Consider the following 72,089-nt stretch of genomic DNA (forward strand, 5'->3'; position numbering starts at 1 on the left):
CAAGTATTTATAATAAATAATTTAGACTACTTTTAAAAATACTTTGTAGATTAAATACTTCTAAAAAAAATACTTTTCTAAAGTGATTTTAAACAACATATCATGTAAGAAAATAAGAAGATAAAGCTGCTGCAGAAGGTGTAAAAGCAAAGAAAAAGAAAAGGCAAAGCTACTGCAAAAGGCTCTGAAAATTGTATTAATTTTCTGTATCTATAAATTGTACACGGGTTTGGTTATTTATACAGGGAAAGGGAAAACCGAATGCAATAACCAAAGAATATTCTAACAAGAAGTTAAAACAAATTGAGTAATTACAAAATAATACAAAGACACCTCAGCTGTGGATGAGGCTATTGTGTAAATTCCATGAATTAGCATCACATGAGGTGTACCCAGCTGGTGTAGGAGATGGCTGAGTTGCAGCATGGGCATGGGACTGCTCTGATACCCCCCCGCAAGATGGAGAGACTGCTCTGATACCCCCCCGCAAGATGGAGAGTAGATGTCAGCTACTCCCAACTTGGAAAGATGTAAGTAGAGTAAGTGAGATGGTAAAGACTTAGTAAACATGTCTGCAACCTGCAACCGAGTTGAAACATGAGCAATCCGGAGAGTACGAGCTTGAATATTGTCCCAAATAAAATGACAATCCACTTCAATGTGTTTTTTCCTTTCGTGAAACACTGGGTTCGCAGCAATGTGTAAAGCAGCTTGATTGTCACAAAATAACTCAGCTGGTTGAGGGTGAGATGGAAAGGTCAGCCAATAAATGTCGGAGCCATGTGAGTTCAGTGGAGATGGAGGCCATGGCCTGGTATTCAGCCTCAGCAGAGGATCGGGGAGCCACAGTTTGTTTCTTCGACCGCCAGGAGATGAGAGAGTGTCCCATAAACACACAAAAACCAGTGACGGACCTGCGAGAGTCTCGGCAAGAAGCCCAGTCTGAATCAGAATAACCAATGAGCTGAATAGAAGAAGCTGCAGACAAGAGGATGCCTTGGCCAGGTGCTTTCTTGAGGTAGCGAAGCACTTTGTGTGCTGCAGCAAGGTGAGTAGTGGAAGGGCGATCCATAAATTGACTGAGGACTTGAATTGGATAGCTAATGTCAGGTCTGGTGAGGGCAAGGTAAAGCAAACGACCAATGAGTTGGCGATAAGGAGTGGGATTGGACAAAGGAAGGCCAGAGGATTTTGATAATTTTTGGTTCTGATCCATTGGAAGTTTAAGGGGTTTGGAAGCAAGATGTCCAGTGTCAGCTAAAATATCCAATGTGTATTTGCGTTGGCAGAGAAAAATTCCTTTGGGGGATCGAGCCACTTCAATGCCTAAGAAATACCGTAGGGGACCAAGATCTTTGATACGGAAATGGTTGTTTAAAAAATTACGGAGAAGGGAAATGGAGGTAAGGGAGCTGCTAGCAACGATTATGTCATCGACATAGATAAGAAGAGCTGTGAAACCAGTAGTAGCTAGACAAGTAAAAAGGCTATAATCAGCCTTGGATTGTTGGAAACCAAAACTTATTAAAGATTGAGAAAAATTTTCATACCATTGTCGTGAGGCCTGTTTAAGGCCATAAAGACTTTTGAGGAGTCGGCAAACCTGGCCTGGGTGACCTTTAGTGTATCCCAAGGGCTTCTTCATATATATTTCTTCATGTAAGTCACCATGAATGAAGGCATTGTTAACGTCAAACTGCTGCAAATGCCATCCTTCAATGGCAGCCAAGGCAAGCAGAGTGTGAACTGTAACAATTTTGGCAACGAGAGAGAAGGTTTCATGATAGTCCACACCTTCTTGCTGAGTAAAACCTCAAGCAACTAAGCGTGCTTTCTTCCTTTGAAGAGTACCATCAGAGTTGTATTTGCTTTTATATACATATTTACAATCAATTGGAGATTTTCCAAGAGGCAAATCTATGAGAACCCAGGTGTTGTTGAGTTCTAAGGCTACGATTTCAGTTTCCATTGCTTTGCACCAGTCAGGGTCCTTGGCAGCTTGATTGAAAGATTGAAGGTCTTGTTGTGAAGAAATGGAAGAAGAAAAAAAAGCAAAAGAAGGTGATAATCGTGCATAAGAAATGGAAGAAGACAGAGGGAAAGAAATACCTGGGTGAGGGGTTGCCACGTCCAATGGTTGGTTGGATGAAATGAAGCTGGCCTGTTGGCAATGAAAGTCATGTAAATAATGAGGAGCTGTTCTGGCATGAGTGGATCTGCGAAGGAGGGGAGGGGAAACTGTGGAAGGTGAAGGTAGATTTGGTGATAATTCAGCAGGGAAGGTGGGAAGTGGAGAAATGGGAGAATGTGGGATCAGTGAGGAAGGTGGAGAAGGATTGTCTGATGTGGAGTTGGGAAGAATTTCGGAAGGAGGAGGAGGGTGTAATGAGGTAGATTGTATGGGATAAGGAGAGGGTAAAGATGAAGATGGAGGAAGGGATGCAGGAGTAGTTAGTTGATGGAAGGGAAAAATGCGTTCATGGAAGGTGACATCCCTAGATATGAAGACAGACTTGGTATTGAGATCAAGTAATTTGTAGCCTTTTATACCAAAAGGATAACCAAGGAAAACACAATGGCGACCTCTTGGATCAAATTTGTGGCGATTTTGGGAGATGGTGGAAGCAAAACAAAGACACCCGAATACTTTCATGTGAGAGTATGTGGGAAGTTTGTTAAACAAATGCCCGAATGGTGTTTTATGTGAAAGTAATGGACTAGGAATGCGATTAATAATGTAGGCTGCTGTAAGGATGCAATCTGTCCAATACAAGAGAGGGAGGTTGGACTGAATTCTTAAGGCTCGGGCAATGTTTAATAAGTGTTGGTGTTTACGTTCAACCTTTCCATTTTGTTGTGGGGTTTCCACACAAGTTCGTTGATGAATAATGCCTCGGTTGTTGAAGAATTCAGTCATTTGAAATTCAAGACCATTATCACTGCGAAGAATTTTAACTTTGGTGTGAAATTGAGTGTCAATCAAATTGCAAAAGGCCTCAATACACTTCCTGGCATCAGATTTGAGTTTAAGCAAATATATCCAAGTACACCGAGAGAAGTCATCAACTATGGTTAAAAAATATTTGGTGCCATCATATGCCATAATGGAATGAGGTCCCCATATAGCGCAGTGTATGAGTTCGAAAGGGGCTGTACACTGGTGAGTGCTATCAGGAAACAGGAGACGATGATGCTTTGCAAGTGGACAAACAAGACATGGATTCTTATCAAAGACAGTGAAAATATGATTACTAATGCAGGGATCTTTGATTACATGAAGCTTTGAAAGGGGAGTATGACCCAATCGACAATGCCAGAGATCAGAAACTAGATTCACATCTTTGGAAATTGCTAAAACATAAATGGATTTATTTAATGAAATGGGAAAATGATCGAAAAGGTCTACAGGAGGTACTGGAGCAGTTATCAGGTTGTAAAGTCCAGCTTTCATCTCACCCATGCCAATCGTGGTCCATGACAAAAGGTCCTGAATAAAACAAAATTGGGAAAAGAAAAGAACACAACAAGAAAAGGAGTTGATTAGCTGTTTGACAGAAACCAAATTGAAATGGAAAGAGGGAACACATAAAACATTGTGTAAGGTTAATTTGGGATTGATACTGACAGTACCAATGTGGGAAACAGGAGCTGTGTGACCATTAGGTAGCTTAACAAAACATGAAACAGAAGATGTTATTGAGGACAAAAAGGAAGTGCTGCAGATCATGTGATCTGTAGCTCCTGTGTCCATTAACCAAGGAGTATGTGAAAATGGAGGGATACCATTTGTAATAACCCAAGAAAAAAAAATGAATAATAATAATAATAGTTAGTATTAAAAAAGAAAGTGTTTCTCTGTTAGGATCCTTGATTCCATGTTTGATGCCTAAGAAAGACCTTGTCTAAGCGAGTGCTCAGAGACCATTGCGGCTCAGTCGCTCCCTGGAGGTCAGCCTGGTCAAAATGGAATTTCATAAGATAAACAGGGTAGACACTGTTTATATACGTAAATAAGTACATAAAATAATGTTTTGACTGACATAATTTGTAGAAATATATGATAAAATAATAATAATGTAAGTATCATATGCGGGGGCCACAAGACTGTGTGGGGCCCACATGAGTCCCGAAGCCGTATGGAGGTTTACACGAGTCTCAAAGCTATTTAGGATGCATAAAATCGTATAAGAATTATTCAAGTTACGTAGGATCCATTCGGGTCTCGAAGTTGTCTCGGGCCCACAAGACCGTGTGGGGCCCACATGAGTTTTCAAAATTCAAATTTAATTCTTGTTCAAAAATAAATAATAAAATAAATAAATACTAAAAATAGTTTAAAAGTAATAACAATGATAATAATAATGATAATAATGATTAAGAAAAATAATAAAATAATTAATTAACTAATTGATTAATTAATTAGGTAAGTAGTTAATTAAAAATTTATTTAATGGGAATGGTGACAAGCACTCCCACATGGCCTCCATCCTCATCCCATACTCAACCCATACCTTGCCCATCCCTTGCCCATTCTTTAATTTTTAAAAAATTATAATTTCACCCATCTCCCCACACTCTTATAAATTCTATTTCTTCCCCAAAATTTTCTTATAAATATGGAGCTCTCAACCTTCATTTTTCACAACAATTTTCCAAGGAAGAGAAGAATTAGTGAGTGAAAGAATTTGTGGTAGAGAGAGAATTTTTGAATAAATTCTTAATCACCCACTTTTTTCGATCTCATTTTTTTAAAGATAATTATTGTGTTCGTAGCACAAGGTAAAAGAAGAAGGTAAGTAAATTTTGATTATGTTAGTTTTTTTTTATTTAAAATTCATACTCGAGTTTATTTTATAAGTAAATTTTAATTATGTTAATTAGTTCCAAAAAATTTCCATAAATTTATTTTTACGCGTATTTAATTATACCAGTTCTATCTTTAATATACTTGCATCTATTTTTGGGTTTAGAAATGTTCTAATCCCCTCGGGTAAATTTTCAACATTTATTTCTATTCAAAAATAAAATTATATATATTTTTAACACAAAAATTTTGTGGCATGAGTTTATTTCTACGTTACATTTTTTATGAAAATATGAGTAAAGATAAGATTTTCACGATATTATTTTAAATTGCATAAATTATAATAAGATGATTTTAAAACCCCTTATGGCAACAAAAGTTCAAAGTTACAGATGCTCGGTACTGCAGTTTAAAGTTTATACGGATCAGAGTGCACCCACACTATTTACAGAGTGGTTATTTATGTTAGTGGATTTCTCCTGAGTGCACACCTGGTTCCGGACCAGGACTTAATAAGGAAAATCTCACTTAAAGTTTACGTACGTTGATTTAGTTTGGTCGGCCAGCCAGCTAAGTCCAGTCTTCGGACCGCACAACCCAGTCATGGGGGTAAACATGACTTACGGCAAACAGACCTAAGGGTGGGTTTTTATAATATATGTTTATACATATTTAATTACGTGTACAAAGTTACTGATGATTTGAAGGAAAAGTGTAAGTTTACGTGAAAAGGATCATTTTGGTGCTTAAATGACGATCTAAGGAAAACGTATAAGGAAAAGTATATGTATGTTTATCATTAAATATTTTTACAATTTTAAAGTTAAAAGTTTAATTTAGCAGTTATAGTATATGATTGTAAAAATTTACTATTGAAATTGATGACAAAAGTTTTATGCAGAAATTTTTAAACTTATGTTTATTCTAAAAGCAGTCTTGAAGTTATAGTATTAAACATTGTTTTACGAAATTCTTTAAAAGCTCATTTTGGCCACACACTAATAATAATCTTATTTACTTACTGAGCGTTGTCTCACCCCAATCATATTTTATTTCAGATAATTCTGAATGACATGTCGGAAATCAAGCTTAGCAAGCATGCGGGTGGGGATTAGAAAAATAAAGATTGATTAGAAATATTAGTATGGTTTCAGATATTTATGTTTGTGTAATTTTTCTTCTTTTGAAATAAATGATTGTAATATGGATGATTAGCGCTCTGGTTTAATAAAAATTGAGTTTATTTTACTTCCGCTGTAAATTAGTAGTAAAAAGTTAATATCCCAGGCTCCTCGGGGTCGGGGTGTTACACCATTCATGGTGGGTGAGTGTGAACATTCTGCCTGGACATTGTTGACTGAATGTGTAGCAATGGAAGTCTCAGAAGGCTTCAAAAGAGCCAACAACTGCTGGTATTTAGTTTTGGTGAAGGTCATCTTGTCTTCTAAGATATCTTCTACTGGACTGAGAGAAGACATATTTGCATATGGATTGAACTGTGTGGATTTACCATGAAACTTGTGGCCTGGTGGGTACCTATGCAGTTTATAGCACTTTGTAGCAATATGGCCTGTCATATGACAGTGGGTGCAAGTTGGGGGTTGAGCATTTCCTGCTTTGAAGCAAACATCAAGAGTGTGGCCTTGAATTTTGCAATGGGTGCAAAATGGTCTGTCATGTTTTAATGATTTGGAAGGTTTAGGAGAGAATTTATAAGAAGGACAAGATCGGTTAACAGCAAGTGCCATGGATTCAGTAGATGGGAGATTAGGTACCATGAGATGTTGTAGTTCCTATTGTTGGACCATAGAGAAAACTTTGTTTATGGGAGGTAATGGATCCAAGATCATAATCTGATCGCGGGTGGCACTGTATGAATCATTAAGGCCCATAAAAAATTGGATTACATAATCCCTTTAATATCGATCAAGGAGAACAGCCAACTTGCCACAGGTACAGTCAGGTAAGGGATCATATAGAAGAAGCTCATCCCACAAAGTCTTCAGTTTGCCAAAATAAACAGAAACAGAGTCATGGTCTTGGGTGAGACCTGTTAATGCCTTTTTAAGTTGAAAGATGTAATGACCATTTGATTGAGTGAATCTTTCTTGGAGTTCTTTCCAAACCTGAGCAGCATCATCTACTAGAGCAATGCTGGATTTGAGAGATGGATTTATGGAGTTATGCAACCAGGAAACCACCAGATCATTGCATCGCTCCCACGCATCAAAGAGTGGATCTGAGATGGAACTTGATCTGGAGAAGGTGCCATTGATGAAGCCGAGCTTATTTTTTGCACGAAGAGCCCTGCACATGGCTCTCGACCAAGTAGTGTAGTTATCGGCAGTAAGAAGATCAGGAACTAGGGGAAGAGATGGATTATCTCCATGGTTAAGTCGGTAAGGGTTGGTTGGGTTGGAGAAATCCAGAAAAGAAGATTTGGATGAGTTGGGAGCTTCAGCAGCCATTAAAAAAAACTTTACGCTGAACCTTGCTCTGATACCATGTAAGAAAAGAAGAAGATAAAGCTGCTGCAGAAGGTGTAAAAGCAGAGAAAAAGAAAAGGCAAAGCTACTGCAAAAGGCTCTGAAAATTGTATTAATTTTCTGTGTCTATAAACTGTACACGAGCTTGGTTATTTATACAGGGAAAGGGAAAATATAATGCAACAACCAAAGAATATTCTAACAAGAAGTTAAAACAAATTGAGTAATTACAAAATGATGTGTAAATTCCATGAATTAGCATCACATGAGGTGTACCCAGCTGGTATAGGAGATGGCTGAGTTGCAGCATGGGCATGGGACTGCTCTGATATATCACTATCAAAATAGAAATCCCGAAACACTTAATGAAATCATAAGTGCTAACATGACACCTCCGATTGCCTACACAGTCACACCTAAGACATCCATTGTATTTCATCCAAATAATCAAATGAGTTCAACTAGTTTAAGCATTCAACAAATGTACAAAATATGTGTCATAATTATGATTTGTACATAAATGATTATGCATTTACTTATTAAGGAGGTTTAATATTAAATAACTAATTGATTATACCAGTTAAGTCGATACAAATGAAATTTTAATAGAAATATTTTTGTTGTTAAGAAGTATAATCAAACTCAAAACATAATTTGCGATCAGTGAGCCTAATCGCATTGATGCTGCTAAATTCACTTGCCTAGTCAGGCAATTCGACAAACCTAACGCTTGGTACTGTGAGGGATTATCAATAAATAAATGGAGGTGAGAACTGAAATAGGAAACCACTAGTAGCAAAATATTGCAATCAACAAATATACTCATAGGAATACAATATGCGTGGAATCAAATTTCATGCACATCCAAATTCAAATTCAAGTATCAAATTATATGCTCCCAAACACAGCATTAAAGAAGTTCAACAATAGTTTCGGCATATGCAAGAGGGTAGAAGTTAACCCATTTTCTATTAACAAATCTCTCCTATAATCCTGTGCTCCAGAGTCCTGCCTCTTGCTGTTCCTTTACCAGCCGAAGGCTTGTTTATAATGTAATGACCCATGGCATGGAGCAATCAAACTCTTTGCAAAACAAAATCATAAGCAAAGTCGAGGTGCTTTTGCAAGATTCAAATATTTTTAGGAACATCCTACCAAGTTAATGATTCGGTAATTAGTATCAGCCCACAAGCCTTCATTTCCACAGCTTTCTTCACAGATGAAATGGATAAAATACACGGCCTAAATTCCATTTAAAACATGTGGACATCTCTCAACGTTGGAAAGACTGAACAAGCTTTGCCCTGTTCTGCTATTGCCAACTCCATTGCATGAAATTTTATCCTAGGGGTAAGCAAATAGCATATAATTTGTTTTCTGCATGGTTTAGTTGTATTTCATAAACCAACCGGCACCCCCACCTCGGCCCCCAACAAAAAGAAAAAAAAACCCACATCCATAGCAGCATCCAAGAACCAAGATGATAATGTTCTGGCAAGCCTAAAAAACCATCAAACAGCATATGTATCAGCAATGTTCGTATTTAGTTTAGTTGTGTTAGTGAATTCACTACCTTCAGTGTTCGGATTTTTTTACTCATTTAGCTCTAACTTTTTATAATTTTTTTCATTCCCTGTAAATAATAATATTTTAAATTTCCTTCTAGTTAATTTTTAAAAATTTCAATATTTATCATAAGTAGGGATGTAAACAAACCAAGCCGCTCACGGGCGACTCAAAAGCTCAAATTGATAAGAGCTCGTTCAGGTTCGTTCATTATGTAAACCAATGACTTGCAAACGAAAAAGTTACAACTAATTTGATAAACAAGCTGATCTTGATGAATGGGTTCTGCTCGATATGAGCTCGCTTAGGCTTGCTCATTGTATAAACTAGCGACTCGCGACCCAAAAAGTAGCTCGTTGGATAAACTAGTTGAGCCTAAACACGAATGGGCTCAGCTCGGTATGATGAGCTCGTTTAGGCTTGCTCATTATGTAAACGAATAATTCCCAAACCTAGTTTTATGACTCGCTTGATAAACAAGCCTAGCCTGAACAAGAATGGGCTTGACTCATTTTGACCAATGAGCAATTTGATTGTAGGCTAAATTTCAATTCGTTTAATAAGCTTGAGTTAGAACAATTTATGGATTCGTTTAATAAGGTGAAATTAGCTTGATAGACTGCAGTGAACTTAAAACTAGAGGCTATTTTTGCATAGAACAATTTAGTTAGTTCAGACGTCATAACCTTAATTTAATGATAAGGGTAATGCGCAAGGCTAATAGGCTAGTTTCGTGGGGTAAAAAATTTTAAAACAATATTAGCAAGTGCCTCTTTCAACTTTTTGCCTGACAAAACCTCTTACCCGTTCTAAAAAAGTCAAATTATTAGTGAGAACCTCAGTAGTTCAGCTCAGTAAGGGCTCAAGAGCTTGTTCATTTGCATAATCAAACTTTGAGTCAGTATATTAAAGTTTAGTCTAAGCACTAAAAATTTAAGGAAACAAGGTAAAACTTTCAACTCAACTCATTTGCAGCCCTAATGATGGATTAAATATCTAGCCTTCAGATATGGTGCCTTCCATTTCTACTTAAGTGGGACCCACCGGATTGGGTGTGGCACTCATCCTCCCATGCATCGATCCGGTGAATACCGCACTGTACTAGCTAAGCAGATGATGAAGCTGCTTTCGTCTAAGATTTCACCAAAGAAAGGTGAAGATATATATTAGTACCAGTATCACTACACCATGTATTGCCGCCCATAATACTACACGTTTGGTAGATAAAAACAGAAATAAATTGAATTTATTATTCAACTTCTTCATGCTCTCAATTTAAATTTTCATTTTATTCTATCCCCAGCCTAATTTAACCGTACAAACCAAAGGTGACACTAACGCATTTCGCAGTGGCACCCTTACTGAATTATTCTGATGAAGAGGACTGCCACTGGGTTTTATGGCAACCAGCATATCTCTAATCTCCTCTACTCAGAAAAGGTCCTGCCCTATTAAGAGAGCAAGCAGAGCAGAAAGCTAAAATGCAGCATGTCAAATTAATGAATGGAACAGGTATGACTCTTCTGGGCTATGGCCAAAAGAAAAACATGACGAAAGATGGGTTGAGAGAGGGAACACACATATGATCTTGCTTTCTCTTTTGGGTTTGTTGCGCCAGCTAGTTCCACAGCTGAAGACCCGAGCTAGCCACCCATCACAAATGAGGCTGCAAAAGCAAAGTTCCATTGGGTTTTAGGTAGCCACCATATGATATTTTGTTAACCAGTTAAAGTCAGCATATCCTAGTTAGTACCAACATTCTCTTGGATCATTTCTGCATTCATGTACAACAACGCCAGCATTTTCCATGCCCTTGTTTAATTCTCACAAGCCCTCGGTTTCATATTTCATTTGATGTTACAAAAGATTAAATTACACAGAAGGCACAAAAGATGTGTCATGCATCATTTTCTTGGCAAGGGCAATATATGAACAGATCGAACATGCATATCATCAAAAGGAGGCAGAAACAAAAAAAATTCCATATGTTCTTTGGGTTCACCATTGTATAGTCTTCATTCTAGCATCACCCCCAACAGTTTCTCTAGGTTCTTGAGTCTCTCTTCTATCCCAAATTTCTGAATCTTTCTTGCCTTCACATATTAATCAACATCAATAGGATTACTCACACAATCCCCAGCCCATTTTTCTTCGCCTCCCTGATTAATGAAATAGGTGTCAACATCTATAGGCTTATAACTCAGGCTCTCCAGCATATTTTTCTTACAAACCCCCTTCGCTGATCCTATGGTTCCTTTGTTTTGTTCATCTTTCTTGCTCGGTTTTGGATCATCGAGCAGGTCACTGGCAGAGTCACTAGCCATTGTTTTTGCTTTTACAGCCGTGGTCCTAATCGGTTGGACAGCTGCTTTACTTTGAGAAGCCGTCGTTGCTGTTGTTGACAACTTTCTTTTTCTACCATTTTCATTGGCATCACTCAAAGATACTGATTCATGGTTTTGGGCGTTCACAACATTGGCCTGACGTTTGAAATATATTGCAATTGGGATGTGATCATCATCGTCACTTCCATGATCAGAAGCAAGTTTTGGAGTAACTGAGGCATGGCTCCCCTCACTATCAGATTTTTCAGAAACTTGAGAAATTTTCACTGCACTCTTAAAATTTAGAGTACACCTTGTTGCGAATGGGTTATGGCAACTGCTTTCACCCTTTTCTAGTGGAACCATTGGTGCCACTTTTGATTTCAGATTAGTTTCACTTGCATCACTGGGTTGAACCACCGTATCCAGAGTGAAATCTTCCTCTTCATTACTCCATTCACTTATCGTCTCTACCTTGATCTTGGAAGGTCCTTCACTAGGATTGTTAGGATTCCTCGATGCAATTGAGGCATCGCAACCTTCCCTGTTCATTCTTAGTTGATCACATGGTGAAGCATTAGGATTACTCATCTTCATTAACATATACTTCATTACATTTGCTCGAGTCAACAAATGACTCTTCCACCAGTTGTAGTACCTAATGGAAATCCCAGCTTGGGATGATCTTGGCGGGACAGACAAGAATTCAACCTTCTCCCAACTAAATTTAAAGTCAGAAAAATTGGCCGGAAGTTCTTGATCCATTCCAAATTGCATAGCCACCCGGTGTGGCAGATATTTCGCCACACAGCCTATTCCAACTAGTTCACAAGCACCCAAGCACCTAACGAAAGACCGTAACTCTTCATCTAAACTTAACCAATCAAACACAGATTGTTCACTCTCTTTGTAATACGATAGATGTCGCCAGTTGTCTAAGTCAGCGGCGTAAGGCCGCCATCAAAAATTCTCGGGCAACATTGCAGTGTATCGGACTAGTGGTAGACTAATATTGGTACCAAGTTTGTGCCACGGAGCAGCTCTGGGCTCCCCGGGCTGCAGGGGGTTAGGAAACTTTGGTCCTAGAAGAGGAAATCTCTCGAACGCCCAGAGCTGCAGCAACTGAAATGGTGCAGAAACAATAATGATATCTGCAGAAGCAATTGCTTGCTCTCTCAACAATCTCAGGTCCCTATAGAGGCTAGAAAGAACTGCAGGAGCCAGTGCTATTGACATACCCTGAGCCAAATGCACCGCAGTTGCAAAAACATGCTTTCCAATTGTGTCTTTAGCAGTAGAAGGGAAGACGTACCTTGACAGCCAAAGTGCCAAAAAAGCTGCGTTTTCCAATTCGCTCTGTTCCTCCATGAAATGCTCCATCCACTCAGAGAAGGAAGCTTTCTTAGCCTTCGTTCTCGACATTCCCTTTCGTTGTTTCTCCAATTCTTCCACCATTTTCACCGATTCTTCTGCGAGAGGACTCGTAACGGGCTGTCCGAGAACAGGAAATCCTCCAAGAATCATTGCGTCCTCGAGAGTAAAGGTGGCCTCGCCCCATGGAAATACAAATGTGTTGGTCTCAGGACACCAAAATTCGGACAACCCAATTACCAAATTCCGATTAAAACGAATTTCATAGATTGAACTGACAATGGCATCCGAAATTCCTGTTTTGTTCCAAATGAGTCCGTATTTCTGGGCTAATCGATCGACCCATTGAGCCCATTTTCTCTGGGTAGGGTGCCAGCCTTTGAAGATGACCTTGGAAGGCCATTCCTGGAGGCTGTGAGAGTAAATTTCGGATAACAGAGGAATGCAGGGGATTCCAACGGCCTCGGCGACGCTCTTGGCGCATGGTTTGAGGAATCTGGCGGTTCTTAATAGGGTGGGTTTCCCGTTTTGCGGAGAAACCATCTTCTCAACTCTTGAATCGAAGATGGAGTTCAGTTGTTCATCCGCCATTGTCGAAGTTGCGAAGCAGAGAAGGGAAGAAGAGGAAGAAACCGGAGAATGTATGCAGGATGTAGGAGACTCTGTAAAGCGGGCTTGTAATGAGAGGAGAAGCAAATGGGCCTCTTACGGGATACGGAGGAAGACTGATGAATTCAAAATGGAAGCCTGCATGGGGAATGTGTGTCATTATTACAGAGTACCTGGCCGCCGCCCTCTCCTCCCCTCTCTCTCTCTCTCTCTCTCTCTCTCTCTCTCTCTGAACTTCTTCTTTTTTTAATATATATATATATATGTAAAACCGATAACACCCTCATACTTTTCACAAAATGACACTCCAACCCCTGAATTTTTTGAACCAACCACAAAATTTTTAGGCATTTAATTTTATTGACAAAGTCAACCTTCATTAGTTGACGGTTAATTAACTATTAAATTTAAATATTTTAAAAATTAAAATTATAAGTAAATTAAACACCTTGAGACTAAGATCAATAAGTTAACATAAACATGACAATATAATTAAATTATTATTTTAAAAAGTAAAAAATTATGAAAAATACATAAATAATACAAATAATCCAGAAATTGTTACAAAATATTTATTATATAAATATATATTATGAAAATTAATAACTATATATATATATATATATATATCTATAATAAATAAAATACAATTTAAAAAATTAATTTGGAACAGATCACAAAATCTTCGTAGAATACCTATTCTTATAAAACTGTGATGAAAATTACAAATACTCATTCCTAATAACTCACTTATATATAGAATAGTCATTCCTACATATTATTTCTTTTGTGGAACTATATTAAATATTATATTATTTTTTATTTTATAATGTTTTATATAAATCATCAATTCTAAAAATAAAAATTGTGATCAAAACACAATCAAATGAGAAGATTGTTTTTCATATGATTGGAAGTTACATTTAAGTCATTTTTGAATTAAATTATTTAATTTAATTTGGTAGTAACCACCTGTAAAAGAATGGTCAGGCAATTTTACAAGCCTAACGAATGGTACTGTGAAATGATAAAACATCCAAAAGAATTTTGAGAACTGAAATAGGAAACCACTAATAGCAAGAATACTTGCAATCGACAAATATATTTATAGGAATAAAATATGTGTACACTCAAATTTCAAACACACCCAAATCCAAATTCAAGTTTCAAATTATATACTCCCAAACACAGAATTAAAGAAGTTCAACAATGGTTTGGGCATATTTTCTATAAGCAAATCTCTCCTATAATCCTGTGCTCCAGAGTCCTGCCTCTTACTGTTCCTTACCAACCAAAGGCTTGTTTATAATGTAATGACCCATGGGATGGAGCAATCAAACTCTCTTCAGGTCTTCATATCTGCTTGCAAAACAACATCATAAGCAAAGTTGAGGTGCTTTTGCAAGATTCAGACATTTTTAGGAACAACCCACCCAGTTAATGAGAGCCTAAACACTTTCACGGGAAAATTAATTTTTTTCACATAAAATCAGTTCAAAATTCAAATTCAAAACATTATCATTGATAAATAAAGCAACAATGTACACGGGCAATAATGTTCTAAGTTCTAACAGTCATAAGAAAATATAGCTGCTTGTGCTGCTACCCAATGGCAACATACTCATGGTTTAATTATGTAGAGACATTATACAGACATCAGCAATACAATGTTCATTGAAACTAAGTAGTTACGCATTACATTAAAATCATTGTAACTACAATTAACAATTGCATCTCAGGTTCAGAATTTGTTGCTCACCAAGCAGTTGTTTGGCATGGGCAAAAGTTTACCATCATTCGTGTCTCTTCCATGCTTTACTTTGGCGCATTATTTATCATCATCAGAAGGGAATAGATTTTGATGGTGAAACAGAGTCAAACCAACTTCAATAGGTGAGATGCGCACGCTGGCAAGTGCATCCAATTCAATAACTCAGCAGCAAAAGTCACTACTAATGTGAGGGGCTGGCTATGAACTATAAAGTCTAATCACAATGACAAAAACCAAAAAGATCAACCATATCCCTCTGAATTAATTATTCATCAAAGGACGTCAGTCCACTACTTTTAAATTTGCAAATACATTCATCATTGGGATTCAAAATAGAACCAAGTGGGGTTCTAGAAACAAGAATGGTATAGACATAACAAAATAGATTTATCAACGAAGGATATCAGTTCACTACTTTTAAACTGCATGACATTATTTATTGATCATAACGATGCACAAAAATAGAGCAGAACACATGCCAAAAATACACTCTACTGAGTCTTCTCAACTTTTAACCTAAGATACAAACCATAAAGATCAACCGCATCCCTCAGAACTGATTATTCATCAAAAGATATCAGTCCACTACTTTTATATTGCAAATAAATTCTTCATTGGGATTCAGGACAGACCTAATAAAAAATGATCCAGAAACAAAAATGCTAGACCTATAAAGTCAAACATATCGCTCATAATCGATTATTCAACAAAAGGATATAAGTAGAATACTTTCAACCTGCACACTCTTCATTCTTCAAGACCAAAATGGGGAACACACGCCAAAATCAATATTCTTGACATTCAAACCAAAATGGGAAATGCACCTTAGATGTCGGCATCAACACCTGCCGAGATGCAGCGCGTCATTTCGTTTCCACTTGTGGAGAGATCTGATTGAGCTCTTGAAAACAAAACCCTAAGTAAGAGAGCGGAAACCGGAGCCGGCTCCATCCTCATCCTCACCAAAACCCTACATACAGGATTAAGAATCTCGGAGCTCAGGTAACGATTCTTTTATAGCACGGATTTGCCCCTTTTATTGCAAAATAAACTATATAATCTTTTATTCTTATTTTTTATTTATATATTTTTTTATTTCATTCTTACTTGATTTTATTTCGCAAAATATATATATATATATACACACACACACATAAGACGCAAGGTTAAAATTTTTAATTAATACTATATGTGCATGCATCACAGCTTTTTATTTTTTAAAATTTAAAAAAAAATTATTAAAAAATAACTAGTATAAAGATATTTTGAGATAATAGTAGATAGTTGTAAGAGTATTTTTTGATAATTATGTATAGTTATATAAATAAATTTGATATAATTATAAGGGTATTTTAGGATAGTCGTGGGTATTTAAAGGAATATTTTGAAATAATCATTTGTAGTTATATAGATAAATTTTATATTTTTAAAAATGACAACAAAGGGGAAATCCCCTTTATAGTATCAAAGATAATAGTTTGTATAAATAACTATCTAATTGATTTCAAAGTATCATATCATTTTATTTTATTTTGGATAAAATGGTGTGATTTTTTTTTTTTTAACAAATTTTGTTGCTTGCATTAATTGTTTGTCCTTAATAAGGGCCCTTGTTCAATAACCCTTAGCTTGATCAACTTGAATCAAACTAAGGTAAGAAATCAATTTTAAATGATTTACCAGAAAATTGGGGATTTTGTATTTCTACATAATTTGATTGTATGAGCAAGTTTAGTGATTAATCATAATGGTCTTGAATCTAACTCCGATGAGACATTATTCATTTTGATTCACTAGTCTCATGGGTTTATTCTATAAAAGACGTTTCACATAGTTGGTCCCACGTGATAGTACCTCTAAAGTAGCTCTAATACCAAATGTAATGATTTTAGACCCAAATCTGGTTAGGTATTGTTTGTTTTGACCCACTAACTTCACGAATTTGTTTTATAAAACGTGCCTTATATTATTGGAGCTTAAATCAACTTTATAAGTTCAAGATTTTTCTAATACACATTCAATGCGAAAATTGTGACACTAACTCATTCGATGCAAGTAGAACCGCCTCTATTGCATATGTGCAAAAATTAAAAAGAAAATTTCAATAAAATCAGTTCAAAATTCAAATTAAAAATATTATCATTGATAAATAAAGCAACAATGTGCACAAGCAATAATGCGCTAACAGCCATAAGAAAATATAGCTGCGTGTGCTGCTAGCCTGCTACCCAATGGCAACGTACTCATGGCCTAATTATGTAGAGACATTATACAGGCATCAGCAATACAATGTTCATTGATACTACATTAGTTGCGCATTACATTAAAATCATTGTAGCATACAATTAACAATTGCATCTCAGGTTCACAAGTTGTTGCTCACAAAGCAGTTGTTTGGCATGGGCAAAAGTTTACTCTTCCATGCTCTACTTTGGCGCTTATTTATCATCATCAGAAGGGAATAGATTGAGGTGGTGAAATACAGGCAAACCAACTTCAATAGGTGAGATGTGCACAGTGGCAAGTGCATCCATTCAGAAACTCAGCAGCAAAAGTCATTAATGTGAGGGGCTGACTATGAACTATAAATTCTAAACACAATGATAATAACCAAAAAGATCAACCATATCCCTCAGAATTGATTATTCATCAAAGGACGTCAGTCCACTACTTTTAAATTTGCAAATAAATTCATCATTGGGATTCAAAATACATAACAAAATAGATTAATCAACAAAGGATATCAGTTCACTACTTTTAAACTGCATGACATTATTCATTGATCATAAGGATGCAAAAAAATAAACCGGAACACATGCCAAAAACACACTCTTCTCAACTTTTAACCTTAAGATACAAACCACAAAGATCAACCGCATCCCTCAGAACTGATTATTCATCAAAGGACATCAGTCCACTACTTTTAAATTGCAAATAAATTCTTCATCGGGATTCAGGACAGAACTAATAAAAAATGATCCAGAAACAAGAATGCTAGACCCATAAAATCAAACATATCGCTCAAAATTGATTATTCAACAAAAGGTATAACTAGACAGCTTTCAACCTGCACACTCTTCATTCTTCAAGGAGATGCAAAACCAAAATGGGGAACGCACCTTAGATGTCGGCATCAATACCTGCCGAGATGCAGCGCGTCATTTCGTTTCCACTTGCGGAGAGCGCCGATTGCGCTCTTGAAAACGAAGCCCTAAGTAAGAAAACGGAAACCGGCGCCGGCCCCATCCTCATCCTCACCAAAACCCTACATACAGGATTAAGAATCTCGGAGCTCTGGTACTGATTCTTTTATAGCACGGATTTGCCCTTTTTATTGCAAAATAAATTATATAATCTTTCATTCTTTTTTATTTTATTTTATTACATCGGGTGTCCTGGCATCCCGGCACATCTAGTTGACGGGGCACACTCTGGTGGCGACACAGGGTACTCAGACTATTCTCGCGTCTGCGGAAGCCGCCTCCACAGCCTCGCAGGATTAAAGCAGAATTTGATCATGATGCAGGAATCGAATTAGGGACTTATACCGTCAGGCGGCCCCGGAGCACATCTCCATTACCATTCATGGTCTTCGTTGCCTCACAAAGCGAACTCTCACCATTAACGATCCATGTTGGCTCACAGAGTAAACTCTCACCATCCACAGGTGCCGCTAACTCTCTGAGTGTATTTACGTGGAATTGAACCTCCAATACTGCGCCATGCTCGTGAGGGCGTAAGGATATAGTTGAGATAGTTATAGGAATAAATTTAATATAATTATAAGGGTATTTTAGGATAATTATGGTTAGTTATGAGTATTTTGGAATAATCATTGCTAGTTATATAAATAAATTTTATATTTTTGAAAGATGACAACAACGCAAGAATCCCCTTTATATAGTATTAGACCCACTAGCTTTATGAGTTTGTTTTATAAAAAACACCTCACATGGTTTGTCTCATGTAATAGTACCTCTAAAGTAGCTTTAATATTAAATGTTATAGTTTAAGACCCAATCTCGGTGAGTTATTGTCTGCTTTGATGCATTAATTTTACAAGTTTATCCCATAAAAGGTGTCTCATATTAAACATAAATCAATTTTATAAGTTTAAGATTTTCTTAATACACATTTGATGTAAGAATTGTGATACTAATTCTTTTGACTCAACTTGAACGGCCTCTAATGCATATGTGTAAAAATTAAAAAGAAATTTTCAATAAGAGCTTTAAAATTACTAGGAATCTATGAAAAAAAAATGTATAGGATACACTATGGAATTGACACATTTTGGAGTATTATTTTATATTTTTTTGATTTTATTTCTATTATAGCGTTTGTACTTTTATGATAGCGAACATATTTTACATTTTATGATTTAAATGTATTAAATAGTTTGCACGTTAATATATATATATATATATATATATAATATTTCTTTGATTATTTTCAAAATCTTGTTTAAATTGTGCTATCAATGCAAAATTAAAAACTATAAATATACTTATTATGTTACATCGTATTGTTACATTAATACTATTATTTTTTTAATAAAATTTTTACTAATCAAATATATTTAACTATAATGATACTAGTGAAAGTAGTATTTTTAATGTAAAATAATATTATATTTAGCAAAATTTTCACAAATATTCATTTGTATTTTTTTTATTTTTCATTTGTTTTTATATAAATTGTCAACCTAATCCAATCCACTCGATAATTTGTTGACTTTTTGAGTTTGTTTCCTGTTTTGATTATGACAAATCACAGTATTTTATCTGTGTGCTAAGTGTATGAACAAGTTTAGTTTCTAAGCACAGATGACAGATGAGAGATGGAAGCCAAAACGCATTTAAATGAGCACATCTTTCGGCGAAATCCATGGAATTGACGAGGAGCGGAGCATGAAGCCTTCGTTTATTTTAAGTTGCATTTTTATTTTCATTTTGGGTCTATAATAATCCACATATCATGCATGGTAGGGACTATAAGTTCAAAACCGTTGAATAACCTTAGGGATCACCCTTCGGTCGACCAACGCCGAATTTTAGAGTTAGCTCAAAGACCTTAGATTGACCATAGGTCCCAAAATATTACATAAAAAAGTCTCTCATAACTTAGAATTAATTATTATGTGAATAGGGGCGTCTTTAGAAGTAAATTAGGACTTAAATGCACAAAGTTAATGTGTTCGGTCGACCGAACCTCCCCAGGGTCAACAGTTGACTATTTGGTCGACCAATGTTGAAATGAACTTCAACGCTCTAGTCGACCGAACCTCCAGTTATAAAATGGCTTGGTCGACCGAACATGCAAATTTGATCAACCGAACTTAGCTTGGTCGACCGAACCTCGGAGGTTCCAAAATCGCCTCAAATCTGGTCAACCAAATCCTCAATTCAAAAATGTCCTAGTCAACCGAACCTTAAAAATGGTCAACCGAAACTCTTGGGTTGCTCAAATTTAACCTAAGTTAAAACGTGGTTATTTTTCATTAACCCTACTTAAACTTTTCCAAAAATACCGAATAAGTCCCGAACGGTTCTATTTTTTGGAGTGTCTATATATTCTCCCTCATTTTTTTTTATTAGCCATAGATTTGCAAATATCATTACTCAAAACTCTCTAAATTTCAAAACCCTTATTTTATTATATACAACCCATAAATCCTTCCTTTTACTCATCCTACTTGCTAAAATTCTTTGGTAAGAGTATTATTGAGATTGTTTATATTGGCTCACACTCTCATTATATTTGTTTGATGTTGATTTTTTGATAGTGAGTTTGAGAGTCCTTTTATGATTTAATTCATAAATCTTTAGTGGGAATACTCTCTAGAGTTTGTGAATCTTGTGTTAAGAACCTGTGAGCATCCAGATCAAAGTGACACCAAGATTTTTACATGGTTCAGTCAAGAACGACCTACGTCCACGGAGCACACACCAAAATTCACTAACTCGCTGAAAAATATTACAACTCTCTCTCTCTCTCTTCCTCCCTTCTTCCTCTCAACTCCCTCTAAGCTTCTCTGCTCTCTCTGCACTATTATGTGCTTTTATATATTTCACTTTCCACAGCCCTCTTTATATAGGCTTAGAATTTACATCATGATTAAATACAAAACAATCAAATTAATCACAATTGGAAGTTTATAATAGAGAGTTTAATTGAGAGATAATTCCACCGTGTTTTCTGACTCAGCAACGCGTCGTCTCCAGCTGTCTCTTGGCTGGAATCTCTAACAATCTCCCACTTAGAGACAGAGACACCTTCTCAACCAGAGTATCATGAATAAATGATGTGCTCATAATATGTGTCTTCAAGCATGAAGACCAACTGAAGTTGAACACAATTTCAGTTTCTCTATAGTCGCCATCTTCCTGTCTGCTCGATTCCTGCGGACTAATCTGATGGCTGTCATCTTCACAACTGGTGTAAAAATGTCGGTGTAGTCAATCCCTTCCTTCTGCTCAAAGCCTTTGACTACCAATTGAGGCTTGTACCTTCTAGAGCCGTCATGCTCCTCTTTAATTCTATACACCCACTTGTTGTGAAGCCCTTTGGACAAATTCCACGTTCTGTTAGAGGTGAGGGATTTCATCTCATCCTTCATTGCAAGCTCCCACTTGCTCGTATCTGCCACCTTACATACTTTATCATTGCATTCAGGCTCTCCTCCATCTGTAGGAAGTAAGTAATCAATATACCTTATGTCTGGTATATGGGACCGAGTAGCTCTCCTAAGCTCTGGAGCTGCAGTAGGAGATGGTGGTGCGACGATCTGCTCCACTGGTTCCTCCACCTAAGGATTCTCGGTATTTCATGAGTGTTTATCTGGAAACAAACTCTCTTCTATTTCCTGACTATACAATCCTCACACATGTTAACTTGCATTGACTGTAGACCACTCAATTTTTCCTTTGAGTGTATCACCCTGAGTCCCTTCTCGCTCATGTGACCAAGTCGTTGGTGCCAGATGTTGCTGTCATCATTTCCTGCAGCAACTAAAATAAACATTGAGGCATTGGGGGTTAGAAAAAGTGTTCCGCTTTTCTTACCTCGCGCAATCGTTAGTACACCCTTTGAAACTTTCCATTCATTACTAATGAATTTCGTCGTGTATCCCTCATCTACCAGCTGACCAACTGAGATCAAATTCTTTCTCAGGTCTGGAATATACCTGACATCCTTCAGCTTCCATACTGACCCGTTTATATTGATTTTCACAACTCCCTTGCTGGTTACGTCGCAAGATTGATCGTTGCCAAGATACACCTTACCAAAATTACCTGGTGTGTACTCCTCTAGGCAATCTCTACAACATGTGGCATGAAATGAGGCTCCGGAGTCTAAGACCCAAGACTCCTGCTTGCTCTCCAAAGAGCAGATCAACATCTCATCATTCTCGAAAGCAATATTTGCTTCTGTCTTTGCCCTCGTCTCAAATTATTTCTTATGACTCCTACACTGGTTCCTATAATGACTAGTCTTTCCATAGTTCTAGCACTCAATAACTTTAGTACTCTAGGAACCTATGTCCTGAGTACCTCTGGGATTTACGGATTGAGACCGCCTGGGCCTAGATCTACCGCAGTTGTTTGATCGTCCATGCCTGTTTCCTCTACCTCGACTCTCCATGTTCAAGGCTGAACTCGAATTAGAGCTATAGTTCGGCTACATTCTTATTTCCTCTATCAAAATCATGCTGACGACCTCATCGTATACAAGCTTCGATTTTCCTGCAGAGTTACTGATGGTAGTGACGACACCATTCCAATTTTCAGGCAATTGACTGAGAATCAGTAGGGTCCGAATCTCATTATCAAACGTTATCCCAACTGAGGTGAGTTGATCAGAATACTCATTGAAATTATTCAGATGCCTGCTAAAACTCTCACCTGCAGACATGTTCATCGTAAATAGTCTTTTCATGAGATGTACCTTGTTTGCGGCTGAAGGCTGCTTGTACATATTAGAGAGCGCATCCATCAGAGACTTGGTAGATGTTATATGCTTGATATTGAACGCCACAGATTTTGACAACGTCATTCTAATGGCTCTGAGGGCTTTTCGATCAAGCAACTCTCACTCTTCCTCATTCATGGATGTTGGCTTACCCTTCAACGGTAAGTGCAATTCTTTCCCAAACAAATAATCCTCTATCTGCATCTTCCAAAAACCGAAATTGTTTTCGTTGAACATTTCGATTTTTGAGCTTTTTTCATTCAACATCTCGATTCACTAATCTAGAGTTGAAATTAGCTTAAATGGATAACGTGGTTGGATTCAAAATGATCGAAAACCCTAGAAATGGTTCAAGTTGCTCGAAAAACGAACCCAAAACGACTCCAAAAAGCTCAGCCAAAGTTTGGTCAAATCTAGTCAAACTTGGTCAAGCTTGTTGACGTGGAACCTGCTGACGTGGAAAGGTGGGGCCCCTAATGATGTGGTGCTGAAGTGGTAGGGGGTGGCCCTACTGATGATGTGGCAGTTTGACAGGGCAGGTGGGGCCCACCTGTTGACGTTGCAGTGCTGATGTGGCACTTCTGGCTACGTGGCACACTCCTGCTGATGTAGCGCGCTGACGTGGCGCTTAGGTAGAGGCCAGACCCGGGTGGCTCTCGGATCAACCCGTGATGTGTTTGCGTCCGGGTTGGGTTGGGTTATCAGCGAGTCGGGTTGAGGCGGATCGGGCGAAGAAAACGCGTGCGGCGCGTGGAGAGGCGTTTTGCTCCGGTAAGATGCGTGTGGGCGCGTGAGCGTTCATTTGAGCTCCTTTGGAGCTCCGGCTAGCACACTTCTCTTCGTCTTGACAAGTTGAATGCGATGGTGGCCTCAAAACACAGTTTTGATCTACTGGATAGAGTTATGAATTTCAGGATCACTTCCAATCTGGCTTTTCTGCTCCAACCGGGCTCTGATACCACTTGTTAGGAATCTGTGAGCATCCAGATCAAAGTGACACCAAGATTTTTACGTGGTTTGGTCAAGAACGACCTAGGTCCACGGAGCACACACCAAAATTCACTAACTCGTCGAAAAATATTACAATACTCTCTCTCTCTCTCTTCCTCCCTTCTTCCTCTCAGCTCCCTTTGAGCTTCTCTGCTTTCTCTGCACTATTCAGTGCTATTATATATTTCACTTTCCACAACCCTCTTTATATAGACTTGGAATTTACATCATGATTAAATACAAAACAATCAAATTAATCACAATTGGAAGTTTATAATGGAGAGTTTAATTGAGAGATAATTCCATCGCGTTTTCTGACTCAGCAACGTGTCGTCTCCAGCTGTCTCTTGGATCCATCTCTAACATCTTGCATTATTGTTGCAAGTATTTAAAGGCTTGTTCTTGTACTTTGTGAAATATTTTTCAAACAAACTTGATTTCATATATCTTTTGTGTTAGAATTTTGAGAAAGTCATCTTAGAGATATTTTGATTATATTTTCTGAAAATTTTTGAAACCCTACTTGTGGTTAAAATATATTTACATACTGTTTCAAAGATAGATTGATAATACACTCTTACATTAGATTGCTTATTGACATTAGATTGAGTGTTATTGCACATATATGCACTGAACTTATAGTTCTATCATTTGACGTGCGTTGATTATTGGTTGTACGTATTGATACATAATTTGCTTGTATTAGAAGCACATATCTTTGTACACAAAATTTGTATTGAATATCTATTGTATTCCAAGTGTGCCCTGAGGGGACATTGATCTAAGCCGTAAGGATTGGTAGGGCCTTATCCGCCCCGTAAGAAGACTGTGTAAAGGTTGAGGTCAGCCCTACTTCAATTTGACCAGATTGTAATCGGTTAATAGCTCGAATCATGATTATCTTTTCTGTCAAATTAATAATGTTGAGATTGATTGAAATTTTGGGCCCAACCCAACTTATAATTCATAAAACACTCCTACAAACCATTAAAATGACCCCGTTTGAATGGAAAAGCTTTCATCAATGTTTAATGATGCTAGAGGTGAGCATAATTTGGTTAAAATCAAATTAACTGAGTAAATTCGGTTGATTCAATTCGATTCGATTAAAAATTTATTCTGTTCGATTTTTATTTTCATTAAAATTCGGTTTTTGATTTTTGGTTCGGTTAACCAAATAGTATAAATTAACAACAAGTAGTTATATATATTATATACTAAAATTTTATTTACTTTTATATATTATATATATTAAAATTTTATATTATATATATAAATATTAAATCGGTTAAAATCGGTTAACCTATTTAACCGAAACTCGGTCGATTTTAAGTTTAGTTAAATATAAAATTATGATTGATTCGATTAATAAAATTTTTTAATCAAAATTTTTAATTAATTCAATTAATTAACTAAATTAACCCGACCAATAAAATGCTTACCCCTAATGAAGCCGCAAAACAGCCCAAAAGCAATAACTGGAGAAATGGTAACCGGAGAGGAGCGCACCGACAAGTCACATTAGAGAAACGCAGGCTAAAACAGAAGCTTCTGCGCATAAGTGAGTACGAAGAGCATCTGCAACCGGAGGAGAACAGAGAACACACGAGACGCGGAATGTATCCACGCTGGAAGAGATTGGCGCTAGCTTTCTCTCTCTTAGTAATCTTTGGGTCTGGTGTTAGAGCATGGACTGGTGAAATCCATGGTAGAGTGGTTTGTGATGTATGCGGGGATTCTTCCATTGGACCAGAAGACCATGTCTTGGAAGGCAAGTTTCCACGCCCACCCAATCTGTCTAATCCTACTCTGAATTCCCTTTTCTCTATTGATTTTATTTTTTCAGATGAATTTTGGTAGTGGGTTTTGTAATTGATATGCGATTCTTCGTGGGGTTGTTAATCAAAACGGCGGGCCTTTGCTAGTTCTTCTCCTTTCCCATGTTGATAAAATGATAAGGTAGACACACACACACACACACACACACACACAATATCTCTCTCTCTCTCTGAAATCGCTATTTCTATATTGTTTTATGTTCTTCAGACATATTACGGAAATGGATTTTGTAATTGACTTACGATTCTTCATGTAATGTTGATCAAAATCAAGGGTTTCTGCCAAGTTTTCTTGTTTTCCATGTCTTCGAAGTGGTTAGGTAGAAAGACGTACAAACTCTCACCCCCTTTCTCTGAATTTGTCATTTCTCTATTGCTTTTATTTTTTCTAGCATATATTGGTAATGGTCTTGTAAATTGGCGTACGATTCGTCACGGGGTGCTTATCAAAATCACGGGTTTCCGCTACTTCTTGTTATTTTCCATGTTGGTCAAGTGGCTAGGTAGAAAGGGGATTATGGGGTTAATAACTAAGAGTAATTAGGTTAAATTGGTTCATATTTTGCTGGGGTTTGAAAAAAGTTAGATTGAAGTTGCCGGGTGTCATAATTTGCCGTCTTCTACGCCTTTGCTATTGGGTCTTTGCAAGATGTTGGCCTCGTAGAAAAATGACTGAGCTTTCCATAGCTACTGAAGAATTAAGAGTTTAAGATAGCTACACAGAGATAAATGGTGGTTTAAAAAAACAGTAATGACTGATGCAGTCCTGTAAATATGAATACCTGCTACCTATGATGTTAGTTAACAATGTATTTGAAAACTTATTGTAACCTTTCTTAGGGGTCGATGGACTCTCTCATTTTTGTAAAGAGAAGGACGGTCTGGAATGTATGGAGGGGGGAAGTCGGATGACTTGTGTTAAAGTAAGAGATTTCCTAGAGGCAGAAGACCAGACCAGGGGTTTTGGCTAGCTGAGGGTGACAATAGCAAAATTTTTTCGTAGGACATTGAACTACCACAGAAGATCCAATCAATATTCACAGAACTTGCATCAATGGATTTTGTGGCTGAGCCGGTGGTGGAGTTCTATGGAAGGCTTCACTTTGAATCAGCTAGTGGACTTGAGTCTGGTCCTAGTCTCGAAGAGGATAGAGAGAAAATAAAGAAACCATTTTTTGGAGGAAAAGTGTTGGGCTTAACATGTGCCAAGGAGATCAAGTTCCTAGGCCTAACAGCATGTTGATGGATTTCATCAGATAAATTTGGAATATCATCCAGCACAATACCATGGTCACCCTCAATTGCTATCCTGCTGAGGGAAAATTTAAGAGTCTGATTTCCACTTTTATTGTGCCAATTCCCAAGAAAGGGAGGGTGAAGATGTTAGGACTTACCCATTTTCCTGATTAGCAGTATTTATAAATTGTCAGTGAAAGTTCTTTCTCTTAGATTCAAGGGGGATGATTGGGACTGTTATCTTCGATGCCTAGAATGCTTTTGTTTCAAAGGAAGCAAATCTTGGGTATCCTTGCTGCAAATATATGTGTGGACTTCAGAATTAGAAAGAATGAATCTGGTCTGATTTGCCAAATTGATATAGAAAAGGCTTACAACTGCCTTTCTTGGGATTTTCCTCCTTTAGCAATTGGAGAGAACATGTTTTTGGTGGAAGGTAGGGAGATGAATTAAAATTTAAATTTCCTCTTAATTTTTCAGTGATTATTAATTGTGCTCCTACAAGTTTCTTCACTGCCTCCGATGCTAATAAGTGTTATCAGAGCTGTGGTTTGTAACTTTGGGTGACTGAGGCTAATAAGAATCATTTAGGTCTGGTAGATGGATCCGGATAGGGTTAGGACGTGGGTGGTAGGATTGGTTAGAAGGTACGTGGAATGTAATCTGAGACACATAAGGTGCGGGAGTAAGGCCCACTTGAGCAACTGTTGGAGAACTCGGTTTACTTTTATAAGGGAGAAATGGTTTCCGTTCAAGAAGGAGCAGTTGGAACTCACAAGTGGGGGAGAGATTTGCTGTCATGAGGGAGAGATGGTTTCTGTTCAAGGGGAAGTGGTAGAACTCACAAGTGAGAGAGAAATTCTTGAGAATTTCATTTGCGAGTTTGTCCCACATCGGAATAGAGTGAATGATGGGTGATTATATACATGGTTGGGTCCAAGACCCAATAGACTTAAGTATTTGGGTCAAGTTGGTACTCACGCATGTGTATCAAACCTACCCATGAACTCTTTTGACACTAACAAGGACCCTTCCTAGATGGATGTCCATTGCCAATTTCCAAAGTTTGGGCCTTAATATAAAATATGAACAATTTAAAATTAAAATTCTATGATGAACATGAAAATGTCTTTAAATTGAGAATCTAGGATTTCCGCATTGATTTCTGCATTGAGCCATAGGTCATTCTTTTTGGCTGCCAGAGATGAAAGTTGATCGTGCTAGTATTGCTAGATTTCCTCAGGATTGAAGGTTTCCCTGTTGAATTGACTTTAGTTACTGCTCACTTCAACATGTGTGAAATATATGCATGCTATGCTATACTGTATATTTTTGCCATTCCACTCAATTAAGCATCAATCCTTAATCTTGGACAATGTTGACCAAAGATGAAGTGCTTAATATAGCCAGTATCTGTTCCAGTTCAAATGGAGCTGCGTACTAAACAAATTCCCAATGAGTGCAATATAGAAAAATTTGCTGCGGTTCTGCTTAACATGTAAGATAGTGTTTCTGACAAAATCAGTCAAATTTAAAGCAATCTGATACTCATGAGATTTTTCTGATTAGTAGATCAATACTTCTCGGAGCCAACCTTTTAAATTTCAAAGCCATTATTACGTTAGTGTGCTCCACAGCTTTTGTTCCTTCATGACTGTTGCCTATTCCAGAAATATACAGTGAGTTCTCTGCCCTCCTAAAATGTGCGTCAGATATTCATTCAGTCTATTTGAATATTCTAAAGGGGTCATTCATTTGTGCCCTGTCATAACATAAGTTTATTGGGATATTTATTCGATGGCCATATATATTTACTTTTAGGGAGACAACCCCCTTGTCCACTTACTCGTTTTTAAAGGATTCAATCAAGGTTCAAAGTATTTATTTAGTGAAAATGTTCATAGGCAGGGGTCTCCTTTTGAAGTTGGCTATTCTTTGTTGTTGAAATTAGGCTGTTATCTTATGGTAGCTTGAATCCATATGGAACAATTAATATGTTCCATTGTTCATGGAGTGTATTATTCATTGCTGGTTTGATGAGGTGGGTCAGTGATATGTAGCCTAAAAGGTATTACCCATTGCTGGTTTGATGAGGTGTGACAGTGAGAGGTAACCTAGCAAGTAGTATCCATTGCTGGTTTGATGAGGTATGACAGTGAGATGTAACCTAAGAAGTATTATCCATTGCTGGTTTGCTGATGTGGGACAGTGACATGTAGCCTAAGCTCCTAACAGTCAACCATATGATGTTGATTGAAACTGATGACTGAGCTGTTGCAAGGCTATCAATTGCAATATGGTGAACTCAAAGGCTGTGAAATAGAAATTGATCTCCTGTTTAGCATTTTGCCCCTCTTTTTGGTTGAGACACTGAGGGAGTGATTATGAAATGGTTCTAATGGTGATGGTGATGTTTTTGGTGGGGATAATAGATTGCACTCATGGTGAAGATGATGGATGTTGGCTTTATGCAGTTGTGTTGGCATTGGGAGTGGTTGTAGGCTGATAATCTTGTGTTTGCAGTGGTGAAAGGAGTTTGTGAAGACAATTTGTAAAAATTACACTTTCAGAAGTGGTTTTTCTTTATTTGTTTCTTTATTATTTATTTTTACTTCGATTACATTGAGTTTCATTTAAAATTTTTGAACCTCTGTTTTCTTTTCCTTTCAGCAACTTTCATTGTGCATTGTCAAATCCTTTGCTGTTGTTTTGTTGTATGATATTTTGGGGCTGGGACGGGTGGGGTGTAGGGGTATGGGTTCCTTGTTATAAGCAAGATTATTTTTTTGTGTGTCCATTCAAAAGGTGCTTCAACTTAAACTAGTAATGCTTTTCTATGTGATTATTACCATATTTTATTAATCATGGATTAGAAATAGGAAAATATGGCTTTGATGTCAATCTAACACTATATGGTGTGGGAGCTTTCAGCTTTATGCACTAGGTGTTACATTTAAGTCAATCTAACCCCATAGGAATTTAAGGAGTTGTTTGGTATTGTCAAGGGAACAATGTGTTTCTTCTTTGACATTCTAGTAATCCAGTTTAGGAGAGACATGCCTCTCTTTTATTATAGTTTGTCTTTTTGGGGGATATATTTCCTGCATCAACCATGTTTGATGGCCAGAATCATTACAGATAAGTTCCAACTTTCATTTTTGCACCTGTATAGGTCCTAGTCAATATTGAAATCAAATTCCAAGTTTCAAAATATCTTTGAAATGTTATTTCAAAGTACATAAGGTTGTGTTTTGCATAGATTTTGGGCTTTGGATTTGTGTGGATTTGTAGGAAAACTCAATGTAATTTGTACTAAGTTTTATCCAAATCTACACACCCAAACCCATACCCAAGGTCCAAACTCTAAGCTCCTAAACACTAGGTAAGAGTTTGTATAGAAAAATTGTATTTATTGATTTAGGCATCGAGACAGTTCTGAAGTTCAATTAAATCCTGACGAAACATACCAAAACGAAGTCTGAATAAAATGTGTCTTGTGTGTGTATGTACATTAAAATGGGTCTTTTTGTTTCATGCATAGAGGCTTTCAATGATCTACATAGAGATGGGTATTTTTTTTTTTTTCCAATTTGCATATCTATAATGCTTGATTGAATTGTCCACCAGGGCATGTAAACTTGTGCTACTTGTTTTGCAAATTTGTGCAAATTACTTCATATTTAATTCATATCTTGTTGGGGCTTGGTTGTGTCATCCCTAGTGATTGCCGATTATGTCAATTACTTCTCGTTGCATTGATCTTACAAAACTTTCTTCGTGTCCTTTGAAATTGGCTCAAAGCGTTATGTGGATATTGGATGCACCGGGTGGAAAATGTCTTTCCATTTTGTCGTACATTTCAATTCAAAAGACACATTTTTGTTTATATTTTACTTTTTTTCAGATTGCACGATGAATAGATCTTCTTCATTGCATATATTTGACCCTCTCAATTTTCTATAAATTCTGACATTCAAATATTGTTGAGGATGGGCCTTGCATCAATGGTAAGGTATGATTGGTTGGTCATGGGTTCGAGCCCAAGGAAACAGCTTCTCTGCATAAAAGTAGGGGTAAAGCTGCACACACTGTGACAACCAGCCCTGCTCTCGCAAAGCAGGGAGTCTTGTGGCCCAGGGATTCTATTTTACATCCAAATATTGTGTCATCTTTAGTGGTGATAGATGAGTGTCTTATTTTTCTAATATGTTATTTTACAGCTATCTGGTACTAAATTTAGTTATATCACAAGATCATGGATTATATTGCTTCATGAGATAGTGATGGAATAGTGGCTCATTATTCTGCAGGATTAGATACAAAGAAATGACTTCTACTGTTTTGGTTGCAGGAGCTGAGGTAGCTGTTCTCTGCATAACAAAATCAGGGGAAGTCCTAAACTACCAGGCCTTCACAAACGCCAGGGGGATATACACAGTGGCAGAGACGATGCCGGAGAGCGACCGGTGGGATGCATGCCTGGCCAGACCCATCAGCAGCTTCCATGAGCAATGCGCCTTGCTGGGGGATGGGAGCTCTGGTATCAAGTTCAGCTACAACCACCCTTCGGGTCATTCTCACTCTGTAAGGCCTTTCATTTATCGACCCATCGCTGTCCCAATGTACTGCATTTGAATGTTGCAATCTCAAGTGTATGTATTGTATACTTTGTTAAAATCCTGCTCGTTTCTCCAATTGAAAAATTTTAGTAGACGGCCGCGATCATCACATCCGTGTGCGAGTCCAGTACACATTGGTTTTTTTGGATTTATGAGGCGTTCCAACCTCTGAATGTTGCTATTGTGGTCAGCATGTACATTGAACCAGCTGTGAAAATTGTATTGTCATTTTTGTTATCGGCATCATCATCAGCAGTAGAATTTTATGCTAAAACTTGCTTGGTAGAGAGAAGAAAGAACTGTTTCTCGTTGCATATTTCTTTTGCTCTTTTACCTTCAGAATTTGAAGGTCTCGAGTTTTAATCTTTGAAATGCCTCTAATGGAGTTACTCTTATAATCAACTTAATCATATACACATGCACGAGTACTTGTACATACTAACGAAGATAGTTTTGGTGAGCGATGGTGTAAGACAATGCATGAATTATAAAATTTCAAGCAGACCATAACCAACATAATCAATAGTAAATGAATGCATCGGAGAATTAAAGCATACAAAAGTGAGTGTGTGTGTATACGCATTTCACTTTGGAAAAATTGATCCATTGCATTTTTATTGGCCTTAAAAGTAGGGATGGGTAAGAAAAATCAAAAAATCGAATCAAATTGTAAAATCAAACCGTGAAAACGATCATTCATTTTTTCGGTTCAGTTTCAATTTGAGATTTTTTTGTTCAGTTTTTGTTTGGTCCATTCAATAACCACAATTAATTAAACCGATATACTATAAATATATTTAAAAAATAAACATTACATATAAAATTTAATAATATATATTCTAAAAAATTTGTATTGATCTAATAATCATGTCCAAATTTTTATTTTGAATATTTTAAATTTATATGTTGATTATTATGAAAGAACAATATTATTTGTAGTGACTTAAAATTTTAAATTATGTTTAATGGTTTGGTTTGGTTAACCAAAGGATATTAGTCTAAAAACCGGTTAACGGAATTTTGGTTAACCATTTTAAATGGTTTGGTTTTGGTTCGCAAATCTAGCAAACCGTCTTGGGTTCAATTATCCAAAGCATACCAACCCTACTTAAAATAACCTTACAGAAGGAAGAAAAATATGATGAATAAGGTAAGTGTAATCAAGCCTAATAGGATCATCAAGCAGTATAATTTTTGCAAGAACATGCTTATTATAGCATTAATTGGTTGCATTCTTCGGAAAGTTTGAAACTCAAATCATATATGGGACTTCCTCTTATTTTGTAGCTCAAGCTTAATTTAGGCCTTCAATTAATTCAAAAATTTAAAAAGAAAAATAAACAAAAATAAAAGAGTATGAAAAAAAAGAAGAAGTGCAAACTAGTATAAAAAGTATTTGAACAACGTACTCTCTTGATCTTCGAAATCCGACACCAATTTCTATTCTGAAAAATTTAAGGGTTGTTCGGTATCACTGTAAAAAATTAGAAAAACAAAAACTAGAAACAAAGATCAAAAACCAAAAATAGAAATTAAAAACTAGAAACCAACAACATGTTTAGTTAACATTTATAAAATTAATACAAAATAAAAGTTTGATTGAAAAGAAAAAAGAAGAAGCTCATTTTCATCTTTAAATCAAATGATATTATAAAAATATAATTAAAATAATAAAATTACAAATAATACATATGAAAAATTACTAAAATAAAAATAAAATTTATTATAATTATTTTCCTTAATTGTTGTACTTTCAAATTTTACTTTATAATAAATATTTTATTGGACATGCCAATTGAAAAATAGTGAAAGCATTTTGTAATTGATTTTATTATTATTATTTTTTATTTTAATTATATCTAAATTCAAATGTTCATTTAATTTTGATTTTAATTCAAAAGTGTATAAAATGAATAATTTAATCTGAAAAATGACATTATGATTTTTTCTTGAGTCATATTTTCATTTATCATTTTTATAATGATATTTTAGTAAGATAATTATAGAATATGTATTTTTACACTGTACTTAAAAATAAAATAATCAAATTTCTAGCGCATTACACGAGTAGTAATAATATAAAAGTTAAAAAACAATTAAAAAAACGATAATGGCTAATTTTTTTTTAAAAAAAAATATATATAAATGAAATAAAATAAGATAAAATAAAAACCGCAGGGTGGCGGGGGAGGGGGAGAGAGGTAGAGCCTGGGGGAGTCAATATGAGGAAAGTGTGAAATGAATGCCCGTTAAAGGCGGTGAACGGACCCTTTCATTCATTCATCGTCTACGTTCCCTCTCTTTTCCAGTTCTCTTCTCTCCATAGACATAGTGCAAGCAAAAACTCAGAAGAAAAATCAAGCATAACAGTTGACGCACCAACACAAGGAGCTCCCACTTCTTGATTCCAAACCAAAATGTTGCAATGGCTCAAGCAGCTGCAAGCTGCGTTCGGGGCTTCATTTCTCTGGCTCATTTGCTTGGTTTACTTTACCCAGGTTTGGATTCCCTCTCTCCCTATATGTATCTTTGTTTAATTTGTGTCTTTTTTTTTTTTTCCCTTTTTAATGTATCCCTTGTTTTATCTTTAATGGGCGTTTATGAATCTGATCCTACCATATATGATTTGATGGTCTTCGAAGAATTTGACTTTCGGGATTAACGAGGGTTTCCGTTTCTGGGTCGCGGAGATCTGTGGATTCGTTCTTCTAGGTTTATGGGTTTTAATTGGAGCAAAATTCTGTGTAGATTTGCGGGTGTGTATAGAGGATTCTGTTTCCGAATTTGCGAGATTCTTTTTCTTTCTAAATGTATTTTGTGAATTTTTGGAAAGAATCATTCAGAAAATGATCTAGTTTTCCTGAGTTGAAAATGAAGTTATGAAGTCGTGTCTGTGCAGTAAGTTGACGAATCCTGGTTCGCTAAGCAGCATTTTTTTTTTTTTTTTAATTGCCATAAGCCTATGCTGCCTCTCCCATGAGTTGGTTCCAACTCACACCTTAAACTTTGACCTATAAATCTTTGTTGATGTTCTTGCACCTGCTAAAAGACCCTTAGAATTCAGACTTCGTGGTTTGGAACATATTGGAAAGTTGTCTCTAGACTTGCTGCAGAAACTTGGAGCTCGAAATTTTCATTGCTGCGGCAATAAAGGGAAGTGTAATGAAAGAAATCATTGGAGAAGAGTCTGGAACAGACAAAATAAAGTTCAAGTACTGTAATAACTACGAACACTAAAATGGGGTTTCTTTCTCTCGTTTGAAGGTTGCAAGCCCTCTCTTAATCTTTCCATCATCTTTGGCTCTCGGCATATCCTTTCTTTTGTTATGATCATAGTCAATTTCTGCTCTTTAATGAGAGAAACTTATCTAATCTTATGACTTGGAGTCTTGGACTACCGAGCAAAACTATAAAAGAAAATTTTCCCTGAGACACCCTTAACATATCCCAAATGCAGAACAATTGCTGTGCTCGTCAGAACATTCTATTTGAGTGGGGCCTATCACCTGCCTTCTTCTTTTGTGACTTTGGAATCAGTTCATTGAAGACATCTTGCAATAATGGTGAGATTGGATTGGGGAGAAATGGAGAGAAGAGAAGGGAAAAGAAATAATTTCTCTCCACTTATTTTGACCCTCATGATGAGGGGAGAAGATAAAAGGGAGAGAAATGGAGAGAAAAAGGCCCACTTTTCCCCTTCTTAAATTGGAGAGATTAGGAGAGAACTGAAGAGAAACCAATGTATAACTTTACTCAAACACAATAATGTCCCTTAATAAAATAAAATAAAATCCTAAAATCACAAATCTTATATATGTTATTATGGTTTAATTATTTCCAAAAGATATGGTCAATGCAAATATTGTGATCATGGACTTTAATGTACATACATGTTTCTTCCACATTTAATAGAATCTTGTGCAATTGGATTAATCTAAAAAAAACTATATATTTTGTTACATGTAAATATTTTTTTAATAGTGTGTGATTTTACTATTATCTTGCACTTAAGGATAATGTTGTAAAATGGCTATATATGATTTCTTTTCTTTTTTTTTATTTCCCATTAGTTGAACCAAATGGGGAAAAAAATGTCTTCAGGTTTCCCTCCTGTTGAACCAAAGATAGAGAGAAACAAGTTTCTCTTCTCTTCTCTCATATCAGTTTCTTTTCTCTTCTCTCCCACCAAATGCACTCAGAGGGTGCCATAGAACTTTTTAGAACCATGCAGAGCACGTACATTTTTAGTAATAGTGGAATGTTTGTGGTTTCATCTGAAACAAATTGCCAATTTTAAACATGTAGATAACACATTTATAGTGCCGTATCACCAAGTTATTCCTTCAACATTTGACAATCTTTGGTGCATCTGAAAATTGGTGTGTAAAAAATTAGTCAAAGAAGTTGCTTACTAAAAGAAGAATAATTGGGGCAAATAGGAATTTTAGCTATAAATTCTAGACTACTTCTGATGTTGAAAGGAAAGATTGAAATTTTAAATGTTTGACCATCATGGATGAAGAATTTTGGTGCCAGACGAAATATTCTTTGCTGGTATTTATTCCCAGCAGCCTTTTATTGTCTTCTTTTTATGCGAAGAGTATCTGTTTGCAAACTTATCTAAGAAGTGTAATTGGTTACTTTCCTATTATGGTATTTTATGCAATTTTATTTATTGACTGTTCCATTCGATGATTGGATTTTACTGATTCCTTTTCCTGTGAACATATGGACAGGGTTTCAGATCTTTTGTGTGGACAGCAGTTTCCTATCAGCTGAAAGATAGACTTAAATTGTCACCCTCAGCCTCCCAATTTGTGTTTTCAGTAGCATTTTTCCCTTGGAGCATAAAACCACTTTATGGGTATAATTTGTCATATCTTCAGCAGCTAAAAAGAAATAAGGTGTATGCATGTATCTATGTTTATAGAGATGACAGCAAATTTAGATACAAATGTAAGGAGTAGTTCACCCTTTTAGTTTTCATAGCACTGCAGAACATTGCCTAGAATGAAGACATGAACATGAAGTAATTGCTAAACACATTGCGTTGTCAAAACAGATCACTATGGGAATGCTCATGGTGTTGTTTTCTGGAACCTAGAGTGGTATTCTACATATAGTCATATAGAGAATAGGTTCACTTTGAATGTAAACAAGTTGGAACTCTATTGAAATTAAAAAAAAAAAAAAAATGCTAACAAGCATTGCCTAAAAAACAACCAATCGAAATTTAAAAGAGTAAGTGGGCTGGGATATGCTTGCACCTGTGAATCTAAGAACAACTGTCTTATAGAGCATGAAAATGGCAGGATATTTAAAGATTTTATTCTAATAAATGCATCGAAAATTTCCCAAAAATGTTTTTTTGATGTAATAATGTGTTGATTTTTTTTTTGCCAAAAACTGAATGTGTATCTTACCTGCAGAATTTTATCTGATTGTGTTCCAATTAAAGGGAGAAAAAGGATTCCATACTTGGTGATTGCAACCCTGCTCTCTCTCTTGCCATGGCTCATTTTAGGCTCCAGCACATACCTGAGGAGTTCCAGAGGGCACCTCACAATGTTTTTGACTGCTCAAAACCTTGGCTCAGCAATGGCAGATGTTGTTGTAGATGCAATGATTGCGGAGGCAGTAAGATTTGAATGGTAAGTTAATTCTTATGAATTTCTTGTCCACAATTGTGTTCATTAAATAGAAGTTACATGTTTGCTAGAGTGCAAGCATATTCTGTCACAAGCACAAGGTACAATTAGCATATGAGCCAAATGCATTGGTCTAATGTTTAGCCACTCTAGTTCTGTATTTTTTCACTGTGAATGTGTTTGCGCTTTTCATTGATTGCATCATTTGTTGTCTTCCATGTATTTTCTTTTTTCCTTTGTGTACATTTTGAGGGATTTTGATTCAAGATTTACAAATAAATTTGACCAGGGCTGCATTTGCTGGAGACCTTCAGTCAATGTCTTGGTTAGCGATGGCATTAGGAGGAATCTTTGGAAGCTTGTTTGGAGGATATGCATTGGCTACATTACAGATAGATAAAATTTTTCTTTTGTTCTCCTTACTTCCTGCCACACAACTATTATCATGCGGTTTGGTCCAGGAGAATTTTGTTGGCTCTAAAGTTTTGTCTGAACCATCTAAATCCGGGGGCCCCCTATTGTTAAATGGAAATGGTAGTTTTTCTGATGAAGATGTATTCTTAATTGGGAAGAACAAAACCAGTGCTTCAAAGAGGAAGAAGAGTCAAAAGAAGAGCAAAAAAGGTGCAGCCACAAAAAGTAAATCTCAGAATGTGAGGAAGGAGGGTTCATTGGCACTTCGATCGTTCAACTCGTTAAAGTTGGCCATTTATAGCTTATGCCGTGCTTTTAAGCAGCCAATTATTCTTAGGTAATTTCAGATGAAATTAATATTACTCAGACGGTTGATCCTATGGCATTTGAGGGCCACAAGTCTGCATGATGCTCTCAACTAGGTTTCCTACTATTCTTAAGACAACCCAAAGCAATAGCCTCTTGAACACATGCACTCTGTTAGTTTGGATGATGCATCGTCTGAAAGGATAAGGTTTTGGCATAGTTTTATCCTATGGAAATGCACTCCATATGTGCCTTTGCATCTTTAATAGTTGCTGTTGGAATCAATCTGACTGTGTTCATATACATTATAATTGTCTATTATTTTTTTCCCAATGGAATTGTTTCTCTTTTTAATCACGATGTTGTTTTACTTGAATTTTATTTGTGGAAGGTCAGACCAATGGCTTGGTTTTTTCTAGCACATGTTTCCATTCCAAACTTGTCAACGCCGATGTTTTATTACCAGACAGAGTCCTTGAAATTGGAAGCATCCTTTTTAGGGACAGCACGGGTTGTTGGCTGGGTAGGCCTTATGTTGGGAACTTTTACTTATAATCGTTACCTGAAGAACATGAAGTTGCGCAGAATTCTCACGTAAGTTATGTTTGTATTTTATTTGTAAATTTTTTCAATCCTAGGTGTTTTGGTAATGCTGCTTCAATCCTAATATTTGAACATGGTTACAGGTGCGCTCATATTGGTTTGTTTATTTTGAGTTTCCTTGATATTGTTTTGGTGTCTCGATTGAATCTAGCATATGGCATATCGGATAAGATCATGGTTCTCTGTGGGACAGCTCTTACCGATGCTGTCAATCAACTCAAGTAGGTGCATTTTGACCAATTTCAATATTTTTCATGTCATGTTATGAGTATTCATAACCCATACATCCATTCATCGAAATGTGCATGTATGCATGGAGGATAAAACCAATAGTTTCTAAAAATATTGGAGTGTATATTTTGTTTCCCTCGTCGTTTTGCATTCCTCGGCATTGTGATACATTTTCCATGTGACTGCAGGTTTATGCCATTCTTGATTTTATCTGGACAGCTATGCCCTCCAGGAATTGAAGGAACCCTATTTGCACTTTTTATGTCAATAAACAATTTTGGATCTACAGTTGGATCATTTGTAGGTGCTGGGTTGGCTTCGGTTTTAAATATCTCATCAGGCTCTTTCGACAACCTTCTTCTGGGCGTGACTATTCAAACGCTCTGCACTTTGATCCCAATTGCCTTCCTATTTTTGATACCAAAGGAAGCTACAGGTATATCAGCATAGAGGACAGATCATACAACAGAGAATGAGATAGGAGCATTTAGCAATGATACAGAATTCTTCTTTCTTGCCGCCTTTTTGGAGAAATTTTGTCTGGAGAAACAAGCAGTTGAGTTATAGAGCTCGGATTGTAATCTGTACACCAATTTATTTTGAAATACAAATGTTACTGCTAATGGCGATCACAATGTGGATAAAATAAAAGGGACAAATTGAGGAATCAGCAGACAGTTTATAAGTCCCATTGCATTTGGACCCTGGTTTGCACCATCTCCAAAAAGAAAAAATCGCATGCTTGCACACGACTGTTATTTAGTCGAATGTTCATAATCACATCGAGGACATAGTGGTATCCATTCAAGCACCTGATATGGAAGATCATGAGTTTGTATTCAGTCATTCCGCTGTTTTGTAGGAGGATTTAATGACAACCTTGCATCCTTTAAATAAACTCATTTTCATGTAGTAAGTGCTTAATTTTCGTGTATGTACCGAATCAAATAGTGGATTTAACAAGTCTTGCTTAGGAGTTCATGTGGAAGGGGCTTCCATAGGTTTTCCTGGAATAGATTTTAGCCATGACTTGATCTCAATTCTTGAATCAACCTCGTGGTAGGATCAAGTCAAATGCTCGGGATTGAAGGTTATGATTTTTTCTTTTTTTTGGGGTAAATCCATGATCACTTATGGTCCAATTAAGGATTTTACTTGGCAAAATGACAAAATGGTTTAAGGTTATTTATTTACAGGTAAAATGCAAAAGGAGCTAGGGATGGAAGATAGTGGATAACTATTATATTTTAATTACTAATACAATTACAACTAGTAAAGGAATATTGACACACTCTCAAAAGTAGTATTTTTTTTTCCTATTCTTATTATATATTTTTACATTATTATACCATTTATCCTATTAAATAAATGTGTTAACAATAGTTTTTTTTTTTTTTCATTTAAAATTTGCAAAACTATCGAGCAATTAAGTGAATATGCAAATTTGTTGCCATTCCAAATGTAAAATTAAGTTATACTGTCTGCATCTTATATCCATATGTCACCAATTATTTTTTTTATGTAGCTGAATTAAATTGGTGTGCCAACTCCCTCATAGTGAATTTCTTGGTTGTTTTGGTGGGCTAACATGGATCTATGTTCATACTCATTCATCATTTCAACAGTGGGTAGATCCACACTAACGTACCATGTGCACAAAAATTTTCTCATTCACAAAATTTTTATTTCTGCATTTTCAAATCAATTTTCATGTTGAATTCAGCAACATTACATTGATCTTCATAAAAATTGAAATTTTATAAGAATTGATTCAAGAATTCTTTCACCTTTAGCTCTCAATCATGTATATAAGTACTCATAATTTATTTAGTTTTTTCAATGTGGGACAAACTTACAAGTGAAACTCTTAATAATATGAGTATGAATGTAAAAATCATCTAATTGAGTATTTGAACAGCATCTACAAAAAAATAAATAATAAATAATAAAATAAAAGGCAACACTTAGTGCACAAGGCTCCCGACCATATTGTAGGTCTAGCGAGGCAGGGTGTCCATAACCTTACCTCTATGCTTGAAGGAGTTATTTCTCTAACATGTGTTAGAAAAATCTAATAATATAAAATGATACAAATTTAGATACAAATAAAAAATACGAATGTTAAACAAGATTCATAAACAGGCTGAGGTATGGATATCTCGTTCTCTTTAAAGAGATTCAAGTCCTCTGCGGTTATATGGTTTAGCCCACGAACCAGTGCAGCAGAACTTCTCAAGACTTGTCTCCCCCAGGATACAACAGCCCGATTTGAATCGTACGACTCACTCTAATTCTGTACAAACTGAGGAGTCCAAAGTTCCACTAAAAAAACACCTTTCTTTGCTTGCCAAACTCTCTATATTTGAGATAAGAAATATATGATGAAAACGAAGAGAATAAATTGGCCTATTGTGCTAATACTTCAAGGGTCTATTTATAGGCACAAAATAACCCTTCGTTCTTCATGTACTTAATAAATATAATATGTATATATTAAGTAAATACATACTTAGATCCAAGATAAATTTATATAAGTAATTATGCATTTATCAAATAAATGAATGAATGGCCATGATTAAATGTGGATGCATCACCCAATCCAAGGTACATGCTTCTTTTCCAAGACAACAATAAAATAATACAATAATATTAAAATACACCAACAATTCCCCCCTCGTTTTACTATTATGTATGTACTATGCGTGTAGAGAGTTTAACAATCAAAGATGAACAATTATGCATAATGTAGGTGTGCTCTGCATTGAACCTGCACTTAGTGAACAATATTCTTTACTCCAAAGTCAGTAGTGGTCTCATACTTGAACTATGACTGTTAGGGGAAAAAAAAGTACTACTGCTCACACATAATCATTTAGGTGTTGACATGAGCTTTAATAGTCAGCACGTTTCGGCCTTGTGCTAATCCTGGTTTCATGAGCATATTTGAGAATAAGTCCAATTCTCATAGAGAGCGACCCCACTCTCATGCTCACATAGGTGTAATCTGTCAAGGGTATTCCTGTAACTCTAATACCCCACTTATAAAAGATACATATTATCATTAAGAGTTTTAAAACTCAACCTCCTCCGTTATAGGATAAATGCACTTACACCATAGGGATGAGTAAAAAATAATAGTGCATTTCTTATGACCACCATATGATTCGTTTTTCCCATTGAATCCATTACAGGATCTCTGGTCCTTGGCTTGTGTGACGACCTCGAAATTTACATCATTTTTTTTTATATTAACTGTTCTGATACCCCCTGCTATGAAACTCGAGCCTCGGAAGGCACCAGGGTAAATCTGAATATAAAATTATACCTATGCAGCAGAAACATAAATTATACATCCATACACATCAAACAATACCAGGAATCTATATTTCTAAACCATAACTATATAATATACATCTCTCTCCAAAATATCTATTCCAAAATACTGAACCCTACACAAACTTACCCTCTATACCAGGGTAACCAATATACTCTCTATCTACGAGCCTGATCTGCTCGCCCAACTAGCTCACCTGAAAAATGTTAAAGTAATGGGGTGAGTCGACGTTCAGTAAGTGGAAATATGCTATTACTAGTGTGTGGCAACTAAGTTGGGAAATATTGTTTAAATAACAACTGAACTATAATACAATAGTAAATCTGTAAAACATATCTTTCTTTTTACAATTTAAAATATAACTGTGTCATCTGTATTTTCTACTTTTCATACTGCTACTATCATACTATACTCATCATATACTGTAAAACTGTATATATATATATATATATATATATATATATATATATATATATATATATATACATAACTGTACTTTATCCTTGAAACTTTGTATGTCATGATTTAACCCCTCATGACAGGGTTGTGCGGCCCGTAGGCGGGACGTAATCTGGTTGGCCCTCTAGATAAGTCAATATACTCTACACTACCTCAGCCCGGCCAAACTGCATACTCTCTTAGGTGCGGGACTGGCTGCTACCTTGTCAAACCGGCCCCCTCCACACAGTGAACTAGGTAATTGCATACTCTCCGAGCACAGTCGATGGTACCCACACACTATCTGAGATATGTGGTTACACTTTATTTGTATCTAGCAACGGTACCGTGCTCTATATTCTTTATCTAGTATCTGCCTGTAATCTTTCCTTAGGGATCTGATATTATATATATATATATATATATATATATATACACACACACACACACACACACACACACACATATATACTCTTTTATTGTTTTCATCATGTTTCCAAAATTACCATAACACTATCTTTCTGTACTGTAAATACTGTAATATCTGTATACTGAATCTGTAGCATCTTGATGCTATCTCTGTATATCTGTCTGTATACTCTATCTATATACTCTGTTTGTATACTCTGTATGTTATGGTAATAGGAAACGTGGCATACTATAAACACTGTATATACTATTCTATACAAAGCTGTAATATATACTAATCTAAGTAAAACTGTAATATACTATTCTGGATAAACATCTGTGATATACTGATGTGTATAAAACTATAACATACTGATTTGAGTAAAACTATAATATACTGCTCTGGATAAATATTTGTAATATACTATCTATGTATGTGAAATCAGTATAGTATGATATACTGTAAAAACTATATAAGTTCTTCATCACGTAAATATCTACTCAGGCCACACAAGCATTTAAAACTCATACTCTGTAAAACTAGGTAATAAACTGGTATATACATATGTGTAAAATCTCTTATAACATTATAAAAATTCCTAACATAGCATATTTCCCTTACCTTATCTCTGAAAAGCCCCTACTGTACTCTAACCCTATATCCGCAGGGCTCTCCACTCAACACCCTGAAAACACATCCCCCAGAACAAAACATCAGTATTTTTTCATATATTGTATTTCTTATAATTGAGGGAAATATAAATACTGAATGAAATGTCTTACCGTGAGATTGGAACGAAATCCAAACCAACTTCTCCAACGATCAGTTCCGGCAGACTTGTAGAGAACTTCGCCCGAAGCGTCGTGGTAGCCTTAGATCTTCGATCCGGTGAGAAACTGGCCCGAAATCAAAGAGAGAAGGAGAAAGGGACATAGAGAGAGAGAGAGAGAGAGAGAGAGAGAGAGAGAGAGAGAGAGAGAGAGAGAGAGGAGAGGGTTTCCTACGCCAAAATTTCATCAAAAATATGGGTTTTCACTATTTATAGAGTCGGATTCATCGACGAGACACGTCACCTCGTCGACAAGTCCTTTAATAATTTCATCGAAGAACTTCCTCCATCATCGACGAATTTTAGATTGTCCCAAAAACCCTTCTCGGTATCTTCTCGTTGACGAGGCGTTGCTTCGTCGATGAGGTCCCCTTATGCGCTCGTCGACGAACTCCCTGTGTTCGTCGACGAGACCCTGTGAAAAAAATTTTCGGGTCTTTACAGGTTGAGTATCCTCATACGTGGTTCATGATTTTATAGGCTTTAATCCCATCCCCTTCGATGTATTCTAGACCATTTCTCTTGTTAAAGCCTTAGTTAATGGGTCCGCAATATTTTCAAAAGATTTTATATAACTCACATTAATTATACCATTATTCAAATATGATCTCACAGTACTGTGTTTTCTTTTTATGGGTCTAGATTTACCGTTATAATAAGGATAGGTGGTATTGGTTTTTCCCAAAATAAGATTTCATACAACATATCTCTTAACCAACTTGCTTCTTCACTAGCTGATGCTAAAGTAATAATGTAACGACCCGAATTTAAAATGAAATTTAAATAATAAGGAAAGGGAAATGGAAACCAGAAACAGAAGGAGGCCGTAGACTTCATCGACGAAGGCTTAAGAGATTTTGTCGACGAACACAGGGCTTCGTCGACGAGAAAATGCCGAGAGGGGTTTTTGAGTCGACTGAATTTCATCGACGAAGGGTGGATTTCGTCGGCGAAATTTGTGAAGGACTCGTCGACGAATCCAGCGGGTTTATAAATATGAAAAAAATCCGATTTTAACTTAACAATTAAGAAATTTTCATTCTCTCTCTCTCCTCTTCGGTCCTCTCTCCTTCTTTCGTCGATTTTGGGCCAGATTTTCGCCGAATCGACAATCTGAAGTCACCACGACGCTCCTGGGAAAGTTCTCTCAAAATCTACCAGAGTGGATCGTCGGTGAAAGCAAGGAGGAAACCATCCCGAATCCAGGGTAAGCCTTTTTAGTCAATTTTTAGAGTCTTGACAGTTGAGAAAAGTGTTCTACGCATGAAAATATTGAAGTTTAATACTGGGAGTTTTTAGTTTCGGAATATTGGTCAGGGAACCCCTCAGGTGTTAAACTTGAATGCTTTTGGGTGAAAACTTTCTACCCAATATTTGGGTTTTTAGCAGTTGAGGAAAATATTGTATGTTTCGAAATATTGAACTTTAATTCTAGGATTTTTCATTTTCAGGGTGATGAGTTAGGAACCTTGCGGGTGCGGGGCAGTTTTATTAGGGGCTTTCCAGGGATCAGGTAAGGGGATAAACTAAGCTAGTTCTGTTTTTGAGAAAATACTTATATATGTATATATATATATATACTTAGCATTTGATTTACGGAAAATGTAAATGTTTATATATATGTTTTATATTTGCAAAATACTGTGAAAATGAACTATGTTGAATATGTGGAAAATCTGTTGTGTGGCATGAGTAAAAAATGTTGTAATATATTGTTTTCTAGGAATGTGGATGGTACGAATTTTTATGATGAAAAATCGGCATACGGACCAAGATATTTTATGTGTAGCTGGCGTACGGGCTAGGCTATGTGATGTGATTTGCCAGTATATGGGCTGTGCTATGTGTAGCTGGTGTACGGGCCAGACTATGTGATGTGATTTTCCAGCGTATGGGCTGTGCTATGTGTAGCTGGCATACGAGCCAGACTATGTGATTATGATTTGCATGCGTACGGGCTGTGCTATGTGTAGCTAGCGTTCGGGCCGAGCTATGATAAAATGTGTAATACCGGCGTACGGGCCGATGATTTCATGATACAGGTATATATGTGAAATGATATGATTAATGTGAGAATAAATGATATGAGATATTTATGTATCACGGTTTCAGTATATGTATATGATATCAGAACCTGGTTGGCTTGGTTTAGGCTAGCACTTGCACGGTACCGTTGCTATGTGTCCATGGTCTTCGTGATCATGTTATCTGTGTTAACGCCGCTGTACGAAGTGGTGTGAGATTGGATGGTCGATGTGGTTATTTTCAAGAAGTGTGCTGTTATCACCCCTGATGTATGGACCAGTCTGGGTAGACCCATTGGACCTACAGACTAGACTATTGACTTGACAGTGGTCGGCCAACCATTGTCGGGTCCCGCCTTCGGGCCACACAACCCAGTCATGTGGGGGTAATACATGACAACAACCAGCTAACCTACGATGATGGTTTTTATGTTATTATTATAATATGAGATAAGTTATGTTCATGAAATACAGTATGTTCTGCCATGTTTTGATATACATATGTTTTCCCATATTTGATAACAGTATTGGATATGTTATGTATGTTATATGTAGAACACGGATTACTCATGTTGCCACACACTAGTATTAGTTTATTTCCCTTACAGAAAGGTGTCTCACCCCTAAATCTTATACATTTTTCAGGAGCCCCTGATAGGAGAGCGGGAAAAGCCCCGCTGATCTAGAGCAGTGACTGCCCTCTTTGGAAGGGTAAATTTTGGTAGGGACAGTTAGGATTTTTGTGGGAATTGTCCCTAGATTTATTTTTGGGATGTATATATATACTGAGAGATAGTGTTGGTAGTACTCTGGTATGATGTATTGCACCTTATGATGAGATGTATATGATTTTATACTTTCTGCTGTGTAGGCTTCTGCTGTATGTTCTGATGTATCCCTGGTACCCACGAGTCCAGGTGGTTTGTGACCTACTGAGTTGTGATGTTTGATGTTGATATTATTATAAAAAAAAAATATGTGAAAAATGAGCGGGTTGTGACAAATAAACTCAGCTTCCATAGTTGAGTTAACAATTATTGTTTACTTTTTAGATTTCCAGCAAATAGCACCACCACCTAAAGTAAAAATATAACCTGTGGTCGAGAGAGAATCACCTGACAAAGTACAGCAGGATACTTAGTAAAAAATAAACTATAATTTTAAGTACCAACTAAATATTTCATTACACGTTCAAGAGCATTCCAATGTTCTTTACCCGGCTTGCTCGAAAATCTACTAAGTATACCTACCGCATATGCAATGTCAGGTCTAGTTAAATCAGTTGCATATCTAACGCTACCTATAATGCTATTATATTCCTCTTGATTAACCACTTCATTTCCATTCTTAACAGGAAATAAATGATTACTTGAATTAAAAAGAGTAGTAACATGCTTGCAATTATTATAGCCATATTTATTCAAAAATTCTCAATGCAATGTGACTGATCAAGAAATATACCATCAGACGATCTTGAAATTTTCATGCCTAAAATAGTATTCGCCTCATTTAAATCTTTCATCTCAAAATGTTCTTTGAGCATTGTTTTTGTTTTATTTATGACATGCAAATTCGAACCAAAAATGAGTAAGTCATCCACATAGAGGCTAATAACAACATGTGAATCTTCCCAAGATTTATAGTAGATACACTTATCAGACTCATTTGATTTATAACCATTCTCAATCATGCATGAATCAAATTTTTCATGCCACTGTTTTGGTGCTTGTTTTAAGCCATAAAGAGACTTAATTAACTTGCATACTTTGTTTTCTTGGCCAAGCTCTATAAAGCCTTCGGGTTGATCCATGTAAATTTCTTCATCTAGGTCCCCATGTAAAAAAAGTAGTTTTCACATCCATTTGATGAATTTGTAGATTGTAAATTGCTACAATCGCAATTAACAATCTAATGGACATACTTTTAGAAACCGGAGAAAAAGTATAAAAAACGTCAAGATCTTTTTTTTGTTTATAGCCTTTGGCTACAAGACGAGCCTTATACTTGTCTATCGACCCATCCGGTTTGAGTTTCTTCTTAAGGACCCATTTGCACCCGATGGTTTTACAACCCGATGGTAATTCTACTAATTTCCACGTTTTATTGGAAATTAGAGATTTCATCTCATCATTCACAACCTCTTTCCAAAAAACCGCATCAAGTGACGTCAATGCATCTTGTAAGGTAATTTGATTTTCCTCCAAAATATTAAGATAATAATCAGGACCAAAATCCTTCACGACTCTAGCTCTTTTACTCCTTCTTGGTTCAATCTCAAAATGTGTTTTATTCTTTAAGTTAGGAGTAGACGAGTTAGACTCTAAAACAACATTAGTACTAAAACTTTTACTATCTCTAGTTTTAAACAAAAACTTCTCTTCATGAAAGATTGCATCCACTGATTCAAAGATAACATTATTCTCAATGTCTAAAAATCTATAGGTTGTACTATGAATAGAATATCCAAGAAAAACACAAGTAGAAGCTTTAGCACCTAATTTAGGTCTTTTAGGGTCTGTAAGCCTTACAAAAGCTAAACAACCCCAAACTCTAAGATAACTTAAAATAGGCTTAAGCCCTTTCCAAAGTTCAAATGGAGTAACTTTGGTCTTTTTATGTGGCACTTTATTCAACACATGACAAGCAGTTAAAACTGCTTCTCCCCAAAGATTAGGAGGTGCACCTGATTCTATTAGCATGTCATTAGTCAAACCTATTAAAGTTCTATTCTTTCTCTCAGCTATGCCATTTGATTTAGGTGAATAAGGTGGAGTAACTTCATGGATAATTCCCAAAGATTCTACAAATGAGTTGAATTCAAAAGATTCATATTCACGACCTCTATTACGTCTGATTCTCTTAATTTTCCTACCAAACTGATTTTCAACTTCGAGGAGGAAATTCTTAAATTTTAAAAAAACATCACTTTTATTTTTCAACAAATACACATGCGTAAACTTTGAAAAGTCATCAATAAAAGTGATAAAATATCTATTTCCTCCACAAGTTAAAATTCGTTCAAATTCACACAAATATGTGTGAATTAAGTCTAATAATTCGGTATTTCTTTCAATGCTTTTATGAGCCCTCTTGTTATTTTAGCTTTACTACATGACTCACATTTTTCAAAATCCTTATCTACATTTGGTGTCACGCCCCAAACCCACGAATGGGTCCCAGGTGTGTTTTTAGTTCCCCTAACCTGTCTCTGTATCATTTAAAACATATATGATACTACTCTAAATGAGGGTCCGGCCCCGTAGGGTATACGTAAACCCTATACACAATCACATACATGTCCATACACATCAAATACGTAGCAAAAATGTTCTTTCTATACATACATCATACCATACAACGTACCCTACCAGAGTCTATACATAACTAGAATCTACATTCCAAAATACTATACATACCCCAGGTGTTTACAAAACCCAATAATAACAACCCAGTTACAGAATTCGTACTTATATAAATACTCTACGAAGCTAACTGACACCCATGCTCCCGAACGCTAGGATGCTACTTTCGACTACCTGAAGGACCTGAAAAACATTTGTATATTCGGGGTGAGACACCTCTCAGTAAGGAAGAAAACAGGTTAGTGTGTGATATACAAGTGTTATTTCAACATAAAATATAACACGATACAGTTCCAGTATTTTCACAATCCAGTTTCAATACATACGATACCAAACATATGGTCAGTGTCGTCACACTCAAGCACCCGATACCCTGCGATAACTGAAGCCTCACAACAATATCATGCTAATATGGTGTCCACTCACACCCATCGGTGACCAGCTGAAACAAACAGGTGATATTTCACACCCTCGGATATAGAGTTGGACACTCTCGCCCATGGTAATTAGCTGAGACATGGCGTCAGCGTACAGTAATCAGATGTCCCTACCTGATTTACAAAACCTAGAAAAATTTTGGAACTCATGTTCCTATACCCATCAGCGTACGGTAATTAGCTGCCCCTAACTGTTTTACAAAACCTGGAATATTTTACATACAATAGTTCATTCCACACTTATTTGAGTATACAACAAATCATATCGTTTTCAATTCAAGAAATATAGTTTAATACAAATACAGGTACGGTCATCTCATTACTACCATTTTATACAACATTTGATTTTTCAACCGAAATATAGATGATACCCGAAACCCCAAATTTTCCTAAAAACTATAACCCGAAAATTTCGCATTTTCACCCAATAGATTTTCCCAAATAAGTAACCAAAACATACGTACAATCGTAAACTACAAGTTTATCGATCTCGATTTCAAAAATAACTGATATAAACAGAATTCCCTTACCTTTTCCCGAATACTAAAATACGAACTCTACGACTCCAAAACTACAAATCGAGTTCCCAAAATCTAAACATTCAAGAACTATACTTCACTACGATTCTTACTACTACATATATACCGAAACGAAATTGAAATCGGACTCTTACCTCGATTTTGGATCAAAATCCGAAAATCCTTGAAACGACTTTCCGATTCGCTAAAAACATAGAGATTCTCCTGCTGATCCACGTGGTAACGTCAAATCGTTGATTCTGGCAACTAACGACTTGAAATCCTAGAGAGAGAGAGAGAGAGAGAGAGAGAATTTTAGCTTACTTAGCCATGAAGCAACAAAATATCCTATTTATAGACCCTTGACACCCTTGACTCGGTCCAATTCATCGACGAAGGGGCCAATTCATCGCCCTTCGTCGATGAATCATCCACACATTTCGTCGACAAACCGGCTCCTTCATTGACGAACCCTATTCCGATATTTTACAACACGTTTGGTATCTCTTCGTCGATGAGACTATGAATTTCAGCGACGAAGAGTACAAGGGCCTTCGTCGACGAGAACAATGGCTTCGTCGACGAAGCCTGCAAAATTTACCTTTTTACCCTTTTATTATTTAGTTAATCTACATATCTCGGGTCGGGTTCTTACCTTTGGAATTAATCCCAAACCACTCATGATTCCTACATATCTACTATTAATAAGACATAAACGAGCATACCAAAAACTTAACAAAGAGAGCATATAAAAAGAACTTGAAGATGCTATATTGTTATTCTCAATGCTTAATTTAAACATCTTATCACAAGCATAACCTTTGCCCACAAATATCCCATTTTTAGTTATTACATATTGATTAGACTCCATGGTTTGTTTAAACCCAGCCTTGTTAAGGAGAAAACCTAACACCAAATTCTTTGTCATGGAAGGAGTAAAGTATACGTCTTTTAATACTAATACTTTTCCAGAAGTAAACTTCAATTCAACCTCACCACTTCCAAGTATTTGAGTGGTATGTGAATCACCAAGTATAATAGTTTTGGGTTCCTTAAAAGGAGTACACACCTTAAACCAAGATTTATCATAACAGACATGCTTATCAGCACCTGAGTGTGCCCACCACCCCTCAATACTATGGACCATATTTATATCTATAAGCATTGCCACAAATGGTTCCTCAACTATATTAGATTGATAAAAAGGCCCACATTTTCAAAATTTTCAAATTCGAGCAATATGCCCACTTTTGCCACAAACATAACAAACATTGTTGTTTTGCTTGTATGGGGGTCCTTGGTTTAATTTTTTTTTTTTATTATGGTTGCCCCTTTTCATTTTTTGAGGTCTATTGTTATTTTTCATATCTCTCCTCTTAGGCTTTAATTGAGGGTTTTTAGGGAAAAAACTTGTGAGCAAAGTATTATGTTCGAAAGCAATTAAATTTACATTCGTGATATTACCGTATTGGTATTACCACTTTCTTGCATAATTGCATCTTGCCCTCTTGCCTCCTCCTCTATGCGAATTCGAGTGATCAAGACTTCAAGAGATATATCTTTCTGTTTGTGGTGCATGCTCTTCTGGAATTCTCTCCAAGATGGGGGTAACTTGTCAATAATTCCAGCCACAATAAGATTGTCTCCAATCTTGATCCCTTCTGATGTAACCTCTGCCACTATCATTTGGAAGTCTTGTGCTTGCTCCACAATTGATTTTTCGTCCACCATTTGAGAGCGGAAGAATCTACTAGCTGCATAGTTTTTTGCTCTTGCCTCCTCAGTATCATACTTATTCTGTAAAGCTTTCCAGATTTTCTTTGCGGAAAAGTAAGTAGTATCATAATAATCATAAAAATGATCGGCTAAACAATTTAAAATGTAGTACCGACATTTATACTCACCTTTTTCGTATTGTTCCAATTTCTTGTGGTGATCGACCAACTCATCTTCATTCATATTTTCGGTGTCGATTCTTTTTGGATCCTTCTTAGTGAGAACATAATCAACTTTGAGAAGACTGAGGTAAAAGAGTATCTTTCCTTTCCACCTCTTGAAATGAACTCCTTTAAACCGGAAAGGCTTGTTGAGATCTCCAACATTTTCACTCGGTTTCAAATAATATAAAATGATACAAATTTAGATACAAATAAAAAATACGAATGTTAAACAAGATTCATAAATAGGCTGAGGCATAGATATCTCGTTCTCTTTAAGGAGATTCAAGCCCTTTGCGATTATATGGTTTAGCTCACGACCCAGTGCAGCAGAACTTCTCAAAACTTGTCTCCCCCAGGATACAACAGGCCGATTTGAATCGTACGACTCACTCTAATTCTGTACAAACTGAGGAGTCCAAAGTTCCACTAAAAAAACACCTTTCTTTGCTTGCCAAACTCTCTATATTCGAGATAAGAAATATATGATGAAAACGAAGAGAATAAATTGGCCTATTGTGCTAATACTTCAAGGGTCTATTTATAGGCACAAAATGATCATTTGTTCTCCATGTACGTAACAGATATGGTATGTATATATTAAGTAAATACATACTTAGATCCAAGATAAATTTATATAATTAATTATGCATTTATCAAATACATGAATGAATGACCATTATTAAATGTAGATGCATCACCCAATCCAAGGTAGCTTCTTTTCCAAGATAACAATAAAATAATATAATAATATTAAAATACACCAACAACATGTAAGAAATAATATTCTTTGTAACTATTGTCAATTGATTTTTTTAAAAGGCAGGCACGGTATTGTAGCAAACAATAAGACTGAAAATCATTTTATAGTTGTCTGGTTGCCATCAACATGGACTATTCAAAGTAGTTCAGTGGCAAACCTAGAAATTGTCTTCAGTTGGCACAAAGAACTTAACATAATCAAAGAAAATAAGAAACATACCAAAAGAAAAAGAAATGTTTGAGAATTAGGGATTTTGGAGCTTATGTTTGAAGACTTTTGACTTTTTGGGAAGAGATCAAATTTGTATCATTATTTTATATGCATTTACAAAATTTTGAGCCAATGAAACTCTTTCAGTTACTTATAATTCTCTAAATTTTTCAAAATTTCAATGGGGGCCCTTGCCCCATACCTTTAAGCATAGGTCGATCACAGGTAGAAGAGGATTGCCAAGCTATGAGAAGAGAGAAAAATGAGTTAAAGTAAAAATTAGCTTAATATGGTAATTAATTGATTATAATAAACAAAATAAAATTAGATGAAGAGAATAAAACTCAAGCAGGCATTTCCCATTTGAAGCAATTCAGGGAATTAATTATATACATATTCAAGCCCAATTAAACAATAATTCACCATGGAGCATGCGCAAAAACTTTATATTTATTTTGAGTAAACAGTTGTAGAGAAAATGAATAAGAGTTGAAAGGTATTTATATTTAATATGAAGAGCAAATTTCTAATTAATTTTTTTTTTATTAAAAATCAAACCAAGCAAAGAGAGACCCCTTTCTAATTTCTAACAGTAGGGAAGTCCTATTGAATAAAAATGAAGAGAAAACAAGGATGTGCTGCTTTCAAAAATATCGATTTATATTGTTGACGTTCCAAAATTTGTCTTTGGAACACACTTCAGTTTGGGAACTGTGGCATTGGTATGAATTCAAACAATGTTGACGCATTCTCTTTACTATATGCCGTTAAACTTTCATATTCGAAAACTCAAAAAATACATAAGCATGGAAAAAAAATTTCTCAATTCGGGGCTTTATATTTTCCCCTATGAGACAGTATTTTCTCAGGTTGAATGGTAAAAGAAGAAGAAGAAACAACAATGAAGACCCCCTCCCTCCCCCCAAGAATATGGAGAGCGACAAAGGGTGAACATAACTAAGCTAAAGACAAAAATGACAACATTGAACATCACTAAAAGGAAAGAAGACCATACAAAAACTCACATCAAGGTGACAACACGTTGAAGATGCTAGAGAAGTTGAGATGATTGAAACATACAGGAAGTTGTTCAAATATGTTTCCAATAAAAGATGCTAGAGAACTTGAAGATGCCGCGACAAAAGACTTATGCAAAATGCAATTGCTACGAAAAAAATCTAGAATAAGAGCAAGTGATACACAAATAATTAAATCTAAAATTGGGTTGTTGGAGGGATAGGATCAAAAGGTCAGAAACAAGACCAAAAAAACTTGATATTGGCAAAAATGGGAAGAAACTCTTCCTGCTAAAGTGGAGTTCGTCGTTTAAAAAAAAAAAAACAAAACAAAACACTCTCTTCAAATTAATAATATAGGTTAAATAAACTTTAGTTGGTGGAACCACTCCAATCAATAAACTACAGAATTTGTTCATGCAACATCATGCAAAGGTTTTAAGCCTTACATGCAATAATGTAGTTTCTAGCTTATGTTTAGACACGGCGATAGAACCAGACAGTACAAACAAAATGAAGAAGCACAAGTCAGGCTTTAAAGAAGTTTTTCAGCCAAGAAGAACTAACACATGGGATCAGAGCCACCAGACCCAAAAAAGACAGGTAGATGGGGCATTTGAGATCCACTTCTACTTATTAATTGCCATTTAGAAGTGCATTAGAGGCACCACAATGATCAGTGCCTATGCAAATCTGCTTCTGCACGTGTTCTAAGCTGGCTACAGGTTGCAATGGAGATGTTTGGCCCTTCTTGTTTCCTGTACCATCATTATGCACATTGTCAGCAGGGGCAGCAGGAGAATTGATGGGGAAGACATTGTTCAATCTTTGGCTGTGTGGAGCACTTGTGGTATTAGGAACTGGTTGATGGAAGAAGCTGTTTGTGTCAAGTTGTGCTTGGACAGGTACTTTGATCGGTACATTAGACTGCCTGTTGACAAATGGCTCACCAATGCTAGGCCTATCAGGGATGGGTCGAAGGAGAGGGTTGAAGCCTGCCGCCCTTTGAACTGCAGCTCCAGCCATCTCCACCTGGACAGAATCACATGCAAATAAATAGGCCTGTAATTCACAACTTTTGAAAAATGGACACAAAGTGTTTGATTACTGGATCAACTTCAAACTAAAGTATGGCTGCCAATGTACAAAATGCAAACATATCCATGTTTCCAATAGGGCAGGTAAATATTAGTAGTCATGCCCCATTACATAGGTTAATAATACATTGAACTATTCAGATAATCAGAAATCAAATATCCAGCATGATCCATAGAAATCTTGTCCCAGAAAGCTCAATTTAGATAAAGCAAAATGCATGTTAGCATCCACACCATGCAAGCAGAAACAACTGCTACAATGCAACCTAATTGGTACAACCATAAAAAGAGCAATAAATATCACTAACCGATGACAACCCCACTTGTGAGTTTGTTCCACATTGGTAAAATTGAGTGGATGATGGGTGATTATATACATGGTTGGGCCTTAGACCTAAGAGCTTAAGCTTTTGCATCAAGTTGGCACTCGCCCATGTATATCAAACTTGCCAATGAGGGCTCCCTCAATCCTAACAAGTAGTACAAAGCCAATGGTTCGTAACTTTGGGCATGTGACATTGTAGAGTAGGTCAATAAGGTTCATCTAGCTACGCAAATGGATCCGTATAGGGTCGGGACATTGAAAGTAGAATTGATTTGAAGGCAATGTTGGAGAAATCGCCTTTCTCCCATGAGGGAGATGGTTCCCGCTCAAGGGGGAGTTCTAGAGCATCACAAGAGTGAGGGAAATTGCTGAGAAAATTCTATAGATGCTAATCCTATAGATGAGTGAACTCCCATGGGTTTGAGGCTTGGTTAAGCAATGGTGCTTAGTTGGTCATGTGACACTAAGCGTGAGTCAAGTTGGTGCTCACCCATGAATGCCCACCTATGAGGACTCCTCCACTCCTAACACAAATGCCATACAAAACAAAATAAATAAAGAAAATACACAAAACATATGAAAATATCCATATTGTGTGGCTACTAGACATTTTTAAGCAACTTGTGCATTTAACAATCAATAAGCTTAAACCATCCCCTAGCTTTGTAACAACAATGTATAAATGCTTACCAATTCCAGCCCTTACAAATATCCATGGTGTGTGGCATTGAAAAAGTTCAGGCTAATAATGCATTCAGCAATTAAGTTAATGCACAAAGATCATCCCCTGACTTAGCTACACCTCACAACAAAGGACCCGACAACTCTTGTTATCAAACAAAACATAAACTTAAAAAGAATCCAGCAAGGATCAATCAATGCTTAGCAATTTAGACTCGAAGACTATCTGAACTATTCATTAGGTCCAAAAGGGTCCGCGAGTCACACCTCAAATCAGTTGACCGACTATCTTAACCAACGTGGTGAATGAGTTTAATTTAGCCAGATTATCTCAATACGCAACCATTGGACAATATCAAGTTGCCTAAAAAAATCTCATTCTTATTCATATATGGAGATTTCAATTATTAAAAAGTATGTTGGGCACAAGCAATGCATTGTAAAATAATTTGAAATTTGCCACCACATTGGCAAATACCTAATAACCCGAAAAAAGTCTAAATGGTAGAATGCAGAGTCATGGCTTACCTTTGCTCTCAATGTCTCAATATTAGCTTTTAAAACTCGATTGTCAACAGCTGCATCCTGGTACTTTTGACTTACATCTGTAAGACACTTGGACAATGAAGAGTTCTCAACCTTCAACTGTGAAACCTACATGAATCCAAGCATACGAATTCAAAGGTTTTTTGAAAGTATAATAGAAAATGAAGAAAAGGAGTGTTGTGAGCGTATGCTAAAGCAAACATGGGGTGAAACCTGTGTCTCAAGTTCATTCAAGTGTTCTTGCTTTCTTCTTCTAGATCGTCTTGCAGACTCTCGGTTAGACAGCATCCTGAGTCATCACAAATTAATCAACCATAGGACACAAAATTAACAATTATGAAAAAGAAAAAAAAAATTCGTCAATTCATTTGAGTTCAATGGTAGACAATAGACATGCATGCACAAGTCATCCACAGGAACCAATGTCCACAACTCAATTTCCACGGTGCTTCTTGTGTTACTAATAGCACCTGCAATGCCAATATGCTCGCCCCCACCCCCCTCCCCCGGGCGGCCCCCCACAAAAAAACCTCAATTCAGTTAGGCCTCATCCCAGCCATTTAAGGTCCATTACACATTTCTCCTAGTTCACTATTTTGACATGTGTCTGAGGACCAACAAAATTCGTTGACCTTGTGCAATGAAAAATGTACAATGAATCAAAAAATTGAAGAATAAATTATTCATGAGCATAAGAAATGTTTCAAAGATGTTGACACGTGAAAATTCTATGACTGACTTGCACAACTTTTAAGTGACCAATTATTAATCCATGATGCTCTCTCAAACATTCCTCCTCACTTTTTTCCCTTGATTATAGAGCAAATTTAGCACTCCCTATCCATGCCTTTCCCCATGTTGGGCAAGGACACAGATGGCAGTAGTACTACTTCCTAGGGGAACAAACACATATTCAAACACCAAACACCAGCCGAGTAAGTCCCTTAAAGAAGGTTATACATAAACACAATGAAAATTCTGTCGGAGATATTTTTTATGCATCTTGAGAATAAAACCCCAACACACACACCCATACTAACAACATATAAAATGTTCCTGCAACCGCACACACATTTATTTATATATGGAATAAGAGAATCTTACTCTTATTAAATTCTTTGACAACTTTTTTTTCTAATATTCCCTTCCAATTGTAATTGAGTTGATGCAAATTAGTTTAATTATCACTCATACTACAGCAATTGGAAGAATGTTGTTGCTCAGATTTCTAAAGAACTTGTCATTGAATAATAGAAGTATATATATGCATTTATTGCAACTTGGAACAACTTTTTCAGTTTCAGCAACATGCTTGTCCTTTTAACTATAGTTAGTATTTCTCACTTATTTTGTGTTTATTGTTTGTATTCGTATTTCATTTTCCATTTGGATTAGCAGAGGCTGCAACAATGATACATTTACCCTTCATATAAAAGGGCAGCCCGGTACACAAAGCTCTAACGTATGCGGGGTCCGGGGAAGGGGTGGACCACAATGGGTCTATAATACACAGTCTTACCTCCAAATGATTACATAAAAAGGGCATAAATAAAAAGATTTTTTTAAAAAAAAAAAACCAAAAAAACAAAACAAACAAACAAACGAACAGCACATAATTCCTATAGTAAACATAGAAATGCCAATAGCTTTGCAAACCTTCCACTCAAAAGAATGCAAATGGTAGCAGCACAAAATAATAAATTATGTTTACCTCCGTGCACGTTTATCGTCACTAGGATTTGTATTCTCAGTGGTTTCTGTATCCCCTTCAAGATCATCATCATCATCTGATTGTTCTTTGGATGACTCACTTGTTGTTATTGCAACATGTACCCCTGATTTTTTCTCCAAAGTGGGCAAAGTATGCATTCCAAGTGATTCACTGCTTACCTTACTTTGTTCCATAGACATACCATCCCCAGGTCCTACAACAATTAAAAAATGATAAATAGGAAAAAAAATTATGAAAATATTTGTTGAAAAAATGAACTGCAGTTCAATAAGTTCGGAATGAATGACAGCACGCCACATTATTTAAGAATTAACATAGAAAAAGGACTAAAGAAGAAAAATAAGACCAAAGGATGTACCATAATAAACATCACTGTCTGATTTGGTTTATCATGCACAGAATATTTCTATTTTAGTAAATTAAAAATAAAAAAATAAACCCTTTCCATAACATAGCAGTTATGTCAATTTGACAAATACAAAAAAGTTATCTAACAATTAACCAAAACTATAATCAAACAATCACAATCCATAATGTTAATCGAAATACCACCTTTGAGGATGCATGTCACGATTTCAACATAATTAGTAGTACTAGCCACAAGAAAAAAATTTCAACTCCTTCCTCTCAAGCAATTTTGCCCATTTTAGAAAGACTGTGGCACACCATTTGGATCAAAATATGCAAATATGTGAAGCTAGAGAAGAACCGATTTGAATCAAGGAAAAAACCAAAGGAATCAAGAATCCAAGATTTAGATAAGGTACTACCTTAGGCAGAACTAACAACAAAACTCTACATGCATTCATGAGCATCACATCAACCGATTGCAATATGGTCCATACTAAGGGAATATAGAATTCGTTTTCATATCTCAGACATGCCAGCACATGGTAAATTTCTTTTAATAGGAACTTATAAAATTTAATAACCATGTTCTTTTAATGCAATATAAAGCATGTGAGTGTAAAACCATATAGAGCTAAATTATGCAAATGCTAACTCAACAGAAAAAACAGCTAATCTCCCTGTTACTATTTCAACACCTACCAGCAAGTCAACATGTACTCTTGGTACCTTCAACCCCCAACTGCCACTGCTAATCTACCCGTCTACCTTCTCTACTTAGCCATTATTCACCACCAAAGTTACGTCCAATAATAACCACTTGAAGTTGTTTTACCCCTATCCCCTAATGTACCCTCTCTTAATCTTATAGAAATATAGCATGACTAACATTCTAACGAATAAAATGCATAGCCTTACCACAGATTTTCCTGTAAGAGCAATTAGTTTCTATCAAGACACATATAGTAGCTCAATGCATAACTTCAATCTTATCAAACCCTTGATGTTCTTTCTCCATCTCAAATTTCACTCCCTAAATTAACTGATGTCATATTGAGCTCATCAATCTGATTGATTCCAGCTACCAAACCTCCAAATCTTGTCACATGCCAAATTATAAAGGGGGAAAAACTGATAAAAGAAAAAGATCTAAATGCTAGAACGTTCCCCCTGCTAAAATCAATTAATAAAGCAATTTTGGTATGGAAGATGTTGTTACAATGTCTGGTATTATCATGTCTACCACAAATTTGATCTAGTTTCATGATCTAACCTGGTTTGATGTGGAAAAAAGAAAAGCAACAATGGATACTCTCTGGTGGTAGACCTAACTTGTTTTGGGGTTTCGGTTTATTTGACCCTTGTTATGAGATTTATTTTGGTGAGAAAGACTCTTTCCTTCAATAATGCACTAAGTTGAAAAACTGAGACGCTACTTTGAACATTCTTCCTTGTCATAAAGAAAGGAAGTGCTAGTTTGTTTTCTTCATTGTTTTTGTGCGTAAATAACCTTATCAGTTATCTCTGCCTCTTTAAGTCATGGCAAGCAAAATGTCCAAACTCGCTAAACTTAGAAGTCCACCATCATGAATTTGCTAAACCATAATTTGTCCAGTTTTTTTATCAATCAAGGACAGTGAAATTAAACCATCAAAAAGAGAAGATAAGTGAATTTATAGCTAAGCTTGATGTGACCATCCATAAATCCCTCTCTTAATTGAAAATGAACCCATACACAATCATTAGGCAATTTTTTTGGTCAAAATAACATGACAAATATCTTGATAAACTAAATTAGAAGGCTAAAAGCTGCCTAAGAACCCGTCATCACAACGTGTAATAAAACAACACAATTAGGTTTCCATCCACAAACAACTATCTAATTATTAATTCACTAAAGGTCCAGATTTTACCTAGAGCCTGGGATCCCAGTTTTGAATGTATTGAAGCCAGTGAATTATTTTCAGCTAAAGAGGTTGAGTTTAGCGGTTTTCCAGTAGGTGACTGCAGACAGACATGTAAAGGCAGGATAAATCCACTCATGAAACTATAGGATTTCCATCAGCAAATACTCCGACATAAAGAATAATAACTAATTAATTGCAGTAAAAAATAAATACCCGACGCTTCGCAACAACAGCACAATCCAGAAAGAGGCGGCTTCTGAGGTATGCCTGGTAGTCATCCGAATCAATCGAAGCCGCAGAGGGAGATGGATGCGACGGCGGCGGAGGCTTCTTGATCTCAACAACGTCCTCGTCTCCTTCTTCAAGCCTGGAAGAAGAAGCACGGGAGCGGCCAGAAAAGTCACCATTCGCACCGCCAACCACCGAAGCCTCCGAGACCGGAGAGCCCGAAGCTTCCTGAATAAGCCTCTCGAACGCCCATTCCGAAAAGCTCCTATTCATCCTCTGAGCATCACCCGCAGAAGCCTGGAACGGCAGCTCTGGCGCCGGCGCCGGAGATTGACAGAGCGCATCAAGATCGTCCATTGAGAAAGCCGAAGAAGAATTCATCTCTTTGTCTCTCTCCCTCCCTGTCCCTCTGTCTCTCTCTGTATAATCAGCCGTCGTCGAAAGCTCGTTGGAGCTTCCTGTGTGTATGTCAGCGGGAGGAGCTGAGTGTAGGCCACATGAGGTCAATCAGGGAATTTTCCTGATTTGTTTTGAGAAAAATTTATTAAATTAGGCATTTTAATCACATTCTACTATTAATTGACAATTAGAAAATTGCTTCATCGCCCATTGCATTCATTAAAAGAAAACATACCAATTTGTTATTATATAATGACATTTTTTTTATTATTATTATATAGGAATTCCAGTGACCAATGAGCCCTTCGAACCTCTTGGTATGACATCAAACCTATGAATCAACTTGCTTCGCTCCTAAATCTTACTAATCAGAATAAAGTCCGAATGCGGACACGACTTTCGTTCATTTATTGGATGTTCGACTAATCTGATTTCCGGAATACATCTCCATTATTATTCACAATCCCATAACTTTTCCTAAATTTGCAACATAATATAGTTAATTACTGGATAATATTTCTAAAAATACATTAATGATTGGAATTATAGATTTATGAATGTTTTTTATATTTTAATTTCTAAAATAAAAGCTCCATTTTAAAATATGAGAATGATGATGCTGATGTCATAAGTCTGATTATATTATTTTCAAATTATAAAGAAGTAAGTAATTTATTGCCCACCAAAAAATAAGTGACTTAACAAAATATTTTTTATGAGAAAATTTCAAACATCTCCTTAACCTTCCTTAACTTTGACTCTCTAAAATATACATATAAATTTAATAAATTTTTTTTTAATATGGTTAATTTTTTTATATAAAAAAGAATAAATGTCAATAACATGTAAAATTAAAATCTTACTTTTAAATTTTTTATATTTTATATTTTCTTTTTAAATTTTTTTAAATTATCAAACATGAATAAGGTGACTTTGTCTAAATTTTTCTTTTATTTTTTCAATATTTTTTAGATCCAATTAATATTTACAATACATTTCATAAATGTTTTACCTATTTACAATAATCACATGCAAGGTAGTCATTTTTTTTTTTTTTTTTGGTTTTCATATGAGATTTGATGTTTTCAATTTCAAAAATATTTTTTTTATATAGAATTTGCTCGAGTTTTTTTCCGATTTATTTAAAAAAAAATTAAATAATACCCTATTATGAAAAGTATTTCTCAGAATGACTTTGACGTAATCTCACTAATTGATCCAACGAGATTTACTGTGCATGAATGAGACTGATTTGGACGCGTGGCAAATCTCTCTGGTTTATCCAGCGAGATTTGCTTCGAAATTGGGAGTCGCTCATCCATCCGTTTTTAGACATGTGCCAAAACTCGCTAGACCATCCAACAAGTTTTGTTTGCCTATTGAATTTCTTCCTTCCTTTGTCCGCAGACGAATGTGTATGAAAGTTCAATTTTTAAAGGGGGGTTCTGCCGAAATTTCTGCAGTAATTTGATACGATGAATGTGTATGAAAGTTATGAATGTAATGTTGTGAACGTATTGGTATCGTTTGTTTAGGATAGATTTTTTCTTTAAACATGTGCATGGATGAGATATGCTTAATTTTTAAAGGGGATTCTGCCGAAATTTCTACGGTAATGTTTCTTTATATAATTAGGTGCACACACTACGCTAAATGTATATCAAATTTTGAATTTCTACAGTAATGATTTTTTATATAATTAGACGCACTCACTATGCTAAATGTATATCAAATTTTGAATTTCAATACTTAGATTACTATAATTCATATAATAGAATATTGGGTCAACAACAAATAAACAACTCAATATAACAATCATATGTTCTAAATATATATTAATAAAAAGATTATATAACTAAGACTCACTAACCCCTTCCCTAAATCAAACAGTTAATTAACTTTCACTCTCTAAAATATATGTATAAGTTTAATAAAATTTATTTTAATATGATTAATTTTTATAAAAAAATAAATAAATGTCAATAACATGTAAAATTAAAATCTTACTTATTAATTTTTATATTTTATATTTATATTTGAATTTTTTTAAATTATCAAACATGAAAAAGGTAACTTTGTCAAAATTTTTCTTTTCTTTTTTCAATATTTTTTAGATCCAATAAATATTTACAATACATTTCAAAATGTTTTGTCTATTTACAATAATCACTTGCAAGGTAGTCATTTTTTTTTTTTTTTTGGGTTCTCATATGAGATTTGATGTTTTTAATTTCAAAAATATATATTTTTTTTTATATAGAATTTGCTCACCTACCAAATGTATTTCATAGTTTTGAGATTTGTGTTATTTTTCTTTTAATTTGGAAAAAAAGTATAATTCAACAAATAAGAATAAATATTTGGTTTTACTAAAATAATTCCGTTAAACTTAAATTTAACATTTTCACATTAGTGCATAACGTGGGTGAGAAAAGAACAAATCATTCTTCGCTAAAATTTTATGGCAGCTACTTTAAACAACTCCATTTGAATTTCTTTATAATTTTGAATCTTCTAAACCGAAAGAGAGAGTGAGTAAAGAAGCTACAAACATCAAATCACGTTGCTAAAAAAGAACTCCAAGTATTTAAAATAAAGAATTCCTTTGTTGCGCAAACATATATGGATATAATTATGGTGTAATTGTTGATTTGTTATATTATTGTATTTATATTAAGTCTTAAAATAAAATAAAATAAAATATTTTATTAATTTTAACTATTAATATCATAAGTTATAATAATAATAATAATAATAATAAAACTCAATAATATTATGATATAATAAATTAAAGATTACTGTTGTGTTATGTAAAAACCCCAAAAATAGAGATATAAAAAAATTAGTGAATTGATTTCAAAAAAAAAAATTAATTAATTAATTAATTAATTAATTAAAATTTTAATTAATTAACTAATTAATTAATCGGATTTAAAAGAAAAAGAAAAAAAATTAATTAAAATTTATTTTTATTTTTATTTTTTTTAATAAAATATATTATTATTAATATTAATTAAATATATATATATTTTTTATTATTATTATTATTATTATTATTATTATTATGTTAACCACCTGAAGCTTCTGAAGCTTCAGGTGGATTCTTAAAATTCACCCCCCCCAGATTCTTCTTCTTCTTCACTTTTATTCTTTTCTTCTGCAACTCTCAGAACTCTCTCTCTCTCTCCTCACGTTCTCTCTCCCTCTCTCCTCGATTTCGCGACGGATTTTCGCCCGATCGAAAATCCGAAGATACCACTGGACTCCATTCGTTGCTGCCGTCATTTCTACTGGAGCGGATCGATGGTAGGAGCGGCGTAGGCATATTCCCTGGGGTAAGCCATTTCCCCCTTTTTCTTTAATTTCTTGCAAAATATAAGCCCAATTGACGAACGGACACCACCACGAGAATCTAGGGATGATTCTCTACAAGTCTAGTGGGACGAAATTCTCGTGGGGGTGTCGGGCCAAAACTCCAAATTTGGGGTGCGGCGATTATTAAGGGGCTTATTTTTAATTAATTAGCATTAATTTATAAATGCTAAAATATTAAGCATCTGCGACTGGAATAGGATTTCTGAAATTTAGGGCTCGGGTGAGCGCCGCGGGTGTAATTTTGGGACCCGCAGGCAAATTTTGGAAAATTAAGTAGGGATATTAAATAATAGTTTAAATATTAATTTGAGGTATTTGGAGCCTAAGGAAGGCTAGATGAGTATTATTTTGGAGAAATAGATTAATTAATCTAGGGAAAAGTGTAAATTTCAGGAGTTGAATTTCGGACGCTAAGGGCATAGGATTTGGATCCTAAGGAATTTCTCAATAGCCAGGTAAGGGAATAAACTAAAGCAGTAATTTTTCATACAAATTATTATTGATTATGAGTAAATTTATTTTCAGAAAAGCATATGTTATATTGTGTATTAAGCATGAAATGTACGATTGGGAAAAATATTGCTATGATGATTAAAATATATATGTATGTATGAGATGTAAGGAATTCACGATTTTAGAATATGAAGAATGACTTTTAATAGCATATGTGTGGCATGCATATTATTTTATGTGAAATGTATTATGATGTGAAAGATTTTACGAACCAAGCAGTTATGGAAATATGAGTTATGTTGTGATAAATGATGTATTTTCAGTATATATATACCTGAAACAATTTTGGCGCGAGGCCATATATTTATGTTATCGGCACGAGGCCGTATTTATGTTATTGGCGCGAGGCCATGTATTTATGTTATCGGCACGAGGCCGAATCTATGCTATCGGCACGAGGCCGTATTTATATTATTGGCACGAGGCCATATTTACTATGATTTTGGCGCGAGGCCATATGTATGATTTCGGCGCGAGGCCGTATCTATGTTTTCGGCACGAGGCCGTAATGATGTTATGTATGATCATGTATTATATGTTTTCATAACCAAGATGTTAGTTTAGTTCAGACCAGGAGCTCGGTACCGTAGCTATGGGTTCATTTTGGCACGAGGCCTTATTAGTGCTACCGTCCCACGAGGGGATGGGAGATGGATAGTCGATGTGGCTTTCAGTAGAGTGTGGACGTCCACCTGGCAGTCCGGACCAGGGTGTGGCGGGCTCATCGTACTTACAGACATATTTGATTCGGCAGTGGTCGGCCAGCCATTGTCGGGTCCCGCCTTCGGGCTGCACAACCCGTCATGGGGGGTAATACATGACACTAGCTAGCTATTCATCCTGTGTTTATTTTCAGTACTACAGTTATAACAAATGATTTTATGTATGATATGAATTATTAACAGATGTGAAAATATATGTTTACCCAGTACGATATGATGATGTTTATGGAGTTATGAAATGTACTATATACGTATAAATGCATTAAATATTCATGTTGCCACACAACTGTATTTAGTTTATTTTCCCTTACTGAGAAGTGTCTCACCCCCAATATTATTACATTTTTCAGGAGTCCCTGAGAGACCGGCGGGTCAAGGCCGTCGTTGAGATTAGTGAGATTACCCCGTGAGGAGGGTAAGATTTTGTACTAGGATTAGAATTATTTTGTGTTTGACCCTAGAGATATTTTGATGTATATGAGGATGTATAGTAGTACAGTATCATAATGTTATAGAAAGCTCTGGTATTATATTTTATGACGGGATGTTTGAGATTTTATGTGTACTGCTGATAGGTTTTTCGCTGTGTATGACAGGTGTCCCCGCTACCCACGGGTTCGGGTTAACCATTTTATTTAGTATGTGATATTTTATGTTAAGAAATTGAGGGACGTTACATGTTAGGTTGCATACGAGGCAAGTCGAGCCAAGCCAAATAAGGGTTTTTGTAGTGACCTGAAAAATAATAACATTTTAATAATAAGAGGGAGAGAAAATAGATACAGAAACAAAAGGAGGCCGTAGACTTCGTCGACGAATGCGAATTGCATTTTGAAGATAATATTAAATAATCATAATTTCAGAAAATTGTCAAGTTTCATCGACGAATACAAGGTCTCGTCAACGAAGGTCTTCAGAATTTCGTCGATGAACACAGGGTTTCGTCGACGAGAAAATACCGAAAGGGATTCTGAGACAGCCTGAATTTCGTCGACGAATACAAATTGTAACGACCTCAAAATTCTTATCATTTTTAAAATATATATATATATATATATACAATAAACATTCCTATGCAGCGGAAATACAAATCATAAAATTATTTATACATAAACTGTACAATACCAGATTTCAGAATATACAGACCATACAAGATGCCCCTCCAGTATTATTACTCAAAAAGATATACAACTCTGACAAAAACTTACCCTATAACCAAAGTGATCTGAGCTACACTCTACTCGCGGGCCTGATCTGCTCTCCTCACTGGCTCACCTGAAAAATGTTAAAGTAATAAAGTGAGTCGACGCTCAGTAAGTGGAAATATGCTACCACTTGTGTGTGGCAACTAAGTTAAGGATACTTTTAAAAATAATAACTGAACTGCAATGAAATAAATCATCTGTAAAACATATCTTTTTTTCACAATTTAAAACATATTGTATTGTCTGTTTTTCTACTTTTCATACTGATAATATATATCATATTATACTCATCATATACTGTAAACTGTAAACATATATATATAAATGTGATTTTACCTTGGGATTCTGTACGTAATGATTTAACCTCTCATGACAGGGTTGTGCGGGCCCGTAGGCGGGACTCTATCTGGTTGGCCCTCCAGATAAGTCATCATACTCTACACTACCTCAACCCAGCCAAACTGCATCATCTCCTAAGTTCAGGACTGGCTACTACCTCGTCAAATCAGCCCCCTCAACCCAGTGTACTGGGGAGCTGCATACTCTCCGAGCACGTCTGACGGTACCCACATACTATCTGAGATATGTGGTTGCTCTCTATTTATATCTAGCAACGGTACCGTGCTCTGTAATCTGTATCTGTCTGTGTATTTTTCCTCAGGGATCTGATACTATATACATATATACATATATACTCTTTTACTGTTTTTATCATGTTTCCAAAATTACCGTAATGCTATCTTTATGTACTATATATACTGTAAAAATGTATACTGCATCTGTAGCATCTTGATGCTACCTTTGTATCTCTGTCTGTATATTACGGTAATAGGAAACATGACATACTAAATTCTGTATAAAGCTGTGGTATAAATACCGATCTGAATAATACTGTATACTTGTATATGTGTATATATATATATATATATATATGTGTGTGTGTGTGTGTGTGTGTGTGTGTGTGTGTGTATCTTTGTTTCAAAAACTATTCTTATAAAAGCTGTATAAACATGTACATTTCTATGTGAATATAAATCTATATCTATATATTCTATGTAAACTCATATACTGGAAAAATTATGTAAATTGTATATACTGTCAATAACTATGTATTTAATATAGTATGATACATCACAAGACTATATAAATTCTTTATCTCATGAAAATCTACTCAGACCACACAAGCATTTAACTCATATTCTGTATAAACTATATAATAAACTGATATGAATATATGTTTATAAATTCTCTAATAACTTTATAAAAATTTCTAGCATAGCATATTTCCCTTACTTCAACTTTGAAAAGCCCCTATAAAAATCTGGCTCTATACCCGCAGGATTCCTAATCCAACATCCTGAAAACGCAATTTCTTATAACAAAATATTAGTATTTTTTAGTCTACATCATTTCCTATAACTATCAGAAAGTCAAAAACTCAATAAAAGACCTTACCCTAAATTTGGGATGAAATCCAACTTCGTTTTCTCAACGATCCGCTTTTGCAAACTTGTAGAGAATTCCACCGGGAGCGTCGTGATAGCTTCGGATCGTCGATCCGGCGACTAGTGGGGCCGAAAACGAAGAGAGAAGGGAGAGAGAGTCGTAGAGAGAGAGAGAGAGAGAGGAGAGAGAGAGACTTCTTAAAAATGAAATAATTCTCGGATTCCGTATATATATATATATATATATATATATATATATATATAAACCAGGGGATTTCGTCAACGAGCCTATTCTTCGTCGACGAGTCCTTCACAAATTTTGTCGACAAGACCCTGTATTCGTTGACGAAATTCAGACTGCCTCAGAATCCCTCTCGGTATTTTCTCGTCGACGAAATTCTGAAAACCTTCGTCGACGAAACTTAGCAATTTTCTAAAATTATGATTATTTAATATTATTTTCCAAATGCAATGTCGTTGACGAACGCGAAGTCTACGGCCTCCTTCTGTTTCTGTATCTATTTTCTCTCCCTCTTATTATTAAAATGTTATAATTCTTCGGGTCACTACAGTTTTGGCATGCTTAAGTTTGCTTATTACTTTTTTTTCTTGAACTTGAGTTCAAGTCAAACTAAAATCGATCTCTAATAAGTTTGTTAATAATTGTTCATTGGACAAATGAACGAGCTAATTTATTGAGATGCTTACAAACAATTGGATCCTTTAAAATTCTTACCGTAAAAGGTGATAAATTTTTTGGTTTTGTTACAAAAGGTGAACAGAGACTTTTACTAACACAACTTTGGACATTGGTTCTTTTTACTAAATTCTAGTTATTGAATTTGAATTGAATAATGCATACTTAGTAGTAGCAAGAAGCATAATTCAGTCAAAATTGAATTAATTGAATTAAACTAGTAAATTTGGTCACTTCGGTTTGGTTAAATTTTTTTAGTTTCATTTAATTTTCAATTTCACTGAATTTCAATTTTCGATTTTCAGTCTTCAATCTTTGATTTGGTTTTAGGGTTTAACATGTTCAGCTAGTTGAATTAACCATTTAGTACATATTAATAATTATAAATTATATATAATTAAATATATATTATGTATTAATATATTACAATTATATATATTATATGTATATATCATATATATTAAAATATTGAATTGGTTGACCAACTAATCGAATTTGGTTCAATTGGTTTTGAGTTTTGTTAGTTTTACCGTGATCCCAAGATGAGGGATGAATTAGTATTTTTAAAATTTAAGTCCAAGGTCAATCTCCTAACACCAGTATATTCACAATCCTATGGTCAATCTAGTACAAGTAATGTAAATGTATACCAGAAAATAAATAAAGCAATTTAATCAAACACACATGCACCAGAAAGCAGTAAAATAAGGGTGACACGCAGAAATGTTATCGAGGTTCGGCCAACTGCCTACGTCCCTGCCTTGGCTAACAAGCACAAGGATTACCACTATAATTGCTCACTTAAACAGGTAGAGCGGCACCTATACAAATCAGGTCAATTAGCACAGGGCTGACCTCAACCTTTACAATCAGGTCAATTAACACAGGGATGACCTCAACCTACACAATCCTTACCGGGTTGGATTACCGCCCCCTCAGGGCATGCCTGGAAACACTCAAATTTTACAATCGAATGATACAGAAATAACTCTTTCACGTAAAGCAGATATGTACCCAAATACTTTCAGTGATGCTAGTTGTGTTCAATCAATACTCAACACAGTATAATCAGTATGATGCTCAAGAGTGTTTGTTGCAAGTATGTATGTGTGATCCTTTATACAATGTTCATTTTGCTGCACATTGTTGGGAGAGGCCACCCTTATTTTCACAACAATTATTATATATATGTTTTTGGAAAACCAGGTACTATGGGTTTAATCCTAGAGATGATTATACGTTTATTTCTCAGCAAAAATATATTTTTCCTAGACATATTATTATATTATGAATTATCACTCAAATTGTATGACATGAGTAATGAATATGTTACTACATAAACAAACCTATTAAAATATTTTATGATGATATAGAACAAGTATGATTTTATAATGATTTCTAGAAATGTTATAAATATTATGGAATCATGATATGACAGTATTCAGCTAGATTTAAGATATGACGTACTCAGAGAGATTTATGATATGACAATATTCAGACAAATTTATGATATGACAAGAATCATACAGATTATTAATATGATAGGTTTTATGAAAATGAGATCAAGTTACAATTTTATTATATATGAATAGTATTATATGGTATAAGAACCCTGATGGACCAATTATGTTCAGAGCACGGTACCGTAACTAATATGATATAGTTAGTGCCACCACACTATTTAGAAAGTGTTGGTGTATGGATAGTCGTTTGAGCCAGAGAAGAGTAGAGTACCCTCCTGGCAGTTCGGACCAGGATGGATAAGCCAATTGTACTTACAGATGTGTTATGTTTGGCTTAGCGTGGTAGGCTAGCCATTGCTAAGTGTCACGAGCTAAGCTTGTTTAGGGCATTATGCTTGCCTGTGACCTTTTGCCTCGTGTGTTTGGGATGGGTTTTCATAATGTAAGTACTAGTGTAGGGTTATTTTCTAGTATTTATTTCATTGTAAGTCAAATAAGGTAGTATGACTCCTCGGTCACTTTGATGTTTCCTAGTGCTAGAGTGAGAATAGACCAGAAAGCTCTTTAGGGGAAGGTGAGTGTTCATTAGTCATTGTAAAACTCACTAGCTATTGTCAACGTGTTTAGCCTACTTGCCTCCCTCGCTAAACCCACCATGTCAACGAAGGTGTTGTTAATAAATTACGTTTGCTTCAATGTCTACTGCTTGCTTGCCACGACTTTCATGAATTGATTACTGTTTCCGCTGCTACTTGAATGAATGCTAATGAAAGTGCTTCGCGGATGAACGTTGGTAAACGATAGGCTGGCTAGTTAAGTAAGAGTGTTTTAGTTAGCGCCGCACGGCCCTTCACAAAAGTGTGAAAATAGTCGGACCGTGACACTAAGTCCCGCCTTTGGGCCGCACAACCCGATCATGTGGGGTTATTACATGATGTTATATGATTGTCCATTTAGGGGAAAATTCTTTTATGTGTAGATATAATAGATGATTTACTTAAATAGAGAAACTTATTACGATCAAGTATGCTTATATTGAAAAGTATGTATTTTCCAAACATATATATAGAGTATAGATTTACATGATTTATCAATTAAAACTAATTATTTACAGGTTATGTTTATGATACAGTAAAACTCATGTTGCCACACACTGACGATAATATATTTTGTCTTATTGAGAGGTGTCTCACTCCAATAACTTTATCATTTCAAGAAATCTAAGGAACCAAGCCTAGAGAGCTCCAGGGCAAGACTTAGATATTGTAGTTCAGAGTAAGTATTAGTGAGACACGGATATGTTTTGTGTATCATGGGATGTATTATGGATTTTGGGGATTTA

At 35.7% G+C, this 72,089-nt stretch overlaps 3 protein-coding genes, 1 long non-coding RNA gene and 5 other non-coding genes across 10 annotated transcripts; 2 read left to right on the forward strand and 7 right to left on the reverse strand.

The window, feature by feature from the left end:
* Positions 1-14,234: 14,234 nt before the first annotated feature.
* Positions 14,235-18,371, reverse strand: LOC131161319 (uncharacterized). Of its 2 annotated transcripts, none has more exons than XR_009138398.1 (3): positions 18,051-18,371; positions 15,756-15,901; positions 14,235-14,519 (listed from the first exon to the last, which is right to left on the reverse strand). It is a non-coding gene; the product is annotated as an uncharacterized LOC131161319 (long non-coding RNA). The 2 variants fall into 2 exon arrangements; XR_009138397.1 differs by having other exon boundaries at positions 14,920-15,901; positions 18,051-18,357.
* LOC131147438 (small nucleolar RNA R21) lies at positions 15,181-15,259 on the reverse strand. Its single transcript, XR_009134817.1, has one exon. It is a non-coding gene; the product is annotated as a small nucleolar RNA R21 (small nucleolar RNA).
* On the reverse strand, positions 15,476-15,553 carry LOC131147434 (small nucleolar RNA R21). The gene has a single exon (XR_009134814.1). It is a non-coding gene; the product is annotated as a small nucleolar RNA R21 (small nucleolar RNA).
* LOC131147436 (small nucleolar RNA R21) lies at positions 17,558-17,636 on the reverse strand. Its single transcript, XR_009134815.1, has one exon. It is a non-coding gene; the product is annotated as a small nucleolar RNA R21 (small nucleolar RNA).
* On the reverse strand, positions 17,644-17,725 carry LOC131147439 (small nucleolar RNA R21). Its single transcript, XR_009134818.1, has one exon. It is a non-coding gene; the product is annotated as a small nucleolar RNA R21 (small nucleolar RNA).
* LOC131147437 (small nucleolar RNA R21) lies at positions 17,808-17,885 on the reverse strand. The gene has a single exon (XR_009134816.1). It is a non-coding gene; the product is annotated as a small nucleolar RNA R21 (small nucleolar RNA).
* A 6,955-nt stretch (positions 18,372-25,326) lies between the features above and the next one.
* On the forward strand, positions 25,327-31,859 carry LOC131149652 (uncharacterized). The gene is made up of 2 exons (XM_058100295.1): positions 25,327-25,663; positions 31,318-31,859. The coding sequence occupies exons 1-2, from the start codon at positions 25,327-25,329 to the stop codon at positions 31,599-31,601; spliced, it is 621 nt and encodes a 206-aa protein (XP_057956278.1). The 3' UTR covers positions 31,602-31,859.
* A 1,895-nt stretch (positions 31,860-33,754) lies between these two features.
* Positions 33,755-39,699, forward strand: LOC131167079 (probable folate-biopterin transporter 4). Its single transcript, XM_058125865.1, has 7 exons — positions 33,755-34,083; positions 36,322-36,449; positions 37,015-37,236; positions 37,523-37,984; positions 38,350-38,547; positions 38,640-38,777; positions 38,976-39,699. Exons 1-7 carry the CDS (start codon positions 34,003-34,005, stop codon positions 39,235-39,237), a joined length of 1,491 nt encoding a protein of 496 aa, XP_057981848.1. The 5' UTR covers positions 33,755-34,002; the 3' UTR covers positions 39,238-39,699.
* Positions 39,700-54,406: 14,707 nt separating this feature from the next.
* Positions 54,407-61,474, reverse strand: LOC131158737 (light-inducible protein CPRF2-like). The gene is made up of 6 exons (XM_058113597.1): positions 60,914-61,474; positions 60,707-60,797; positions 58,425-58,638; positions 56,927-57,002; positions 56,696-56,821; positions 54,407-55,096 (listed from the first exon to the last, which is right to left on the reverse strand). Exons 1-6 carry the CDS (start codon positions 61,307-61,309, stop codon positions 54,701-54,703), a joined length of 1,299 nt encoding a protein of 432 aa, XP_057969580.1. The 5' UTR covers positions 61,310-61,474; the 3' UTR covers positions 54,407-54,700.
* Positions 61,475-72,089: the final 10,615 nt, after the last annotated feature.

Source organism: Malania oleifera, chromosome 1, assembly GCF_029873635.1.
Source record: "Malania oleifera isolate guangnan ecotype guangnan chromosome 1, ASM2987363v1, whole genome shotgun sequence".
NCBI classification, from domain to species: Eukaryota; Viridiplantae; Streptophyta; class Magnoliopsida; order Santalales; family Ximeniaceae; genus Malania; species Malania oleifera.

Excerpts from the sequence above, each read along its gene's own strand:
- LOC131149652 (XM_058100295.1), top strand. The coding sequence starts at position 25,327 with ATGCTTACCCCTAATGAAGCCGCAAAACAGCCCAAAAGCAATAACTGG. Across the intron at positions 25,664-31,317 it reads AGAAGACCATGTCTTGGAAG|GAGCTGAGGTAGCTGTTCTC; the intron begins GCAAGTTTCCAC and ends TTTTGGTTGCAG.
- LOC131167079 (XM_058125865.1), top strand. The coding sequence starts at position 34,003 with ATGTTGCAATGGCTCAAGCAGCTGCAAGCTGCGTTCGGGGCTTCATTT. Across the intron at positions 37,237-37,522 it reads GAGGCAGTAAGATTTGAATG|GGCTGCATTTGCTGGAGACC; the intron begins GTAAGTTAATTC and ends AAATTTGACCAG. Across the intron at positions 38,778-38,975 it reads GATGCTGTCAATCAACTCAA|GTTTATGCCATTCTTGATTT; the intron begins GTAGGTGCATTT and ends ATGTGACTGCAG.
- LOC131158737 (XM_058113597.1), bottom strand. The coding sequence starts at position 61,309 with ATGAATTCTTCTTCGGCTTTCTCAATGGACGATCTTGATGCGCTCTGT. Across the intron at positions 57,003-58,424 it reads GACGATAAACGTGCACGGAG|GATGCTGTCTAACCGAGAGT; the intron begins GTAAACATAATT and ends GTGATGACTCAG. Across the intron at positions 55,097-56,695 it reads TTGAGACATTGAGAGCAAAG|GTGGAGATGGCTGGAGCTGC; the intron begins GTAAGCCATGAC and ends GATTCTGTCCAG.